Source organism: Falco rusticolus, chromosome 4 (assembly GCF_015220075.1).
Source record: "Falco rusticolus isolate bFalRus1 chromosome 4, bFalRus1.pri, whole genome shotgun sequence".
Lineage (NCBI taxonomy): Eukaryota > Metazoa > Chordata > Aves > Falconiformes > Falconidae > Falco > Falco rusticolus.
The window spans coordinates 100,497,229-100,568,471 of record NC_051190.1 but is presented as its reverse complement, the minus strand read 5'-3'; the positions used below and the strand labels follow the sequence as shown (position 1 = coordinate 100,568,471).

Genomic DNA, 71,243 nt, shown 5'->3' with positions numbered 1-71,243 from the left:
CACAGGCTTAAACGAGCTACACTGAATGGCAAGACACCAGTGTCCCCACATTTCCTAAATAACTTGGTTGACCTGCCTTAAATTCAGGACCTGACTCAGCAAGACAAAGAATTTACACCAACTGAAATCCCAGTTTCAATGGACTGAAAAATGTGCTCAGCAGCACATGAGCCTGATGGACCAGACTGTTGAATGCAGCAGTCCATAAAGCTGTGAAAAACACTAAGGCTAAGTCTCACTGCACTTTCAATTTGCTTAAAGATGTTATGGTGTGTGCACTAAGATGCTGTGCTGAACCAAACCTGGGAAAAGCACCTTGTAATGCCGTGGCTGGCTTGTTAGATGGTATTATCTTGTACATGGTGGGAGCTGTCAAAAGTCAGGAAGATGAATTCTGCATAGCTTCAAAAAGCATGCCTTACCTTCACATTTTCATATATATATAATGGTGTTGTGGCAGCAGTAGTGAAGTGATAAAGCCAAGTCTCGAGGTAGCTCAGCAGGAAAGAATAAATCTTCATAATTGACAGGCCGTAATAATAATAAATACGTGAAGAGTTTATTTCTCCCTCTATCCAGGTAGAAAATGACTACATGGGAATCCTTGCCAGCAGTTGGGACTCTTCTAAATAATTACCAAGTCAATCCACTTTGCAACCTCTGCCAGCTTCAGCATCTCAATAATTAAAAAGGTACCACTTGTAGCTAATGGTAAAGAGAACAGATGTTTCCCCTCAGAAGCTTCTTCCATCTTCTTTCCCATCATTTCCATTGCCTTAAGCCATACTGTGTCTGAGTATGTCCCAGTTACGCTGGCACGCCTGTTCCAGCAGGTCACAGAAACAAAGCCCACTGTGATCCCCCTTTGCTTTGCCTTCGCCTTCTTCGCTGCCTTCTTCACCTGCCTTCTTCACCTGCCTTCTTCGCCTGCCTTCTTCGTCTGCATTCTTCTTCGCCTTGTTCTTTGCCTTGCCTGGCCAGGCAAGGCCTGGGTCGTGCTCAGCTCCTGCATTTTCCAAGATACTTAATGTATCACAGTATCTCATAAGGTGTCATGTTTGCTGCTGTTTAAAAGTTGGTTTACCCTGTGAAATAGGATCATTGCTGTTTGCTAGCGTTTGACATAGTAAAAACGACTACTGGAATGCTGCAGGTCACTAAAGAATGTAGCAACAAATCCGCAAACATTTGCCACCTTTAAAGGTTTCTTTGCATTCAAAGCTGAAGACTTATGATACCATAATGTTCTGTATTTGCACAGAAAATAAACAGAGTTGCTGGTTTTGGCCTCAGCAAAGCTCAGTCCTCATGCACCTGATAGACATGGTAGTGCCACTGACACAGTTTTATGGCTGGTTGAGCTATTGGTAACTCTGATGTCTCCATTCCTGCATCACGCCCGAAGGATGAAAGTGGCCTGCCTGCTCCCCTTCTGGGAGCAAATGTAAGCAGGTTGAAATTTAAGCTGTCCTAAGTCAGCCAAAGCCTAGCTGGCTCGTTGAGCTAGGGTAGTTAAGGCACATAAGAAGATGGTGTGGCTAACATTATCTTCAACTGCCTTTGACTCCACAGGCCAGATATGCATGTATAAGGGGGCAGACCGGGGAGGTGAAGGCACAAATGAAGCATAGCAGTTAAAAGCCCATCTCTGGACCCATAAAACCTGTCATGCACCTCTCTGTACAAATTCTGCAGTCCATAGGTGAAAGCAGTGGAACTCCAAGGATTTCACTCAGCCAAAGATCCCTTAACAAAGTAGACAAGTTATGGGCAGCTACAGCCAAAATGTCACGTTAATCTGAGCATGCAATTGCTCAAGGTCCCTTTGGGGTGGGCAGTGATCAAAGGGACAGGAATAGCAGCCCAGTGACACACCTTGGGCTACAAGGGATGACCAGGCTTGGAGTGGGGTCTGGCAGAAATTATATCAGAAAGGCAGTAACTGGCAATGTGCAGGGGAAGGAAGGGTGTCAATGGGCACAAGAAGCCAGAAAGGGGGCACAGCAACCTCTCTCCCCATGGCGACTGGCCACCAGCACCACAGACAGTTGGCAGAGCCCACATCAGGCTGTCCAGCTGTATGGCACAAGGCATACCAGGGCTGGGAACAACCCCACTGCCTGGACCCAGCCTATGGCAGAGGAGCAATGAGTGACCCCAGAACCCTCACCCTCAGTGTATGAGACCTGACAGCTTAGCTGAATGGACCCTGGCCTGATGATGTCCAATCTGACCTCCAGGTAAAGCTGTACAGACGTTTGCATCCTTCCTAAGGCAATGAGGGTCTGGGTGAGGCAGGAATATCCTCATTTCCCTTTCATTGTCCAAATATCCTTTGCCCTGGAAGGGCTGCACAATGCTGCCTGCCGGGACAGCTGGACAATATCCATAACCCTGCCTTGGCTTGGCTGCGGGGAGTATTTTTCCAAAAGCAGCCAAGTGACATAGGTGTTCATATCATCTTGCAAGTCAACAGGACTTGTGCTCCTTTGAAAACTTGCAGTCTTCATGAGCGAAGGCCTTTACATATTTTTAAAGCCATTGAAGAGGCACATAAATATTTGGGTACAGTCAGCCCTATTTTAGACACATAAAACTACCTACAGGGACCCTGAAAGATGCTCACATCATTCCAAGGATCAGTGTGGGCCTGATGTCTCCTCTGAAGGTTACTTGTTTGATCTGTTCACTGTTCTGATCCCTCTTTCCTCCTCCTCTTCAACCCCTGCAGAGAAAAGTGGTGACATGATTTATAGATGAATTCCAAGGTATTTGAATTGTTCCAGCCAACTACCTTGTTCCTGCTACCTGCTCTGACAGCTGCTGTGCCGAGGGCTCCCTGAATAAAGGCTTAGGGCAAGCAATTCCTTGTCTTCACTCCCAAGAAAGATTTAAAAAGAATCACCTCCTCCTATTATTTCTTTGTCTTGTTATTTTAATTTTTTCCCCTGTGCAGACAGCAGCATGAAGCCCACTAGAGAATGAATGAATATCAATGAGACCGGGCAAAGACGGAATGTGCAGAAGTTCTTTCCCAAGGTTATAATGAAAATGCCTACAGGGAGGTGGCATTGCAGCAGGTAACACCCCCACCCCCACCCACCACCATTTTGGGGAAACATCCACATTTACTGAAGAATACCTCTTACGTGGGCAAGTTTCTAAATGTTCATTCACATTCATGGTGCACATGGTCTTCTAGCAATTTCATATAGCGGCTGCCTCCTTTCTGTTATGAATGGATGTGCAGCCACAGCCCAGGGATGCAACAGGCTAGGAACACTAGAAAGACAGACACAGGCTTTCCTGTGAACTCCCAAATCAAGGACTGTTTCTAATTATAAAATGCATTACTCAGGTGTTAAAGGAATTGATTGGTTGCTGGCAGGGAAAAGAAAGACATGTTTCTAACAAAGGACAGAGACAGGGACGGAGAGACAGCATCTATCCCATCATAAACACTGCACCAGCTAAATCCTCCCTTCAAAACTTTCTGCTTGCACTCCATCTGAGCCCAGCCATTTGCCTGGGATGCCTTTTGGCAGCATCCCCTCCCGCTGCAGCTGCAAGGATGCCCTCACAGCTCTCCAGTTTTATTAAAAAACAGGAAGGAACTGAGTCTTTTAGTGAGACAGGGAGTCAAGTCCAAAGCTGGAGCACAAGGCTGGTGTTTGCAGCAGCAGCTGGTGGCTCCCCAGGTATTCTCTCTTTTCCCCCGTGGGCCCCTCACTTCCATAGTCCCCCAAAATAAAGGAACAAAAGCTAGGAGTTAGGGGACATGTTTCACTTACAAGGCTGCCCAGGTAGTACCCAGCTCTTGGTAAAGGAGGAGCGGCACGGCCCTGTCAAGGAGCAGACCAGAAAGCAGAATTTTCCATGAAGCTGTGAGCAAAAAACCCCTGCCTTGCCCTCCCCCTGCCAAAAAATATATATATATAAAAATAACAGCCAGCTTTAAAAGGAAATTTTAGTTACAAGCTAGTTGTTAACACCGTTTTTGAAAAACATGAGTGCTAGGCTTTTTACTGCAAAGAAATGGCTCACAGCAGAGTAAACATTTTGTAAGCATCATGAGCATTTCTTGTGATGGGCAAAACATTTCCCATGGAAATTTCTGATGGTGAAAATAGGCCTTTCTGATGGGGAAGCATAAACAGAATTGCTTTCTGGTTTTGGTTCTTTGCAATCTGTTCTCTGTTCACCAGGTACAGGGGCAGAGTAGCTCCCAGGAGAGCTTTGCATGGGTTCATCAGACCAAAGCTGTGCACAACTGCCTCCTGAAAGGACACAAGGGACAGGAGTGGTGGTACAGCGCATCCCGTTCTGGCAATGCTACTTATTCAGTGGACGGAGGCACAGATACCGTATGCATGTATGGTTTGAGAATGCGATGGCAAAAGAGGGTTGGGTGGCTGTGGGCAGCTGGTTAGCAGCAATGAGCTGGACTACCAGGAGGAGAAAAATATTAGGAGCCATGAAGCATGACAGAAAAACTTGGCAGTGGCTGGTACAAGGGGTCGGGATGCTGTTAAAAGATGGGTAAAAGAGTTGCTGGGGGGGGGAGGGCTAGCAAGGGAACTTGGGGAAGATCAGAGGAGGCTCTGCTAGGGCAGCAGTGTGCACAGATGCTCCTGCCAGCCGGTTGTGCCACTTGTCTCATCCAAACGCTTGCTGCCATCACATCTGCTCTAAGTGCAAGGCTGGCGGCGAGGATAAACGCAGCTTACTCTTGTGGCTCCAAGCAGAGGCAGAGAAGGCTGCAGGAGTGCATCAGCAGGCTGGGGAAACACAGCAGTGCAGGCAGGAGATGCTCACTCGCTTGCAAACCAGTCCTCATATTAACTCAGCAAGGCTGACAGTGAAACAGCAAGAGATTGCCAAGTTTTGGCAGAAAGCACAACTAAGCAATGTCGGTTGACTTGTGCCTTGTATGTAAGTACTTCCCCTTCTCTGACTCTGATGGTAGCCCTGCTTCGGGGTCATCTACACCTAGAACACTTTGGGCATCACTAGTAGTAAACAGCAATATAATTGTTGCTTCAGTCATGACCAAAACCCATTTTCTTGTCATCTTTTTTCTGAACTGCGCAATCACGAGAGAGCCAAGTGCTTTTCCCTTTTTTTTTTTTTTTTTTTTTTTTTTTGTATGATAACTCAATGCTGCCCTCTGTCAGAAATGCAGCAGTACTGGTCTTAAATTGCTTGTCCCTAATTAACAACTACTATGTGTTCTTTCCATGGTGCAGTTTTTAACCATAAATCCCCCTCATCACATCCGAGGCCATTCAAAAAGGCGAGGAGGTGATCCAATTGCTTTCCACTGCACTGTTTCATGAGCTAAACATCTGACCATGATTAATAATACACCTCAGCTGCTCAGCTATTTACGGTGATAGCTAACCTAAGGATGAATTAATGAAAAGAAGACATATTACTGCCCAGATGAAAAAAAAGAAATAGTGCTGTTACTGCTTGTATTTAGTGCAGTTCAAATGGAAGAATACATGGGCGCTCTGTTAAATGCTGATGAACCTATGGTGCAGGATGATGTCCTATTTCATGAAGGCCAAGCTGAGGGCAAGCCCCCCCAGGTATACTGGGAGAAAGACGCACAGACACACACACAGTCTGGCACAGCCCCCCAGCTGGTGTAACTCAGTCCCATACAGTGTGGCTGTAAAATGTGCATATGGTGGTGGTGTCCATCTCACCTGCCTGAGGTGCAGGGCTTGTGCCATCTGGACATCTGCCCAAGGGTGGATTTAACACACCAGGAGAAGTGATTGCTTTTACAGGGATAAATTACAGCTCTTAGCAACGTATCCATCAAATAAATGGCTAAATCCAGAGCTGTTTGGTCCCAGCAGACTGTGCTGTAGTAGAGCAATCAAAAAAAGAAGTGCTGTTAGAGGGGACGCTGCCTGGCTAAGTCACCTCTTTGGCAGTGGCTGGCAAGATTTACACACTGCAGACCTACAGAATGCTGCCTGCAACCCCCAGTGAGTGGGATGCATGTGCCAGGCACCCCACAGCTGCCTCTGAAGCATGTCCAAGACACGTTTTCTCTGGCACGGTGTCCTGCAGGCATGTGAGTCTATCTCCACAAGTGTGTGACAGTCACAGAGGGGATCAAACAATCAAAAGGGTGATGAAAGCCTCCCTTCTCCCTACAGCCCAAAACACATCACCTTTGCACTCCTGCTGGGGTCACCAACATGCAGTCCTTTCACCCTGCTACGATGAGATGCTACAGGGGAGCCCACCTTGTGGGCAACTTGTCTGCAGCCAAAGCAGGTCTGCCCTTGGAGGCCACTTTGGACAGCGTGGCCACACTCTCCAGTGAGGTCTGGCAAGGCCAGCAGCCAAAGGAAGGAAATCTGTGCTTGTAAAACACCACATTTGGTCTGGAGCCACAAGCACAAAGCACCAGGATGCATTGGTTTTTAGGTAGGTGTTGCCCTTGAGAAGGCACAGTGGTCTGGGATGAATATTCCTGAACACTGACTGAAGATACCACAGGTATCACTTGGTTTCACATTGAGTCACTGAAACTCAAGAAAGGCAATTCACAGGGGAAATCAAAAGGAGTAATTAAGAGAACACAGTAATTAAAAATGTATCCTAAGAGATCCTCTATGTGACATCTGCACCAGACAGAGAAGCATGCCTTTACCGACTCCAGGTTACATGAGACCTGGGGAAAGCTGCAGCCACAAAGTCGCCATGGTTACAGATGCACAAAACTGAGAGCAATGAGACATCCTGCTCTGCCATGACCACAGTGTGCAATTTCAAGCTGTAGCTATTTAATTGACCCTGGATTATGCAATTTAAAAAGAAAGAACCAATAAAGTCCTAATATATTCAGCAATATAAAAGTAGACAGATTAGAGATTTTAATATATGCACAGTGTACAGGGTGTGGGGAGGAATAGGTATTATGCTGTTGGACTGTAAATTGAGGCACTCATTATGCAGTCCTCATTCCATGTCCAAAACTTCCTCTTAGATTTGTTTCTATCACCTTCTGTCCCAGAGATGCCTGCATTTAACACACTGATGTATTATGTGTGTATTTGTGTGCATGTATACTAAGCTGTAGTTATAATACATCATAAACGCTACATACTAATTATCACATGCTAATGTAGCAAATTAACCATACGTTAGTTTCCATCAAAAGCAGATTTCCTTTGCATACCGGGTGTCAGATACACCTCATGTGGTCTGATCAGAGTGGAAATGATGGGTGCATAATAATCACTTGAATACGCTTTCCATGCTATTTTGCTGACATAAATCCTAGTGATAAAAGTATAAGAAAACCACTGAGGGTTTTAACATCACAGTGTTTACTGCACATGATAAGGAAACTGGATTTCACTGTCTGAATGCATTCCCAAGGGCACACTGATACATAGACATGTTTTTAGGGTAGTGGTAGTAAAATCCAACCTCACTTTTCAGATTTCTTAAGGTGTCTTGCTATTTTTCCAAATGCTACCCTCATCTGATGCTGAAGGGCTGCCACAGCAAACTTAGCGGGCAGTATCTGGACTCTATAAGCAAGTCTATAGGCAGGAAGAAGCTGTCTGGGAACACAGGTCGTGTCTACAGAGGAAAGAACTGCCTAAGTGTAGGGCCAGAGCCAGGTCCTATCTCTTTCCCTGAGGCTCCCAGTCCACAGACAGGACTGTACTGGCCCACCTCCCTTGTCCCAGTCACTGAAGAGCCAGCAGCTTTTCTGTGGCAACAAGAAGGCTGTTTCTCCCTCCTAGAGCATGGACACATGTGGGACAAGCAAATTACATACTCATTACTCATACTTTTTACACAGATGTGGCTCCGATTTAAGGCTTGCTGAAGGGGCGTGGATGGAGGTACGGCAACTTCCACTGAGCCACAGAGCCAACTTTACCTCACCGGCAGTTTACGGGAGTGCTCTTCTGAGTTGAGGATGGCTCTCAGCAGCTGCAACAGGATAGCTGGCCTTGTTTCTGGGAAGAGGAAGAAACTGAACAGCAGCCTTTTTGCTCAAATGTCTAAGCTTTCTTTTTGTTTTCAAAATACAGGTTTGTAATTCCTAAGCTACGGTATGCAGTATGAAAGGTAAAATGGTTTTCCTTGGGAGCACTGGAAACACCCACTCTATAGATAATAATGCATCATAACAGAGAAACTTGAGTTTCAGATACTGAATTTCAGCAAACCTGTTAGAAGTGGTGGTTTATAGGCAATGAAATTAGTGGCACCATTTGGCTGTAAAATATTATAACCGCTGGGCTGCTAATGGGACTCAGGTATTACATGAACCCTAATTAGAAAGGAAGTCTTTTGCCTACCCATACATGATTACACTTTAGTCATGTCACACTGCTGTCTTGGCACAATTTACCTGGAAGTAAGGTGACCAGGGTCTGTAATATTTACCGTGACATGTGTCTGCAATATCTACTGTGACATGTGTCTGCAAGTGTTATGGTGTGAGCTGTGCTGCATGGTGCCTCTGCAGGTCCCATGCAGCCCATGCATACAAGCCCCTTGGCCTGGACAGGACAACCCACGGGCTTCTGTGGCAGCTGAAATGGGTGCCAAAAGTTTAACTTTCAGCTACTGGGGCTCCTTTGTCCTAACAAACAAGGTCTTGGAACCAACCTTTTCTCAAAATCTGAATTTTTCTGAGCATTTGCTTCCCTCTGCGCTCTACCCAGTCCGTTAATTGTCCGGCACATCAAGCTGCGTGTCCATGCTCCTTACACAGGTTCTTGAAGCTTGCAACGCCCACGTTGCCTTTGCTGGCTATTTGAGACATCTCTTTCCCCTTGAATTGTTCAAACATCAGTAGGGGGCATTATTGTCTGTGGCTGCCTAGCCTCAGAGTGCTGCCTGTGATTCCTTGTTTCATTGTAATGAAGACTGTGTCCGTGAACAGATTATGTGGCGACTAGAGAACTGAGCCCACTTTGGTGGGTAATCCTACCAGGAGTTACTGATCCTAGTACCAAACCTACAGCTGAAAGGCTGGGACCATAACTACCACACACACATTAAATCTACTACCTATCTGAAGAAATGATCTGTAGCATAAGTTTGTCTATAATACTCCCATCAGCAGAATAAGGTGTTTATAGCTCAGATGAGTTCTGCATGCACCTTCTTTGCTAGGCTAAATATCACCATGTCTCGTAAGAAGGAACAGAAGAAGAGGAATATAGTCTACAGAAAGTTAGATTCAAAGATGGGAACATGTCTTGAGGTTTACAGGTAGAAGAGTGGTATTTTGCAATTTTACTTTTATAACACTTAGATTTTTTAAAAACTCCAGATTCCATTCACCTCCAAATTTTCACAATGTGTCAGCACTTGGTGTCTCTCCTCTGGTCAGATTTTCTTTTGCTAATCTTTGACTTTGGAACTAATCAAGTTATCTTTCAACATAACCTACCACAGTGCTCTGACATGAACTTGTGCTTGTGCTCTGGATCCAATTCATTCACATACAGAGGAACTAGCAGAGGGACCCTATGTGCCACTAACCCCTGAAAATAGGACTTACAGAGTCTCTTTGCATACTTTGGCCTTGAGACCCCTGAGGGGGTTGAATTTCAACTCAAAATCGGACTTAATCTTCAAGCTACAATGTGATTTTCATGCCTGGCCTTTACTTACTAAAGATTTCTATTACAGCCCTGGGATAAAAATGTCAATCCAATTGCTTTCATCTTTCCAGACGCCCTGTCCCAATTCACTCCTCAGCCATATTCTGGGGTCTGCTCTGGGTAGAGGGATACGCTGCAAGGAAGATCGAACAGATGGCCTGCTGCTTCTTTAAACAGTTGTGTATTTAGCCAGTAGCCACTATGAAAGAGTTGGATTTCTTTTTAATGAGTAGCTTTCTCTATGGAATAGCTCAGTCATTTGCTCCAAGAAGGAGAAAAGATTCCTCCTTTCCTCCATCCCTGCTCCAGTACTCGGGTGAGACCCATCAGATCTGCACCACACACAGTGAAGAAGTACAGAGGATTATTCTGCCCTTTAAACAGGAATGTAGCCAGGGACACCAGCCTCATTTAGTGTAGTACAGGAATTGCCATCAGGAGTAACCCCTCAGGCCATCTCATCTGATGCTCTTCCCAAGAGAGAGACCAATATCATCTGATTTGGAAAAAGAAGCAAGAAAACCTAACAGTGCTGCTTACAGAGGTTAGCTTTCATCTGGGACCATGGGGACTGGCAACTTCTAAACACTTTGAATGGTACATTGCTGGCGAACATAACTCTTGGCTGGTCCAGCTCTCCATATGGCAGCAGCTACTTTCAGACCAATAATAAAGAAAGCTAATGGTGAAGACTGGGAATACTAGAAAGCTGCAAACAATTCACACATTTAAATCAAGCTCAAGTGAAAGAAGCAATTCCCAAAGTATTGGTTTGCATATTTACAGTATTGTATGTATCCCATAACCAGAATTACCCATTCCTGGCAGCATTCTTGCCCATGAAGCACAGTAATTGCAATTACACTTCCTAAGAAGTCCAGCACTTTACCTTAAACAACCCAAACACCTTTTGCCAAACTTACCTGCAAGGAACTGGTTTTGATGAAACGTTCGAGAAGTCACAACAACTGCTAGGTCTGACTTCAGTGTAAGCATCCCTTCATGTGACACATAATTTTTACACATGGAAAAGAAGATTAAAGCTCTTTCACCACTGGGTGCTTCTCTATAAGCTAATCACTACGCTAATGCGCAGATGTTCTTTTGATACGTCCTTTTTCATACTCCACACAGCAGGCTGTTTAGGTTTTCTGTGAAGAAAATGAAAGAGACCCAGTGGGTGCCTGAAGTATTGCGTGTTTGTTATTATCCACCTCACTCATCATAACATCATATGAGTCGATGTGCCTGTGATTTCTTTTTTTTGAACATCTAATGCAGCCACTACGACTTGCCGCTGCAGTGGTGCTGTCTGTGGAAAAGGATCGAGGAGAGAGGACAGGTTTAAAATACAGAATTTAAACACAAATGGCACAAAAGGAAGAGCTTAATTTTCTGTATCGTATCAGGCGTGAAGCAGAAGGTGACCACACAGAAACCATTTTAATAACATAAGTGAGATGGGATGTGCCATCTGTAAGTGAGGGAGCAGGGAGAAGGCAGCTGTGGTTCACAGGGGGCCATAGCTGCGGGGAGACAGAGCAGCTTCAGCCAGAGATGATTTTTCTGTCAGTGAAAAGCACAGGAGAGGAGAGCTGGGGCATGCTCACAGACAGCAGTGCTTTGAGAGAGGAGGAAAATTATGCTGTGTGAGAGACACTCTGCCCTTCTGTGAGATGAATGCAAGGAGCTAAATTCCTTGCCCAAAAGAAATGGACAAATGTTATATGTCTTTGGCTACAAGAAAAAAAAAAGAATAAAATTAAAGGTGGGGGGAGAAGAAAGGAAAAAAGAAAAATGAACAAAAATGAGTGCCTGAGTTGCTGTCACTCTGGAGACTCCCCACCCATATGTATAAATTCTCTGGTAAACACAGGTGCTGAATTCATGTTACAGCCTGGAGGTCCTGTGCTCTCAGCAGAGCTGAGCCTTATTCTTTGTCTTGTTTTCATTTATTTTGCTGTGTTAGTTAAAAATTGAGCTCCTAGGAACATATGTCCTGGGGCAGGCAGAATCCAACAAGAGGAGCCAGCTTTAATAACAAAATGGGCATTAGCTGGCCTAGCCCTCCCAATTCACTATTCTCTTCAACTTCTGCAAATACCCAGGGCTGCCACTGAGGAGGACATGGTTCTACTAAGTTGTGTGCAAGTTCACAGGGGCCAAATATTCCCACTTCAAAGCAGTGCTACGCAAAGATTGGCAGTGGGCGTGCTTGCCTTCCAACTGGCCTGGATCAGGATCACCTAGAAAAGTGGGACAGCCAATTTCCCTTCTCAGTCACAGCCCAGCCCTCAGAAGAGGAGGCAAAGAGAGTATTTGCTTTATGGCCATTTTGGGCACCTGAGAAGAACCAGCACTTCCCCAGGAGCCAAGCAGCAGGGATCAGTGAGCAGAGGAATCAGCCGTAACTCACTCCCACTCAATTTTGGGAACTACAATGTTTGTGCTTGCATGAGAACAACTAACAAATTTCTGAAAACGAAAGTAATCTGTCAAAAGGAAGGCTGGGATGAAAAGCAAGGATTTCCTAGCATTAGGTTTGATGTTTCACATTGTTTTTCAGAATGGGCACAGCTCTCAGCTGCAGTCAGTGGAAAGCTGCAGTCTTGGAAGGGGGTATAACGCCTCCTTACTTTCATAGCCATGTGTCATTAAACGAAGGTGACAGAAGTTAGGCTATGCTACATGGGACAAAGCTTACATCATATGAAAAGTAGGTACAAAGAGCAACAGGCTGGATTGCTGTCTTGGCTCAACCATCAAGTGAAGCAGGAATGATTATTTTCTATGTCCAGACCTCATACATTTGCTATGGAGGTGTAAATCACAAAACTGTATTCCCTACCTCTAAAATGACTTCATAAATAGGATATGCACGCCCAAAACCATACGTGAATGCAGGGCATCATAGCTCATTAGAGATGCAGGAGGGATTCAGAAAGTGAGGATGATCTGCAGGATAAATACTCCTGAAAGAAAAGTCCTCTCCAAAGGACTGATCACCTCAGTGAATTTCAGATGTCAGCAGGTTAAACTTCAGCATCTGAGCTAACCAGTGACATGGTCATCTTCTCAAATTAGGCATCTTAAAATACATTCTAGCTGCAAGCTACCACATATTTTCCTGAGAGGTACAGATGGATACTTGGGAGCCAAAACACAGGGCTAAAAAAACAATGGAAAGCAAATATTCTGCTAATCACAAGTTGGCAGAAAGAACTGTTAAAAATCCTGTCCCTGAAGAGCTCATGAATAAAAGAAAGAAGAAGTTTGGAAAGAGAGATGGAGGGTATGAAAGCCAAGGTGAACCACACCTTTTTTTGTTATCACCAGCCTGAAGAGTTAACAACTCTTATATTTTGTTACAAACAATTACATGTAGAAAAAAGGAAATCCTCTGTGAAGACTTTGCTTTGTTATTTTATTAAAGAACAGATGCCATTTCAAGTTACCACTTGCTGATGTTATTTTTGTTTCTCGAACAGTAGTAGTAAGCCCTGTGGTACTGAAACCCAGCTGATACATCACCCTGGTACTTTTAGCGGTAACATGTAAGTGGTGTTTTATTTTACAAAATCAGGTGCTTAAGGTTTGGTGAGAGCAGATCTGCAGCCTTAATCCATCCCCTCCCCTAAAGACCGGAATCAGCCTTTACACATGCATAGTTTACAGGAAGAGGCAGAAGGAATATATGGGGCATAATATTATTTAAAATAAAACCAAACCTGAACTGATAAATTATACATAATGATATATAAATAAGAAGGTAAGAGCAGCTGCATCAGGCCAAAGCAAAGGTCCAAATGTATGTAGCCACAGTTAGGGTTGCAACAGTCCGGTGAATACACAGATAGGTTGCACATTTTTAGTAATGTCTCTTACCAACAGTAATTCTCATAGAAGCAGGACACAGTCCTTCGTTAGAGGAATTCCTGCCAGCAAGGATGGGAGGATGAAAGAAGACATGGTGATAGGAGCCCCTCTTCATGGAGAGCAGCAGATGCGAAAGGGTAGGTCAAGGCACAACAGGGCTGGGGAAACTGAGTCAGACAACCAAGAGGCAGGAACGTAATTGAATATGGGGTTCATTCTCAATGACAGGGGTGCCAGGCACCGAAGGTGGAGGACTTGTAATGTCAAGACATGGTTAGCAAGTCTCATATCCATCCCATATGGAAGAAGAGTGATTACATGCATCACATACCCCTGCATTCAAGTAATTCCCCCTCTCACACCCTGCCAGTGACAACGGCCACCATCACTCCCACCACTTCCAAAACCACCTCTGGGCTGGACATTGCTCAGTACAGAAGGGAACTGGTCTCTTAGGACCTGTGTAGTGCTTCTCATGGGATTGGGCCTGTGTTCTCCTATTTCCTGCCAGACACCTCTCCACCTCAACAGTTAGGTGCTTGATGGTGTTGTCATCTTAAATGGGCAGGTTACAGAACACCAGAAATAGCAGAGCACCATCAATTCAGTTGCCGAGTGAATCAGGTACTAAGAGTGATGAATCTTTCCTACTAGGACAAGAAGTGACTGTGGAGGTTTGTATTTAGTCATGGTATTAGATTAGTGCAAGCCTTTTTCTGTATTTAAGAGGAACATCTACTTAAAGTCCATATATGAATCTCTGTACAATCCTGTTAAAATGGAAAATTCCTTGTTTCTCAAATCCCTCAACAACTTGCCTGTACCATGTTATTAAATAAAGGAATGGCTAAATAAATATGGTGTTTGCCTGTCTAGCTGTCCTGCATTCCAAACTAAGCAGACCACTCCAAAACCAAGCAAAAGTTTTCACCACTCCATGGGGAGCTAGAAGAGAGCTACACTCTTGCTTTGCTGTCACACTAGCACAGATTGCCACATGCTGCTCACTTCTGTGGTCAGTGGGATCCAATTGCTAGCAGCAGAAAGCGCAGAGGTGAGTGCCCTGGCTGTGGGACTGATAACTCTTTTTGTTCTCTTAAAACCGTTATGAAACTACTGGCTAGTTTGAATTGGCATTCTTAAAGTTTTTACACTATCTCTTTCTATAGAATAGTCACGTTTACTTGCCTGTTTAAAAGTACATGTGCTCATTTCACCTCATTTTACCTACAACAACAGAAACAAAGCTTTAACCTTCCCTGGCAACACCAGCAATTACCCAGCCCTTGGACTTGAGGAGCAAAACAGTGGGATCACAGCTGCACTTTCAGAACACCAAGTGCCCTCACCACCTCATAGACACAAGTCACTTCAGTGGCAGTGTTGCTCAGCAGCAGATTTTTTAATTTCTTTTTTCACTCTTGCATGTGTTTGACATCAGCATGTGAAAAATTTACACCAGGGAGTAGGTACTGATCATGATGCAGCTATTACTAGCTGTCATGTACTCCAAAGAGTGGGGTCACTGCTTGGATTTTCCAAATGAGAGACAGTTTAATGAAATCTTGCTCTTTGGAGGCACCTGAGTGTCTATCCCCTCCAAACAAATTCATAATCTGAGGTAGAATGATATGAATATGTATAATTTCTTTAGTGAATTACATGAATTTGTAAGAGAGGTTTGAGGCATGTAGCACTTTCAAAATCCCTTGTTTAGCTGTCTCTGCTGCCCGCATTTAGAATATGCTGAGCTGATGTGCAGAGAGTTACATGCTGCCTTTAGTCCCAAATGACTTTGCTGATGTTTTTGGCTGAAACAGTGCTCTTTCCCAGGATGATCAGCAGCATGCTTCATGGATGTCACTTATTACCTTTTACAAGATTAGAATCATTGGTGCTCATCCAGTTTTACATACTGGCTGGTCAGCCTGCAAGCTCTGCTGAGTTGTGATTGCACCACAGGTAGACTGCCTCATCCCTAGGGCTTGTGTGTCACTCATCCCTAACTCATAAATTTTACAAAGCTGACATTTAAAAAATCTGGGTGGCTTAATGGTGGATCTAGTTGACTTCAGCTGAGCAAGGCTTGCAGTGCTGCAGTCCAGTGTGTTGATGTTCATGATCAGGCACATCAGCAGCTCTGCTGGACGGGGACAGTTTCCAGGAAGGAGCCTTCTGATATTTTCTCATTCAAAGAGGTTGCATATACAAAGGGAACTATAACTCCCGTGCAGAAGGTAAGGTGATGATGTATGAGGTAGAAACATTTCAGTGTTTGCTTGAGGTTGGAGACAGCTTTGTCTATTAGACTGCAAAAAGTGGGTCAGCTGTCCTAGCTCCCAATTGTGAGCTCATCTTCTGCCTATGTCTTTAAAAGCCAATTTATTCTCTGAACAGTCACAATGGAAGTGATTCAGGCAATGTAAGTGTCTGGTACTATGTTGAAACTCAAGTTCAAGCCAGGCCTCTAGCTACCATTACACCAGTTGAGAGTGTCTTATAGAATCATAGAATGGTTTGGGTTGGAAGGGACTTTAAAGAACATGCAGTTCTACCTCCCCTGCCATGGGCAGGGACGCTTCCCACTAGACCAGGTTGCTCAAAGCCCCATCCAGCCTGGCCTTGAACACTTCCAGGGATGGGGCATCCACAGCTTCTCTGGGCAACCTGAGTGCCTCACCACCCTCACAGTAAAGAATTTCTTCCTAATATCTAATCTAAAACTACTCTCTCTCAGTTTATAATTATTACCCCTTGTCCTATCGCTACAGGCCCTACTAAAAAGTAGGTCCCATGCTGTATCTACCGGCCTTGTGCAGATGTCTTGGTCAACCTAAACTGTCCAAAATGGCACTAGGCACCTATGTCTGGGCACCTAAAGTGACTGCCTCTTCCATTAGCATATTCACATTGCTTTCACTAGTTATCCCCTGAACATCCTTGTATTAAAGAAAACATTTCCCCACCCCTTACAGGCGGTGGACTTAAACAGATGTGGGTCTACAAAGCTGTTACTCCAGGAATAACAAATGAACTGTTTTGCATGAAAAGTTTATCAGATTATGCTCTTTTCCCATTGCAGGTTATTCTGAAGCAGACATGGCAATAAGTCACCGCAATCCTATGAATATTTCATAGAAACACATTTCAGCTTATGGGCGTTCTTTTTATTCTTGAATGATTATGTCTGTGTCTTTGGCCATTTATCGTCTGTGATACGTGACTGGCCACTTAATTCAAGTTACTGTAATGTCTGGCTTTTTGAGTAGTTCATTAAATATTTCATAACAAGGAGGAAAAGTAGCACTGCAGATGACATTTATGTGAATATGCAAACAGGTATTTGTGAAATCTTAGTCAAGATTTCTACTCACAAATGCTTTGAGAAAAGGAATAGGATCTTTAAACATTGTTGGAATAGCGACTTTTTATTCCAACAAATGTTAATGAAAATGGTGATGATAATGATTATTTTGCACCATTGCTTTACTTATAAGGATGCAGATCCAGCATTCTGAAGTCTCCCTAAGACTGGAACATAACTCACAAACCTAATGAGAAATGGAGTAGATGGGATCTCTTGCAATGGATTTCATTAGTGTAATAGTTCTTGAACAAACTCTGGAAAATGAATCTCAGAAGCCTGACATTTCCCTTATCAGTTCATTGAGAGCTCACAACACTAAAATTCATAGAGACCATAATGAAATTAAATTCAGAGTAGCAACGAGCATTCCGGAAAACCCTCGGTTCTTGTGTGTACCTCTTATAACACGTTAGTTCTTCAGATCATTAGCTACAAAATCTGCAAGACAGAAAAAGAGACTGGAGGAAGGAGTACTAAGCTATTAAATTTGATTTCCCCCAAATTACTATCAGCTTTTCAGGGGCAAACATTTCAACAGTTAAAAGTTTTACATTCATTTGCTGCACACATGTTTAGCAATCGTGTCACTCTGGGAACATTTAACGATGCATACAAATACCAGCTAACGTGAAAGATGCTACCAAACCATTATTTGTCCTTCTCATTGACTGAGAGCCCCTGCATGGGTGTGGAAATGGGAAGTTCCCATGAGAAATCAAAAGCCTCAGTGAGGGGAATGACAAAAGCCCCATTGACTTTGGGAGAGGCTGTGTCAAGCAGAGGTGCTGTACGCACACATGCCTGCCTGCTCAGTCAGTTCAACCTCTTGTATCAGACATAGCGTGTTCTCGGCAATTTATTCAAGCTGTAATAATCTCGGGGTTGCTCTGGTGAAGCCTGACCTTACAAACCCACCATGTGAACATGACCTGCCACTGCTGTCACACTTTCCCCTGGTGGGAAGGCACCTTCCTCCAGTAAAGATGCTGGTGTCTGCTTTCCATCAGGTTTTTTCTGGTGGACTTGAAGCCATGTATTCATAATAAGGATGGTCACCTTCTGGTTTAGCTCCTATATTCTGAATGGAATAAATCAAGAGGACAGGGAGAGCGGTTGGCCAGCAAAGAGGCTCTCGGTCAGAGGAAAGCCGAAGGTCAGGGAGGGTCAGGGGACGGCCGGTGTGGGCAGGTGGTGGGAGAACAGCAGGAGAGGGAAGTGGAGACTGAAGGAGCTTTGCGGAAGAGGCAAGGAGTGCGGGGCAAGTAATGTCAGAGGACGGGAGGCAGAGCGGTTAAGAAAATTGACCGGACGGGGAGGCAAGGACAGGGCAGCCCGAGGAGCAAGCTGTGAGCGGAAGGCAGCGGACTGAGGCGGGAGCAGGGGTGACTGGGCTGCCCGCAGGCTCTGGGCTGGAGACGCGGGAAACCCACCCCGAGGGGAGGTGGCCGCCCAGGCGCGCGCACACTACATCCCCCAGAATGCCCCTCGCGGCGCCGGGCACTGAGCATGCGCAGCGGCCGCCGCGCTCCCCTGCCCGGCCGGCGAAGGGCCGCCCGCCCCCGCCTCGCCACCACCAGCCGCCGCCGCCGGGAGCGCGGGGGAGGCGGTGCCGCCCCGGCCCGGCCCGGCCCCTCGGCGGACAGCGCCCGCCTGCGAGGAGGTGGCGGCACCGCCCGCCGCGGGCGGGGAGGCCGTGAGGCGGCGGGGCGGGGCCGGCCCGGGCCGAGGGGGCGGTTGCAGCCATTGGCGCCGCGGGCGGCAGGTGAGGCGGCGAGGGGCGGCTGTGGCGGGGCGACGGCGCGGGCAGCTGCAGGGGGCGGTTCGCGGGGGCCTGCGGCTGCCACCCCTTTTCTGAGGGGAAGTGGGTGAAGGGGAGGCGGGGGGACCGGGGTGGTGTCGGTTGTGCGTGGCGGGGGCTCCGCGGTGGGGAGGCACGGGGCGGCGGGGGAGAATGAGCCACGGGAGCCCCCCGGGACTGCACAGAGCGGAGCTGACATCTCGGACGTAGAAACCTTTCTTCTCCGAAGCCGGGCAGCGGGGCAGGCGGCGCTGTGCGGGTTAGCCGCTGTGGGCAGCAGAACGCGGTTCAATTAAAACTAATAACCTCCCTAGAGGTCAAAGGCACTGCAGGTTTAAAGCCTACCAGGGCAAGTAGAGATGTAATTACGTTATCGTTGACGGTTTTCCTTGATGGCTGAGTGCCTTGGGAACCCCAGTGGACACCTGCCTTCAGCTTTGAAAGCTTAGCAGTCCTTGTGAATTTGGCCCCGATGGATGTGGATGCCGAATTTATCCCTTTTAATTACCGTGTGCTGACTAAGCATGGTGGAAAAGTTTCTCTTGCATATATGTCAGCTCTGGGTGTGTTGCACATGCATGTTCGGAGGTTAGGCTCACCGGTCTGTTTGTCTCCCCTTGCTTCCTTCAGCCCCTCTAAATTAACCCGGTGTTTAAATGGGTTATTAAGGTAATGGCTGCTGCTTTGGGGAAAAAGAGAACTGAGGAAACGCTCATCTCTGGTGATGAGAATAACGACTGTGTCTGAACAACTGGTAAAGGCAAGGGGAACATATTGGTGTTTTCACACCAGTACTATAGTTGGATAACTATTGACAAATGCTGACTTTTAAATGGTGACTGCTGATTCAGGAGAATCTGTTGATTTTGGTAGTAAAACAGTAACAGCTCCTTTTAATAGCAATCTCAAAACACTTGAACTGATAGATCGGCTTGTTAGCTCAAGCCTTGACTTAGCTGAGAACCAGAAGAGCTCTTACTCTCTGGGAGGACCTTCTCCCCCAAACAAATTTGACGTATGCTGAACACATCAACTCTAAGACAGGGTGTTTATTTTACAATGTCATTTTCAAAAATGTGGTAGATACCAAATGCGTGAACTAGATACAGGAAACCTGCTTTGCAGTCTGCTTTTCCACAAGAGTGCATTTTGAACAGTTTATGTTTGCAAGGTGGCAGTTTTACTTGGAGTCTCACTTTTGTGTTTTAATTAGCAGCCATCAAAGGTGGAGTTTGGCCTCCGATACATGCCATGAACATGTATTCTAGGTACCTGGTTAATATTTTGGGGCTAATTACCTAGAGCCCGTTCTCTATTAACCATTGTACAAAACAGATTGACTGTATGAAAATCGTTTTGCAGTTAAATTTCCAATCTCCTCAGTCACGTCTCACTGTGAACTTACAGAGTTTTGCTTCAGTTTGAAAACTGGGTATTCTCATTCCCCTTGTTCTCACCCCCTTCTCTTCCTTTGAAGTCTTCCATAAGTACTGTTGGTTTAAACAGTTCCCTGTGACAGCAGCCCACATTCAGTTACTGTTCCCTAGAGTTTTTATTTGTATCTGGCCTGTGCTCTTAACACAGCAGTGTCTTTAGGAGGTGTTTTAAAACATAGAGGCTTAGAGATCCTCCACTAGTAAAACTGTCATTTTATTTAAATAAACAGAGCCATAGATGACTTCTCTCAGCAGAAGAACCTGCCTTCTATTTAAATGTCTTTTCCAACTGGAATGTGTCTAGGCTGTGAAGGAGCTGATTTTTTCCAGGAAGTAGTGGGAGGTAAGAGAATCATGAAAAAGAAGGTGGTGCAAAGGAGAGTGTTAAACCACAGAGCTAGCCCCAGATCAAGGTTCTCAGCTGTACAGACAAAATTCTGCCTTCTCATGCTGTGGGACAAAAAATTTCTTTAGTTGTTATCCAAGATGGTTGCAGAATTCAGTTTTGTGGTTCAGATCAATGGGTGGAATGGTCTATGGGTCCATAAAGCTTGGGAGACGAGTGGGCTAGGAAAGGTGAGTGGAGTTTTTGGGAAAATGGGTGACACTTCCCCGGTTTGCTGGCAGCCTTCCTGGGGAAGCCGGTTTCTGTTCCTAAGGAACTTGCACAGTTGGCACAGTGTGTTGACTGAAGGTTAGCATTGTTTAGTGGTTCGCTGTTCTGGATGAATGCATGATATGGGACCCTCTTCCTTTTCCTTTTAGGCCTTCACCTTCTGTGTAGGATGTGTTCCATCCTCCTCATCAGTGGTGCCGCCTGCTCTGACACTGCTCTGCCTTCATTCCCCCTCAACTGTCTCTCCCTAGCCTGGAGGTGAACTGGTAGGTGTGAAGGTGTCAGGAGAAAGTAGGTTTCTTTCTTTGCCCTCCCAGTACACAGACTGGGCCTGGCGGCCCAGGCAGTAGAAAGCAGCCACTCACATTGGGTCATGCTAGACAGCCCTCGGGTTCTGCCGCATTTGGAGCAAGCTGTGAGTAGAGCATAGAACTCATCATGGTGGAATTTGAACTGTGAGTTTCAGAGGCCAATTACTGGACACAGTCTGTGTCTGACAGGGTTCAGTTTCATTAGCTGCCTCCCAGGAGTAATGGAGCTGGCATGGCTTACCTTTGCAGAGATCAGATTCTCCTCTGGAGTGTATTAGGTATTTTTAAAAATAGGTTTCATCGATCCATTTAAAAGAACTGGTCTGCTCTGATAACAGTGCCTGCTGGTGCTTTTCCAGATAGGAACTTGGTCACTTTTCCTGCTGTCATACATGCAGTTCTGCCCTATTTAGAATACAGCTTAAAGACTACAAAATAACCACCAGTCTTGTGTAAAGTTTTATGTGTTTGGTTTAAGAACAACTGAATACTCCTTATTAACTGCTTTAGCCAGTATTGTTTTATGAAGAAGATAGGATCACACTAAATGCAGAGTTGAAGGTAATAACTTCATATACCGTGGTCTTGAGGAAATCTTGATGATAGGATCTCTTCTATAACAAAGTGACAACAGGCCAAAGATCTCCATCCTTTTTTCTTTGAGTCCCAGTTGGAAGTTCATTAGCTTTTAAGAGGCGCTGGAGAGTACTATGTGGTGGCATGTACCGTGTATAATCTATATGGTGTTGGAAAGGCACAGAGATGAAATAGTAGAAAAACCAATTTCAATTTCTTTTGAGGGTCTGAAAAGTAGTTGTGTGCTTGTACACATCAGAGGTATTTGTGAGAGACTGCAGTTGCATGACATACCTAGTAAGTCATCCTCTAATGGTGTATGCAGGAGCAATGTTCTAATCTACTCATTTCTTAGATATTTGTGAACAGATGACACTTTTAAAGGTCTGCTAATTCTGTGGGAATTTGATAATGGCTAATTGCTGGGGATCAGAAGAGAGTAGCAAAGTGAGGTTCCGAATTCTCGTGCACTCAGAAGAGGAGGGCAGCTCTCTGCACCTCATTTGTAAGCTGCTGTCCTCTTAGAAAACCTTGCTCGGGAGTAGTCTTGGTGTCCTCAGCATAAATTGGCATCTGTTGATCACTCTTGATTAATTTGAACTATGCTCCATGAACCAGTCACTAAAAAAAAAAAACAAAACCAAACCAGTGGGGAAGATCGTGGCTTATTGTAGGACCCACTGCACTGTGAATTTTCATAGGAAAGCCTTTTTCCCCTTACTCCCTCATTCTCACTTGCTTCTCTGTTCCTTTCCTTTTTCCTTCCTCTGCTTCTGTCTCTTTCACCAGGTCTATTCAGGTACTTTAAGCACCTGCCTAAGTGTTTGCAGCATAGGCACTAAGTACCTATTTGCACTGTAACATCAAAGGATCACATTTCAGAATTCCAACTTTTCCTCTGAACAAGAAGAAAAAAAGGCTCCTGGTTGCTATGGCGATGAGTGCTATATAAATGCCTATAAATAAATAAACAGCTGATTCTTGGACTTTGATACGCAGTATTTTTGCTTTTCTAATGAGATATAAATAAATATAAAAATGGGAAGAGGTGACATTGTACCAATTTTATTAGGTACGTATTATTCTTATGCCTTCTGTTTGCAGTATTTCTGCTGAGACAATTAAACAGTAAGTTGTTGATTTTTCTCTCTGTAGAAGATTGATGTTTTGAAAAATCATAGCCTCGTATTTATAGAAAAATATTTAGATGCCAAAAGGCACTCCACTAAAAAGGTGGTGTCCATTTTAAGTTTAATCAAAACGTACATTGTGAGCTAAATGGCTATTTTTCTTATCTTTAAGAGACACTTATGTACTGTCACAACATTTAGGCTCCCATCAAAAGTGTCTGTACATGTAATTATGTGCCTCTGCACTATTTGAAACCCCACTGGTGCACAACAGCAAAACTTGAAAATGTCACCGACTTTTTCTTTTATGTTAAAATGACAAAGGCAGAGTAGAAAATCAGATATTCCTTGTTAAAGTTGGAGGAGGAGGGAAGAATTGGCTTTTTTTGTAAGCCTTTTGTTCTCAGGTCTGTGGTGTAAAAGTAGCTTTCTCTCTGTGCTAAAGGTGATAATTGTAAAATGGATTGGATGGAGACAATAAACTGCTTCTTCAGAAGTCAGCAGCTAGTAGCCATCAGCAGTTGCTAAAAAAGCCCTTTTGGTTAGTAATCTCTGGATCCCGTTCCACTCACAGTTCCTGATGCATGACAGCAGCCTGGTTCCCCACCACTGCACTGGAGCATTCCCGCCTCACAGGTGTTTCTCTCTGAGGAGATGGGTGCACCTTGTTTAACAGCAAAGGAGAGTTTATAATGGAAGGAACTCTCCTTAGGGGAAGGAAAATGAATATTTATAATATACAGAAATACTCCTTTGTTGAGGGCTCAGTCTGGTTTCTTGGTGAAAACTAATTTTGCCACAGTGGCCTGAAGAGAGATTTCTTTAGTCCTAAGCTCTGGAGCGCAGCTTGTGCGCTCACAGGGAGTAGATCTGCTTTCTACTGGTGACAGCTTTGTATTCAAAGAAGCTCCCAGGTTTCCAAAGAACTTTGAGGTACTATCCGGTCCTGTTAAATGTTTGGTAAAATAACACCATGTTGTTCACTGTTTTAGTTCCCTCTATGCATTCAGATTTATATCCACTTGTTCTCAAATATATTTGACTGAATACCTTTTACTTCAGAGCATGTGTAATTGGGAGGACAAGGATACACGATATTTTTTTTCAGTTACAGAACAAAATGTGTACATCTGTACATTGAAGGTAGGGGCAGAACAGGAACAAGCAGTGGTGTCCCTGAAGGTGTCGCTTGAGCAGTGACAGCCTGTGCTGGTTTGATTTATGTTTCATAGGCCTGTCGCTTTTGTCCCAGTTGAGCTGCTGCTGTGGCCAGGCTGGTGACGCTCACCTGAAGAACAGTGACAGCTTCAGTGTTTTCCTGGCAGTGAATTAATCCTGGAGCTGCCTGTGAGCCTGGTGCTTTGTGCCATGGGGCTGCACTGACCTCCCTCCCAGAAGGTGGCACAGAGCCCTGGCCCTGTGCCTGCCTCAGCACTGTGTTTTATGTGGGCTTGAGGCCAGAATCAGGAGCAGGTTGTGCTCTCTACCTGCTGGAAGGTGGTTTAAGCTTCATGTGTCAAAGGCAGTTTTACCTGCATTGAGGTTAGGCCTGGACAGTCAGTGTTTGACCTGCAGGTCTCAACTGCCTTCACAGGATTGTGTGGCTGACAGAGGACAAGGCAATCCAAAGTCTCTCCCAGAAGGGCCATTGCAAAGGCTGGTGAGGTTTGTGGGCAGCCTGAACTAAAATAGAATCTTTTTTGCCTACAAGAGCAACAGGGAGATGGGAAGGGTGGTAAACAGTGAGTCTTGAAAGTGCTCCAGGTTTGCCGTTACTCCCAAGGTGAATTGCTTGGGTTTAGTGTACCTGGAGACCAGGCTCCGGAGTTGTTGAGAGAGTATTCTCAGTTGGAAAGCCCCATTATTACTAGTACTTACTGCCTTTTAGTGGAGTGGCACCTTTGTTTAGAAGACTTTTCTTAGGGTAGGAGGATGAAATACATGATATCAATGATGGGATGAGCTGGTGAGGACAAGAGGCGGAGCTATTTTGTGACTCCTTTTTCAGCATGGAGAGGACAAAGAATGAAACATTGCATATACCAAATTATTTTTCTTTTTCCTTCTTCAGAAATTCTGCTTTTCAGTGTATTTTAGGGTGTTTTTTTCTTTTTTTTTTTTTAATGGATGGTTATGATCCAGGACCATCTGGTGGAATCTGCGGTTGTCACATCTAGGTTTTCTGATGTATTGCCTGTCAAGTTATATTGTATGTTCAGATGAGTTTCTCATATGATGTGCTGACAACCACTGACAGCCCTGAGATGGGAAGTTGGAAGCTTGGGGGAAAGAGAGAGGCAGAGTTCACTTTAAAAATATAACCTTGATTGCTCTTGATAGGTGAGATTTAATTTCTGGTACCTATGGCTGACTTCTTTAGTAAAGAAAGGTAAATAAGTGAACTTTAAACCAAGTGCATCTAAGTGCTCTTAAGGTACTATAATTAAATTTGGAAGGTTTGTAGTCCACTCCTAGTTTCGTCTTTTTTTTTCTTTTTTTCTCTTTGATACTGGGTTCCTCTCTTAATTTTTCTCTGTCCTTAACTCTCGATGTGTGGACACTCTCACGCTTATTTAAATTGCAGCCTTTCCTTCCTCCTTTACTCCTCAGTGCTTCCCCAGCCCCTCCTTAGAAAGGAGATCTCAAAATGTTTCTGTTTTTATTTGGATAACACCAGGTATCCTCATAATCTTAGTATCCTAATCTTAAATCCTAATACCCTAATAATTGTGTAGTAAAATGAACAAAGATTTTTGGCAAATTAGTATTAACCTTTGCAGACTGATCACATGTATGAAGGCAATAAGCAACTCTGAAATAACTACAGTAATTCTTGCTGGTTTAATACTCAAATAATTAATTAAAGCAGGGTTTTTTGAAGTAGAGGTCCATAGTGCAATTGTATTTCCTCACGCATTGACAGAGATAATGCTGTACTTTGTAAACCAGAATCCAAACAGACTATAAACAGTTCAGTTTTGTTTCTCTTTTTTTTTCTGCCTGCTTAATTTGAATTAATTAATAATTTGAAGACCCAAGTAGCAATTAGGCTGGTGACAAGATAAATTTCACAACTTGTTATCATTCTTCATTTTTTAATTGGCAGATCAGTGAAGAAGTGATTTGTGTTTGAACTTTAAAGGTTCTTAGTTTATATAGTACTGCTGGAAACATAGTACAGGTATTTATGAATGGGTTGAAAGGAAGCCTGTTTGTAAGCAAAGATGGGATTGCACTGCGGAGGCATGTCCAGGTGTGGTTCTGAATGCAGACTTTCCTTCCTCTCCCTCTCAAAGCCTTTCTTCGATGGGGGTTTGAAGCTGAAGGTGACAGTTCCCAAGCTCAGGGGACTCTGGTTGCAGTTTGCTAAGGAGCTGGAAAGCATCTGCTTGACTGTACTTACTCCTGTGTCTCCTTAGTGCTATTTCCTGGCCTGGGGACTTCGAGTGCCCTTGTGTAGCTGTAGAGAGACATTGTGTTAAGCTGACCAAGCCAGTAGAGCGGCGATATGGGAAAATGTAACCATTGTTTCGTACTGTGATCTTCTGAAGTTCCTTGCTTAATGAGTATCAGGTCATTTCCATTTATCAGACTTGGAAATGATCCAGCTGCTATGATGTTGTAGGAGAGGGACTGGGGTATGCAGCTGTCAGTGTGAGGATACAGCAGCTCTCCGCAGTGGTGATAGGTCGTGTTGGATGGAGCGCTGTCCTGATCAAGCATCAGCTCAGCTATTGTCAGAGGAAGTGAACTTTAGAGGAAGCCCCATAGCTGGAACACGGCCAGATTCTCTGGCTGTAACATGTGATAGCACTGCAGGGAGGCAAGGCTGGCCTTCAGTCCTTAAACACATTAAATTAACTGTGGGCGAGCTTGCTGGGAAAGAGGTAATGAAGCAGGTCAAAACCGGGATGTGTATGCTCAAGCACATGCAGTGGGCTTAATACTCCAGGCAGTATTCCCACAGGCATGTGGCTGGGGAGCAGGCAGGTCATGGAGCACACCATGCTGTTCGTTAAATGTATCACAGGCCACAGATGCAGCTGAAATCGCTTGTCCAGGTATAAAAGATAAAGTCAGTTAGGAAGGAGAGCAATACCACCGGGAGAAACTTGTGAGAGGAGCTGGATGCAGTCTACCGTAATGCTGGCTGTGTATGACATGTACTAGCCAGCACCCTCTCAGGGTTGCCTGAGTCCATGGCAGCAAGAATTTCAGCTTCTGATAGTGGAGACTGCTGAAGATCTCGACACATCTATTCTGTTGTTTCAGGTAGATGCGGCTACTGAATGGATCTGCAATGTGACTGACATTGTGCAGTGCTTCATCTTTATTTCATGTGACGAGGAGGTGGGAGGGTGGAGATTACTTGAAGTGGTTGGCTAGAGACAGAACCTAATTTATCAGTGTTCATTTGTCTGAAGGGATACACAGCCCATATATAATTTAGAGATGTGTTAAAAAATAGAGAGCTGTTGTCTTTTAAAATCAGTGAGCACTCAAGTCTGTTGGTTTAAAATCTTGTTTCTGTGACACATAAATGCACTGCTATGCATTTTATATTTATAGTGTGTGTACAGTATAAGTGATAAGTCTAAAGTGAAGCAAGAAAGTGTATATAAATAGTACTGATAAAACTAAGCCCTTCATAAACTGAGTAATGTGTATTTTCCATATTTAGGCTGGAACACCTGGAACTTCACATGAATTTATCCTCGTCAGTTCTTCTGAGATCATGTTTAAGATAGATGTTCTTTTCATATGTGATCTGAAAATGATTTTTTTTTTGTTTGTTTCTATTGCAGTAGTATCCTTTCCCCTACTTTTTTTCACTCTCCCTTTGCGTCTTTCCCCCCTTTTTCTGATTCAAACCTGGTGATGATATGCAATAACTAAATATCAGAGGGAGGGAAAGGGATATCAGTGTGTCCACCTTGCTGTTGAGAAATCTGTATTGTTGTTTTCTGCAGTGTACTGAGAGTAAGAGAAGCAAGCAAGGTGTTGCCATCCTTTATCACAGGCAGAATGATAAATTACATGTCCTGGAAAGTTTAAAAATGTGTAAGAATGCTAATCCTTGGCCCACAAAGATATATGGTTGAAAGTGCTGATCCAGCCAGGAGTTAAGCATATACTTAAATCAAAGCACAGGCATTGCTTCCATTGGGTGTATATACCTGGCACCATGCTGTGTGAGGTAAGCAAAGTGCTTGCTGTGAAAGGAGGATTGATTTGTTTTAGTGGCTTGAAGTAGGAAAAAGAAATGAGCCTTTTCCAGTCACCTGTGTGATAGGGTAGTGCAAGTGTTGCTCTTCTGTGTTACTGTCCTTGACTCTATGGTGTGAACTGTTGTAGATGGAAACCCTAATGGTTTGGTGTTCACTACCTTATGTATATCTATCCACTCCCTTCTTACCTTTCACACTCTGCCCATGTCTGCTAACCATGAGCAGAACTCCTGATCGGTTATAGTAGGTGGTACAGTAGTGTCGTGCCTCTGCCTAGAAGGTCTGAACATTAGAAGAGACTGAGGATGTTACAAGGTAGTGCATAACTTTTCCTCCCTTGCAGACAGAGAAATATGTCGGAAATTTCAATAATTTACAATTCAACCGCTTTCCCTCCTGCCCAGTGTAAAAGCCTTTGGACCAAAGCTTTGTACACTGGCTCACTCTCCACCAGCCTGGGAAAGAAACCTCTTGGAAAAGTGGCTAAAGGAAGATGGGATTTTTTTTCTGGCTACTGATGGCAGTGTGCCAGTGGTCTAGATCTTTTCTTCATCTGGCTCTTATTCTGGTTGTCCTTTAATGGAAGCATTCTTTTTGTGCTTGTTTGTTTTCTCCACTTTATTTTCATGCCATGTTTCTTGCTCCTTTGAATTTGATGACACTTGTGCTTTCCGAGGAAACCATGTATGCTCTGGGTGCTGTTTGTGTGCTTCTGGTGGTGTGAAGTTGTCTATCCCCTTCCTGCTGGATTTGAGCTTGCATTCTAACTGGGAGGAGAGACATCATTTTTGTGTACAGGTGGAAATGTTTTTATTGGTTTTTTTTGGTGCTGAATTAGATGTCATCCCTCTCACATCCGTGAGATTCTGAAATAGAGATGGGGGCAGGGTTTTCCTGATGCACTGATTTTATAGCATCATTTGTTTTTACTGAATTACATCCAACTGGTCCCACAGCATTGCAGCTGGCACTGCAGTTCTCACTCACTTCCATCTCCTGTGTTTTAAGTGGTTTTGTTTACTTCATATGATACAATGAGGTCTCAGGCTCACTATTGGAAATTCCTTGATGCTTTACTGATAAACAGAGAACAGGAATAAAATCTTCCAGTCTGGTCTTTTTTTCTCTGGAGCAGTCTTTGAAGGTTGCCCGTTCTTCTGCTGTACATCCTTTGTCCAAGTCTTCTTTTTGTTCTCTATTCCCTTTCCTACTTGTTTCTTTTCTTCCTTCCCTTTATTTCAGTCCTATGTCTTCTATATTCTTTTTGTTTGCTTTGTTCACGTTTGAGAAGAGACAAACCTGAGTTTAAGCATAGTTGGCTATTTGGACTTAACTTGGAAGTTTTCCTTAGGAATGCTTTGTAAGTGAAGGTCTCAGTAATTTGACCCTTCAGCTCTTAAAGCTTTTTCCACTGACAGCTGTAAAGTTTCACAAACTTTCCCACCCTGCCTGCAGCTTTATTGCCATTTGACTGTCTTGCACACCAAATGCTTGCTTTGTCCTACCTATGGAGGCTATGCTGCGCCATTCTTACATCTGAACCAACTGACGCTTCCCTTTTCATTGTAAAATATTTCACCTTTTCCTTTCAAAACACACATGCAGGTGTTTTTCTCTCTCCTGGCTGTTGACTCTGCCATATAAAACTGAAATGGAGGTCTAGGTAATTATTGACAGCTGGGCTTCTCTGGACAGTTGCATCCAGGAACCCTTCTCAGCTTGCTAGATGTTCTGAAGACCACGTGGGGCCAAGGGGCATTTTGATCTTAACAAGGCTTGCTTGGGGTTTGTGTGGAGATGGCATATATGGAGGTTGGGATTAAAGATGAGATGAGTAAGAGTTTATTTGATAACAAGGATTTTTGTGTTTGTGAAAAAGTGGTTTTTGTACCATCCAGCTTGCTTGCTAAAGTTCAACTGAGAAAATGTGATTCTCAATAAAAACAATTTCATTTTTGGTGGCAAAGAATTCTTTGTATATGGTGTTAATTTCCTTTCCATCTTTTTACTGGTTTACCTTAACAATTTGATTACACATGTATTTTTGGTCTTGAGAGACAGTGGGTGTGATACAATCTGTGTTTTAAACTGTTATCATGTAATTAGCAGGGAAGATGACTCTGAAGTCTGATCTGCCTGCTTCTTTGTTGTTCAGGAGCAAAGAGGAGCTGAATCCTGGGATTTGGGTCCTTGATTGGAAGTCCTTGTGTAAATTCGGCATAGGCTACTCCTGTTTCAGAGAACCTCTCTTTCTTCAGCTTAAAGCTGTGTAGATGCTAGGACCATGCTTGCATGAAGCCAAGAAACTGTAATGAATTTCCTGGTCATGCTCTGTGTACCTCTTGTGTGAAGTGGGCTTGCACACAGATCTCTCATATTCATCTAGTTAAGCTCTCTGATACAGTAATCAGTAGACCATATAGTTTTTAAAACATTCCTTTATGCAGTCTTGTGGCTAGCACTGAAAAATAAGCTTTGCTTTTCCTTCTTAAAGCTTTCCATCTTCAGAAGCAGTCTGTTTGGGATATTTGTGCTATATTCTCCTCAAGGCCATGCTGTTTTTCATTTAGCTTTTGGAGCTAAAATTTCTCCTATTATGTTTTAGGGCCCGCTTTTGCATACTATTCTCCGAGTAACGCTTATTCTTGATGGTTCAGTTCCCTTCAGTGTTGTGCTAGTGTGAATGTGTTTTGTTCTGAGTGATACCTAACTGAGGGTTTAGTCGTAATTTCTTCAAGCTCAGAAACCTATGTGTAGCTTTAAGCTTCGTATGAATTTTGTATCACTGATGAACAATGGAACCTGTAAGCACAGTCTGTGTAAAATACCTTGGCAATTGCAAATATCTTGAAGGAATCTGAAACCATCTAGCTCTGTCCCTTCTTTTGTCCCAGAAAAAAGCCTGCCTTAGTTTGGGTGTAGGGGCTGTGCTCCCTCTTCTGAAGAGGAACATTTTGTATTGTCAATCATTTCCTGGATGTGGTGGGGGTTTGCATTTCCTTTGGCAAGCGACAGTCAGATGTAGTTACAGGATGACTACAGTCCATTGCATGGAGCAGTTACTGATGAGCCTCTGATGCACTGGAAACGAGTTAGCTGTGAATTGCTTTGTGTCTTGGTTTGCTGTTGATTTCCCCTCTCCAGGCTGGCCATCTGTAATATAAATTGAGTAGGATGTTGATGGTTTGTGAATTGAAATCCCTTTACACTGGCAAGACTGGTTTTCAGTATTTGCTCCCTGGGCAGAGGAGGCTTTCATGTACACCTGTGTGAACAAAAAGCCCTCTCCAGAAAGATGTGTGACACCACTTTCTTGACCTCTTTTTTTGTACTGACTTACCGTATCTTAAGCTCACTCGTGTGAGCTGAACAAGTCTCAGGCTATTCCTGCTGTTGTGAATTTATTTCAATTTCTATTCTATATTTTGTGCTTATCTTTCAGAATGGATCGAAGGAGGGGAGGGAGGGAAGAGGATGGGGGATGGAAATAAAAATGTGCACAAAAATTAATTTGCTGTTAATTTCCTCTTTAGGAGGAGGGAGAGACACACCTGGGAAAATGGGTTATCAGACCTCTAAGCACATAGATGAAATACCATCCTTCTAATAGACACTCAGGTGTTGCGCCGAGGCAGTCACTTACTTGGCACTAAAACTATATGACCAGATCAATTTGAGGAGACATGAGCTGGTTTCCTGTGTGTGTGCGTTTTTACTGACCTTTAGCTAAGTTAGGGCCCTTGGGCTTATCACTTTTTAATGATTTGTTCTTGCCCCTATTCCTTGCTTCTGGCTGTTTGTTCTTCACTACTTAGGTTATTACTCATGTTCATGCAGAGACCTGGGCGTTAATAGAAAATGAAGATTGAGTTGCTCTCCCCCTTCCCTTCTCCGTAAGGTTATCTGGGACAGCTTCACACACATTTATATATGGCTTTACAGCGTTCTTGGCTTCTGTGTTACAATGTGTCAAAGATATAAACTAAAGCTGGGAAGCTAACAGCTTATTGAGTTAATTTCTTTAAATTTATAAAGCCATTTATTAATCATCTTTTAATGCAGGAATAAACTTAAGAGTAATATATAGTCTATATATTGTAATCTTTATATGAATTCTGTAGTAGTCCATACATATGTATTATCTACCTATATATATATTTAGCACGGAGGTCACAAAGTCAGTTATTATACAAAAAGATCTCTAGTCCTTGCGTAATTTATGTGCATGTCTTTGTCCCATTGGAACACAGGGCTCCTAGGTATGTGCTTGTCTTTAAGCATTGAATATATTCAAGCAAATTAGAGAAGACAGCTTTTATTTTAGTATATTTTAGGTTTTATTTTAGTGTATTTCTTCACCTTGATGGTAAAGAAATGGTGGTTATTTCATGTAATCTTAAGTGACTTAGCAAGATGACTGTTCTCTGGGCTTTGAATTGAGTACTTTCTCCTTTCACATTCGTGCTGCATTAATATAGGTGCAGATTTGAGTTGCCATAGTTTCAAGAAGAGCCTTTTGTGGCTGTAGCTTTAATCCCTTTGCCTGGGAAGAAGGATTGGCTACCTCAGCAGACTGTTCCTGTCAGCCTCCAGGACAGATTATGAGCACATTGTTCTGCCATGGTGAAGGTAGAGTTGGATGAGCCAAGGCAGGAAGATTCTGTTTGGGATGATATATGTCCTCCATCTCTGACCCCTCCAGACTTGGGATGGGTCTCGCTGCCTATGGCTGACATATAGGCATATTTTAGTCTTAATTTTCTCCAAGGTCACAAGAATATTTCTCTTTGAGGGCGATGGTGTGGCAGCACGTATGTTTTTACTTACTGTGGCTTAGCTTGGGAATTCTTTGCAAGTCAGAGGGTTCAGACCTGCTCCAACTCTCGCTGTGCCTGGGTAATGCTGTAGGGCTTTCATAACAGCTAGATGGCTTCTGTGGGGAATGGCTGCATCAGCAGCGATGCTAGCAGAAGTCTTGAGGTAGAGGGGCATATCTTGATGTAGGGTGCTGCAGTATTTCTTGAAATACTGTGTAAAGTAGCTGAAAGACCACTCTCCTCTTGGCTTTGCAAATATCTGCACGTGGATCCAGAGTTGTACATGATGAACAGGAGCAGATGTTTTTAAGTGGAGCTGTTCTAAACAGCATTTGGTTTATCAGGCTGATGTTGCTCTTCTCTCAGTGCAGTCAGGTTACACTTCAGTTATTTAAAGAGATTCTCATTGCCAAACACTTGACTCAGCACTTGATTCAACAGAGACAGCAGATCTTGCCAGTGGGAAGGAAGTGAACAGAAATGAGCTGCTGCAGCAGGGTTGGGTAAGGAATCTCCCATCATTGAAGGGCCACCAGTGAATAGCAACTATGTCAGTAGGTTTGCAGATGTTCCTTTCCCGACAGATACTTCCTGCTTTTTCTGTGAAACTGCCACCTTCTTGTGTGTATTAAATATCATATTGGCTATTTATGGGGGTGCTGTAACCTCCACAGAGGTGGGGTGAGAAGGAGGGCTGTAGGGGAATGATGCATTGATTTATCAGTGGGATATATGGAGCAAAAAGTAACCACCTTATTTTTTATTACTATTCAAATAAATATAACAGCAAGTCTTACACACAAAAATACCCTCAAATCAGGCTTGAATCTCTTCCTCTTGCTGCTGTGCCCTTGATAAATATGCCTAGATTCAATAGTCCTTCCATGAATTTTCAAGCTGCCAAGGGCATGAAGAAGTTCTTCCTAGCTATTGAACTGTAAATTGTTGCATATGACACCTGGAGGAGTTGGAATGGTTTTGTACAAGTAACTCAGTGTATTTGTCACACTTTCCCTATTGCGTGCAGTGGTTCACGTTGAAGCCGAGAAAGATGATTCATACTGCTTTCTTTTCTTCCCTGTGTCAGTAGCAGTGGTAGCCCTCAGAGCAGCATTTGAAACGGTAAATGCCTGGCCCACAGCCATGTGTTACTACTGCATTGCTGGGCCCTCTGATGATACTGTAATCAGATGAGAAACAAGGTAAGAATTGTTGTTTTCCACAGGGAAAATCAGACTAGGGTATTTAAGTACTAATTTAGAAACAATTTTAAGGAAGTGTTTTAAACTGACCAGCAGACATCTTTCAGTCCTATGGCCTATACTGTCAGGAAACACCTTTTTATTTGCTCCAGTATAAGTTATTTTACATTATTCATGAGACCTTATGCTCTGTTCTGAATTTCCATGTGACTATTAGCACCCTTGGGATTGCTGCCAACCCAGAACATGGATGTTTTGTGCTCCCTTAGCATCAGTCTTGAGTGGTTACACTAGAGGGAGTGGTATCCAGTAGTACAGTGCTCCTATCGGTTGTTAATATTACACTACTATTATATGAATAGGGTTGGATTACGTGCTGGCTGCATCCCTTTAAAATGTGAGGCTATGGTGTACAGATGTGGCAGAAGGGGACGTTGGAAGTAAAATGATCTGTTTACAATTTTGGGACTCAAAATGGCAGTCGATCTTTTTATTTCCCCTGATTTGATTTAGATTCTCCTTTACCTTGGCTCTGAACTACATTCCTGTCATGCTGCTGTGCTAGATACCTCCAGGCATTTGTCAGAGACTGACTAATTGAAGCACACACTCCAGCTTGGATTGAAACTGCTGTTTTGATCAAGATTGTAGACACTGCTGCTGCTTCCTTGTGGAGATCTTTCCATGGAGTACTAGAACTTTGGTTTGTAGGTTTTGGTTCTCCAGGGTTTTTAAGAAGGCAGAAAGTATCTGAACATATCAGCAAGTGGAAGTTTAGAGCAAAGGCAGCTGCAGGGAACAGTCCTGCTGTAATCCTGCTTGTGAACTGAGGTGTTCTCATCAGTTCTGGAACAGCTGCAGCCCACTTGCAGATGGCAGCATAATCAAGGGAAGGCAGAGAAATTCTTGGACATCTTAAGCCCTGTCCTTCAGATACTTCCACATACTTCTTAGCTGTTCACCCCTACAGGTCTGTTAAAGTGCCTGACGGTGCTGTTTACGTGCCTAAAATGCAAGTTTTGCATTTCTGTTACCTCTCTTCTTTCGCATACTTTGGCACCCTTATGGTGTTCACATTCAAGGATCTTTTTCCTTTCCACAGTTGTTTTTGCTGTGGTATTAGCACTTTGATTTCCTAAGATGTCTATGAGACTGGCTGGTTATGACTGCCCTGTTTGTCTCAACAGACAGGAAAAAGGGACTCTCTTCCTCCATGCTTCTCAGGGTAAGTCCATGCTGACAGGGCCTCCAACCTCAGGCCGCGTTGTGGCTGCAGGGGGTTTCCCAGGCATGCCCTCTGCATGGCAAGTGTGGCTGGGTATAGAAGATGGGAGGAAGGTGTGCTGGGAGCAGAGCATGTTGGACTTATGGCTGCTCCACCAGCAACTCTTTCAGAGCAACAGTGACAGAACTGATAACTTAATCCTCCCTGTCCTTTATCATGTTTAAACTGTCACCTGTGATCTTGGAGGCCTTGGCTCCTGCCTTCTCTGGAGCCCATGGAGATGAATACAGACTCAGGGTACAAAAGAGGGTTTGATTGTTGGTGGGTTTTTCCCAGGAAAAACTGCTGTGTGTGCTGGTGTGGGGTGTCCTACCCTGATCCCTTTCACAGTTTCAGTCTTTTAATCTGTAAAATGGGTGATGTGTTTCTTCAGGTGATGTGGTGGTGATAAAGGCCTAATATTAAAGTGTCATTTGTCAGAGGGCAGATGATCTTACTGTCACCTAGGCATAAATAGTTAACAAGTAGCGGGCTGTGGGAAGCACCATGGTGAGGCCATGAGCAATACCCAGGGCTCTCGCAGGCAGTGATTTACCCTTGGTTTCTGATGTCAGTCTAGGTGAACATCATTTACTTACCAGGCTGTTGCATGAATTATCTCTGCTTCCTTTACAGACACATTGGCACTAAATGTGTTTGCGCAGGTACGCAGTTAGCATACCTGTAGGAGAAGGAATTGGTTTATCTGCATCACCCTGCTTACCTGTCATTACTGATGGCAAAATGGGAATCTGAAAGAGCACAGGTGACACATAGCTTGAGTCAGAACAGCTACCAAAACCATCTCCTGCCATGGGAACTAGCAGATGACTCTGCCGTGGCATTCATCTGAACACACAGCTGCAGGAGCAGGCCAGTATGTCCCTTCATGGGGATAGAGAGATTTTGAGAGTGAATAGTTTAGCGTATGACAAGTTCAGATAGCTAGTGTGCTTTTCCATAACAAGTATATATTTTATACGTCTAAAATAATGCAGATGTCTCTACGTCAACCTGACAAATTCATAGATATTTATTCTCCTCCACAGACATGTAACCTCTGTGTGTGTGTGTGTAAGGTGTGTTTGATCAGACTTACGCCTTTGTAAACCTAATATTTATGTAAAACTTGCATCCTATGTCTCTTAAGCCTGGAAGTATGTCATGCTTGAGGCAGATGAGCTTCAAGTGGGATTTGGCCATTGAGATACTCTGCAAAAAAATACCTTTTTCCCTGTCAAAGTATATTCTTGCTTAGGAATTTTCAATATTTGAACTTCTGGTTCTTTTGACATCAGTTTTAATATTAGCTTCTGCAGAATCAAAATGCCATCCTCTGTGTGTGGAGTCCTGGTCTTGGTGTCCAGAAACCCAATGCTTCCTTTATCTCCTTATGTATTTATCAGTACAAGGACTTTTTTTGTCTGTTTGGGCATGAAATTTTTTTGTACTCTCAAACTGAGATGCACTTTTGATTCAAAAGCACTGCAGAAAGAACAGTTTCTTATAGGGCATAGTTCTGGGACTATAAATAATAAATGTTGTCACTTGGAGTGACACAGGCACTCTTGCAACGTATGCATGCAAGGCAAAGAGTCAGTAAATTATTTACCCGCTCTCTGTCAGTCCTAAAGCAAGAAGTTCTATTCAGACTTCTTTGCTAGATTAATGAGTTTTGTTTGTGCTGTACTGTTTTTCAGGAATTCTAAAAATGTTAACTGTTTTTCTTTTGTGGTGCTTGTTTTGGAGGCTGCAACTTTGAGGGGTATTAAATATTTATCAAACTCTTAGTTCTGAGCCAAGGCAACCTATTCATATCTCACTGACTTGCAGCAGGCTGGTGGTGCTGACTGAGGAAAGTCTGGGGCTGCCACACTTAATGACTTAAGGTGCAGTAGTAATAGACAGCTCTTATTTCAGAGTTGCTGGATTTATTTGATTGTGGGTTTTTTCCCCACTTTAATGATGTAGTTTTGTTCAGTTGCTTTGTGATGTGGCAGATTGACAATTTAACTATGCAACTCCACGTAATGTGAAAAATTGTACCTGTGAAATCTATGCATATACCTCATGCCAGGGGTAGAGAAGGAAAAGTAGAAGAGCAGTCTGTAAATTGATGTACTTTCTTCTCCATTAAAATCAAAGCTTGACTAAGATAAGGATCCCAGCATGGTATCTCTGAGTTACCAGGGGTCCCACTGGTAAAGTCCCTAACCAGAGCTGCAGGTCTGGGGAGTCTGTGGAAAGGCTCCTGTTGGTGTCAGTGGAAGCTTTCCAAAGTACAGAAAACACAAAGGCAAAATGTGTTTTCTCAAGTGGAGCTACGAATCTAACACCACTCCTCAGCTTTCAAAATTCAGAGGAAAACCTTTTGTTCCACACGAGATGGCATCTTGGTATTCACAGGGGTCAGAGGGCAATGAGATGAGCTAAAAAGAGAAAGGTGACTGGATATCCTTGGTTCTGACAGGACAAGCTGGGGACACTGGGTGAGCCTGCCAAGGAGATGTCTTCGCTCTTTTTTTTTTTTTTTTTTATTTATTTCCTCCAGGCAGCTGTGACTGACAAGTGTCACTTTGAGATCCTCTCAGGACAGGCATGGGTTCATGCTGTAGTTCAAAGTCCACCTTGAGTTGGTGGGAAGAGGTGGCACAGGTCTGGAAAGGAGGGTACTGAGGTAGATGGCACCTTGTCCTGTCGACCCTAGTGATTTTTAATGTTTCCAGCTGGGTCAGAACCATTTTGCTTGTTCTGTACCAAGAAGGCAGATGTATAAAAGCAGCACTCCAGAGCAAGAGATGAGAAATTGTCTTATTTTACTTCTGTGATGCCTTAGTTTAGTAGATACAACAGTTGTGTTTATTCATCACGTTGGCAGGCTTGTTTTTGAAGATCTAGCTTTGTCAAGAATCTTTTGTCGATTTTTACAGAATGTTATTTGGGTTTATTCTTTGTCTCTTGCAGCTTATTTTTCTTCCGTATTTGGCTATTAACTGGCAGTCAGAAACACAAGGTTATAAATTCTGTGGTATTATTGTGTTTCTAAGCACGTGTGATGCTGAATGACACCCACATTTCTCAGCTCTGACGGTAGGTGTTTTCAGGCTAGCAGTCTTGTGTCCTTGCATGGGACAAGTCATGGTATTCCTGTGGCTGCTTTGTGCTTCCCAGTTTTGCCAGATCTCTGCCTGAGGACAACCCATCTTATATCAAAGAAAGTGCTGCCTCTGCCACAGCAGACAGGAGAAGCTGGGTGAGGGACATGCTTGTTTTGAGGCAGTGGATCTGAGTCCTGGGAAGGAGAAGGAGATGCCAAAGTGCCGTCCTAGGCTGCAGGTTGTCTCCATGCAATGGCCTTACCCAGGGAGGAGGCCTGACTTCAGTAAGGTCAGGGTACTTGGTGGTGAATGAGAGACCCATCACCTGTAATAACTTGAAATGCTGGTGGATCCTTGCCCCAAGAGTTGTAGGGTATTGCAGTAATTGGTATTGTGTTCTGTTGTTACTGCTGTGATTCAAAATGCATTGCCCCTCACTGCCCTGCAAATACTTCAGTGTGTCGCACCGCACATTAATTTGGCAGGGCTGGTTCGCCTCCTTGCACAGAAACAGAAGGTTTCTCAGGGCTAGGGTTCCCACAGTAAGCAGCGGATGTTAATGGATAGAGTGACTGCAGACTTCGTCAACAATAACCAGCCCAGGCAGTGTGACTCCACAGTGTAGTGAACCACCACAGATGCTGTAAATCCATTTATCCTCTCCCTCAGATGATTTCCAGCATGATTCGGGGAGGGTAAGAAGCTGGAGCCACCAGCTTGTCTGTGATGCGTATTTAGAGCAAGAGTTTAGGTAACATGCAAGCCCTGGTAGGTGCCAGGCTCTCCTAGATCAGAGTTTTGAATACCCATATCTTACCTAACTACATTCTTCAGTGCAGAGCCATTTGAAATTCTTCAAACTTCTTCACTTTGGCAGTGAGGATAATTCCTGCCATAAGCAGAAACCAAGGTATTCTTTTCTCTTTCTCTTTATGTAGAATGTTCACTTTTCATCTGAGAGTATCTGTATGACAGTTGGACTAGATGATCATTGTAGGTCCCTTCCAAATGAAATAGGCAATTCTAAATGTATAGACATGTGTGTACATGTGAGTGTTAGAGAACTTTTCCTCTTTTTCATCGTTCTTATTTCACCCGTTAGGTCTCACTTAAAGGGAAAAAAGCCTCCCAGATAATCAACAAGATGTATCCTGAAAATACACAGACAAACAGCTGCAGCAAGCCTGGTGTTTGCTTGTGATCTATCTGCAAGGATGTCCCTACAGGGCTGGGATCTTGCTCCTGGTAACTGTGTTCAGTGGTGTGACTTTCAGGCATAAGGCTTTTGGTGAGTGCCACGGGGAGAGCTGGGCCACTTTTCTGATCCTGCGTGTAGATCCAGTTGCAGAATTAAGACTTGAAATGTGCCCAGTCAGTACCACCTGGTTTGCCATCTTCAAGAAGCTGCTCAGTCCCCACAGGTTCAATCTCTGTTAAGAAGATTGATGTAAGACACTTTTGCCTCCATGACCTTCAGCTTGTATGCAGTAAGAGACACTCTTGTAAGCTTCTGGCTCATTTTTGTGCCTTTGTATTTTAGAATTAGTTGTTTCCACCATAAAAGATAACTTCATTTTGAAAATACTGTTCCTGTAGGAATCTCTGAAGGAGGGCACTCACAACCTTGTTCAATACTAAGCCATTTGCTGACCATCACAGCTGGGAAATCGCTTCCCTGGTGCCAAGGGAATTGCTAGAAAGCATGCCAAATGGCTTTCATGTCCTCTAGCAAGGAGCATTTTTTTCCATTCTCTTCTATTGTTTTGTTCTTTTGTGTGAAGTGTTTGGAGTAGTAGTGACATTAATGATATTCAAAAGCAGGATTTCTAAAATGCATGCGCCCCCCCCCTCCCCAAACCAGTTTGCCGTCTGCCTCCGAAGACATGCTCAGCTTTGTGAAACAGAACGATGGTGTTTGTTTCAGTGTGGCCACCCGTTGGGGATTTGCAGGAATACTGCAGCAAATCATCCTGCATGCAAGGCTGACCTCTGGGAGGCTAACAAATTGAGGTGAGCCAGCTGGAGCGATAGGACACTGCCAACAGACAGAGCATGCTCAGACCTGGGGGAGAAAGGTAGTTCAGTCTGCAGATGGTGCACGGGTTACTGTGCTGAGAGCTGTTAGATGCGATTTTTTTTCTTTTATGGTGGTGGGGAAAGAAGAGGACTGGAGTGTTCGTTCCCCTGCAAAGCATAGCTTTGAGGTGTCGTCTTTTTTCTTTCTCCTGTGAAAGAGGCACTGGATAGCATTTCCTGTCATTTAGCAACACCAGGTATGAGTGCATGTGCTGAAACACTAATCTACCAGTGATAGTACTTCCAAGATTAAAAAGATTGTAAACGCTCTGATTAACTGTTTCTTTGCTGGATGTTATTGTAACTGTGCTCTGTTTGCTGTGCCGATCACATATGGCTCGGAATTCAGTTTTGTTGGCACTCCTGGCTGCAGTGGACTTCGGGGGGAGAGGGGTTTAACATGTTTTTTGATGCTCTCTCCTTGCTCCCCCCCCAACTTCACACTGAATCTCTCCTCTATGGCTGTGCATGTGTGGGAAGGAGGTCAGTAGTTCACTTGTAATCCCAGGTTTTTGTAGTCCCTCATTGTTTGACTGGTGGCTTGCTTTATCGTTTTTAAACAAAAGTCTCACGGAGAAAACATCTTTGATCTGGACTAAATTCTGTAGGTTTTCAGAAATTTATTTCTTACTGGACAGGTGCTGCTTTGGGGTTACTTTTTTTTTTACCCTTCTCAAAAAACAGGCAAATGCAGAGCTTGTGGTAACCAAGGAGGTTTTTTCACTGTTCTTATTGGCTGTGCTGTGCTCCTAACAGTTTCAACTCCTGCTTAGAATTTGCAGCACACAGGAGTGGTGTCAGGCACCGTACTGGTGGGAAGTGGGGAGAGCTCAGGCTGTAAATGCTGCTAAGCACCAGTCCCTGTATCCAAATAACACAGGTAATAACACAGGTACTTTTTCCCTTGGAGAATAGAGAAAAGAAAGGATAGATAAAATACAGAGGATTAACAAATGGCAGCTAAAGCCAAAAGGCATAGTTGGAGTGACTTAAGTTCATCTTATTCAGTACTTTGGGATTTTGCATCATGTTCTTTTAAATTCACTTTTGTGGCATTAGTAAATTTTCCCTTCAGCTACCCTTGCTCCATCTTTGCTCTAGGTAGACCACTGAAGTAAAACAAACCTGCTGCTCTCAGACACATTTTTGTTTCTGACAAAGGTATCTTGCTTATGGGCTAAAAGCAAGAGACCAGGCAAAAGGAGAGTTTTTGTTACTCATATGACAGTGCTGTTAATGCCAGTATAACCTGGCGTAACATTTGGTTGGGATACTGAGGTGAACAAAGATCAGCTGGAATGAGCCCTTTCTGTTAAGCTTACCCCCACCCCCCGCCGGTGTAGCCATGGTTATTTTGAGTACCTTGGGTTTTCATCTTTAGGCTTGGGACTGTCAGAAAGTGAAGACGTGAGGGCTGAGAGAAATACTTTTTTTTTCTTCTTTTCTTTTTCTGTTTTAGCTTGTTTTTCTTACATCTCCCACTTCAAGCTGGTTTATCAGAAAACATCTTATTTAGGGGAATTTTCTGGAGATCAGGGTTAGTTTTTGTTGGGGGAAAGGATTTCATGCACCATGTCATTCTGGATGGAGAAGAGATCTTGCAAATGTGCACTTTAAAAGCCCAGGAAGTATTCTTTTTAATTTCATACTTTTAGCTTAATTTTGTGGCTTGGTTATATGAATTGACTGCTTAGTGTTGGATTATTTTTTTTCACCTGTTCTTTCATAGATCAACACAGCAGTATCAACAAATACTAAATCAATGGCTGCTAGTCAATGTGACAGTCAAGTTGGACCTCTTCCTGTCCCAGCTCTCACAGACTCTGAAATTAAAGGGAAGAAAATTTAAATTTTCTATCTGTAAGTATAACTGGTAGGTGTCCAGTAGCCACTAATGTTCTCCTGTTCATATTGAAGGTAAATTTGCAATAGAGACCATTGCACAGGCCCTCAGTCTCCTTGGTTGCAGTCTTACATAGAAAGATCTACAGTTTTGCTTTCTGTTCCTCACTTACGCTAACCATAAAAACTGAAGATAAACGTAATTTTGAGCACAACTGTCTATAGATACCTGAGGTTTTTGTGAGACAATTGAGGTTTTTTTAAAATATAGTTATATTTTAGTTTATTTTTTCTGAATAAAGCTCTTTTTAAAATTCTACTTGAGACTACAGAGTTAAAATACTCTTATTTTTTCATATCCCCTCTTTGTATCAGGCTTTGTGAGTGATATTTGTGTCCTTAACTGCAGGGTTTGCTCCCTTTGAGAATCTGCTCTTTTCCTGTTTAAAAAGTCAGCACTTCTACACTTGGCTGCTTTTTACAAAGAAAATGTTCCAGTATATCAATCATTCAGTGTACCATCCTTTCTTTAATGTGATATGTACTGTGAAAGATGTATGTATCTCATTAAATAAATACAGTGAATAAGATGATAACAGCCTTTTGGGCTGTGGGGATCGACTTGCTTGTAGTTCTGCAGGAATCTGTGACAGAGATGAGAATAAAAGCCATTTCTTGGCTGCTGAATCTTAACTCCCCCTCCTTCCAGTTGGGAAACTTGCCTTCTAGCAACTTCTGCTTTGAGCATGAATGAAGTAGGTATTTAAAACTGCATGTGTTACATATACTGCATCCTTAGCTAAGCCTCTTGCATCAAGGATGGGAGAAAGAACAGAAGACATTTTGCAGGGGGAGTGTGAAATGCTGTGTATGCACGCTTTTCTTTTCCTGCTTGTCCTGGAAAGCCAGTCTAGCAAGAGATGGATCCAGGGCTAAAGAGTGGAGTGCTAATGGGGAAAATGTCCTCAAGGAGGGAATATCTGCTCCCACCCCTCCCACTGTCGTGCCATAATAAAAATAAGGGTCAGGGTCCCCTGCCCATTTCCTGCTCATGTGGCTCTGCCCCAGCTCCTTCCCTGTCCTGTGGCAGGAGCAGCCCCACTCCACTTCTAGTTGTGCTGCATTTCTGGGAGCTACAGAGATGATTCTGCTTGGACACTGCTGCCATGACTGGCAGGCTCTGCATGGGGCCAGTCAGCTGGGCCAAACCCAAGCTGGCCTCTGTGTAGAGGCATTTCTCTCTGTGCACAGAGTGGTGATGCTCTCTGGAAATGCCTGTCCTTCGTGCTTTTTTTCCATTTTGTGAGCCTTTTTAGGCTGCTGTAGCTCTGGAAAACTGAGCATTGGCTTGAAAAGTGCTTGGGCGGTTAGTAACAAAAGCTTGTTAAGGCCTGAGTAGACAAACCAGCACTTCGCATTTTGTTAATATCTGCAGAACTAGGTGGTTCCCCTTTAGACATGCTAGTCACCCAGGTGACCCTTGTTCTCCCTAATCAAGCTCTTGCGGTTTTTTTTCCTTTGGGGGGGTGTGTGTGTTTCTTAGTAGTGTATGTTTGTGTCTTTGTTTATTTGGGTTTTATTGCATGGGTGTTGTAGCTTTTTCTCCCAACTGCTTACCTAGATTGTAATTTTTAAAATGGAGAAAGATCTAAAACATTGTCCATCGTATTAATAGATTTAAAGTAGTGATTCATCCTACCCTAGCTTCACAATTAAAAAAAGAACAACAGAGCTGGTCTCTTAAATGGATCCAAACAGTCCTCTGTGCCAGCTGTCTATTAGTAGAAATTCATCTGTCCCATCCCACCCACTCTGATCTCCATAACTTGTTAACCAGAGATGAAGAACAGTGTCTCCATCTATGCTTCCTGTTGCTTTCCTGCTTCCTGAGGATGTTTTAAACATCCTCATGACCAGCACCTAACATGCAGAAGGCGCTACTGTGTCCAGACTTCCAGGAGAGTACTACAGACCTGCAAGATGCTTGAGGTCTCTGCCAGAAGTGCCAGCTGAACACATTAGATGCATACTTCTGAAGGCTTTACCTGCTCGCTGGTAGTCAGTGCTAGTTAGAGAAGCAGTAGCTAGGCTGAGAGAAGGCAGCTGTGACCCCTTTGCTAAGTGAGTGGGGGTAGAGGAAGAGAATGGGGTAAGCTCTTCACACCTGTGATCTCTTTTGGAAAAAGAGCAAAGATGAGCTGACCAAAAATAGAGTCCCTCCCACAGGCTCTTAGCTTTTGGAGTGGCATCCGTTGAGACTGAGCTGCAAGCCCCAAGACATGCTCTTATTTCCATTGCAAGGTCTTGAGCTACCCCTATGCCAGTGTGTTTGTTGAACTCCTCATCTTTGACCGTGCAGCGCTGCAAGTCAGCTGCCCCAGTGCCCTGTCAGCATTGCTGCCAGGGAAATCTGCTGCTCTGTCTCACTCATATCCTGCTCCTTCTCTGCAGCCTGCTCCTGTCGGGAGTCCTCAGGGGCACCTCCTGTCCCATCCTATGCCATCCCCTTCCAGGGGGCATCGTTGCCCTTTGCTAACTTGGCAGTCAGAAGCTCTGTGCTACTTTTACATGCATGTCTCTTCTGGCTAGGCTCTAGTCTATCAGCTGTTGTGTCTTCTGATGCTGAAGGATGGTGCTTTAGCACTTCAAAGCAGAGAGTGAAAAAATGTCAGTCCATGCGATTTCCTTGGTAACTGGGGCATATTGCTCATGTGGAACAAAGCTGTGGTGATCCCAGTGTCACTGTGAGAAGTGAGAGGGTAGATGAGTGTGGTAGATGTGGGGAGGAAATAATCTGTGGGCAACTGGGGAGGTGGAACAACCTAGATGCTGACCTATATGTAGAAATAAACAGCACAGAAGACTGCTCTTAAGGAAAAGTAGCAGTGAGTCTGGCCTGCCACTTCTGCAGGTGCTTTTCAGTTCTTAAGATGTTTTCCAATGACACTGTCATTGGAGGGAGGGGAGCAGCAGCTCTAGACCGATTTTGTGAGGGAGATTCAGTAATGAAAGTTCCTTTTATTGTGAAGCAGTTCTCTTCAGGTGGAAGACTAAATGCTTTCACCTATTTCAGAGTTACCTGCTGCCTCCTGGGAAGGTTTCCCATCCCAGGACTAGTCCTGTTGACAACACTTAATGATGGATCTTAGCTTTGGGGGACTGAGGAACCAGGGGACATGGAGTGATTGTTTGCCTTTACCCCCTGGCTGCAGGCTCTCCTGGGTATGTAAAAGCAAACAGCAGGATGGTTTGTTACTATTTATGTTCTGTCAGTCCCTGAAGGACCAAAGATTTTAGTTCTCAAAGGTCTGTGTTCACCAAAAGCATCAGATTAAAGAAAAGGTGGATGATAAAATGTGGGAAAATAGGCTAGGAATTAAGATAGTTCCCCGAGTACATGTGAAATTCCCCTTTCAGTTCTGCCTGTGACACCCCTTCCTGTCCACTTGTTCACTTCCATCAAAAGCAGCTTTCAGCCAAGCAGCATGATCCAGGATTTGTAAACTGGCAATGAGGAACAGCAGTGAAGACAGATTCCTTTAGCACTGCTAGCTTTTAACATTCATTCCTGACACCTGGTTAGCTAAAGCACATACTTCAGCTAAGTGCAGGAAAGTGAGAGCTGCACTGAGAGAAGAGATGGAGGAGGGCCTTGCAGGTAATTTTTATTAAATAGCTGAGTTCATTTGTAGCCATTTAGCAGGTATTGCTGTAGCAGAGTTCAACATGAAAATTGCCAACATCCGAACACTGGCTGCATCCATCAGGCTGCATCTCTGAAGTGCCTCTTAACACCTTTCCCTTGGGGCTGGAGGGGAGAGAAAAAATCAGTCAGGGGTGAAACATCAGAACAGGCTGTTTCTAAGGAGGCCTGTTCAGCTCAAGGGGTTTGTAGTAGTCGGTGAAGCTCTCCACCACTGAGATGCCTGTGAAATGCAGGTGGTATCAGTGGTGTTTTTATGGATTGCTGGCTTCTGATGCCTTTGAAACACCCACACACTCCCCTGCTGTACTGGAATAATAAAGAGGCTTCTCGGCTTTCACCCTCTGCCAAGTTCTTGCAACTTGTATTGGCTCCATTGAACTTGTAGGTGCTTTGTTCTTCTGACCTGCAGTAGCTAACTTGCACAATGCCCACAGACTGGCCTTCATTTGAAATGTGAGCTTGTGGCAGAGGACCTGACTGTTTAGGCTCAGTCCTTTCCTTGGTGCTGTTGCCAAAGTCATTAAAAGCTGTGCTCACAAGGTGAGAAGTCTGTAGTGGAGAGGTTCTGTGGAGAGTTGGATGATATCGTTAGTTATCTTACAAAGATAGTGAAGAAGTAAAATGAAGCTTTGAAAGTCTGGTACCAACAAAATAACTTAAGATCTGTCCCCATCAAAAAATTATTTTCCTGAAAGCTGGTTTGGTTGCATTAGCAGAGCCTAACCAACTGATGGACTGCTGGCCCCAGTAGGTTTCTATTAAAGGCTGTCCATGGAACAGCCATGGTTGAGACCTGCAAAGCCATGAGGAGCGGCAGTCATCCCCTGTTATAGGGAAGGAGGGATTGAGAGGTGATGTGACAGGCATCATTCATCTGTGCAGGGGATCTGTGGCAGCTGGGACAAGACCAGGTTTAAATTGCTGTGGTGGAAACAAAGGCTGAGTGTTAGGAAAGAGTTTATCACTGTCCTTCATGCTTTTATTGCTAGGGACTGGCTGAAGAGATGAATGACTATTAAGAATGAGATAGATAAACATCTTTTGGGAGTGGTCTAGGGAGGGCTGATCCTGCCCTGGTAATTAGATGACCACTCTGTGTCTCTTCCCATTTCTTTTTCCATGGTTGAAATCAAAACACCTTTTTAATTTACTGCTTGCTTTTAAGGAGTTGCTAAGTGAGGCAGTTTTTCAGACCACTTGCCAAAGGAGGTGGACTTCATTTGTGTTTCATCTGAGTACTAGACCTGCTCTAAAATTGAAATGAATTTGTTGCTCAGATCCCCAGAGACCACCTCTTGAATCTGTGTGGCTTACAGCTAGCACTTCTTTGGTATTCAGTCTCCCGTGTACATTCAGTTCTTCCTAAGACAGGGTTCCCACAGGCTGTTGGGATTTCACAAGCTGTAGGGATCCCTTTAACTTCATTGAATTCTGTGAATGATACTCTGTTCAATTCCAAGATGGCAGGATCAAGCTTTTAGGCTGCAATATCTCTTTTCAAAAGAACTCCCTTGGTGGTAGAAGAGGTGTTCACATTGGTCCTAAATATGCCATGCTGTCTTCCTCCCCTCTGCCATGTAAGAACAAGTGTCTCTGAGTTAAAATACTAAGGACTGCTGCTTGGGATGTCAGAGCATGTGCTTGGGACATTGCTGTTTTTCCCCTCCCTGCAAACATGCATCAAGGAAAGTTTAAATTGCTGCCTTTAAAAACTGCAGCTAGGAACAGTCTAATCAGGTATATACCAATCAGAAATTCCCCTTCCTAAAGTTCCCCATGAGTCATGGCTACAATTATTTACAGCCTGACTAGGAGTGAAGCTTGATGCATAATGAAAATTGGTGCCCATAAATACTGTAGGTGAATCAATATCTCAATCTAAGTTCACAGTTGAAAATATAATCAATACTCTGATATAAACCAGTAGTATTTCTACATAGCAAGAAAACAGTGGTAGGATCTCTCCCATGACAGAAACAGGGAGGCCTTGGAGCAGCACAGAAAAGATTCATAGGTTGGGGTGGGAAAACACCAACTCTAGAAGCATTTCAAGTATATTACCTTCCCATTTGTATGAGTTGGCTGTGCTGGTGCAAGTCAAGACTCTCACAAAATGAAGGTTTGATTACTTTAATGACACATCAATTCCTCGTATAAAGAGCAAAGCTCTTCTCTCTCCCATGCCAATATTTCTTTTGGAGTACGATGGCAGCTGCTAGTGTTAGATCCCAGATTGCAGCCAAAGAAACAACTGAGTGACTTGGGAGTCTCCCACAGGGCAATCCATAAACCTGCAAGTCCTTCTCCCACCCCCACAGTAAAATGGAATTGAATGTTATGTTCATTGTCTCACATTTCATACTAGAACGGCGTATATTGGAATAGCAAAATCTATATTTGGCAATACCCCTTGTACTATTATTATCCGCACAGTGAAGATGGGAGGCAGAGTTGGGTACTCACAGCCATGCAAAAGGCCTATTGCACATTGAGAGAAGGAGCTAGGTCTGCCAAGCCCTGCACAAGTGGCCCAGTGATTGCAGGGCATTCTTTCCTCTCACTGTTGGAGTGGTCTGCAAAAAGCACGGTGAGCCAAAGTCCCAGGGAACACACCATTTTTTCTGACAAGTCTTCACAGAGCTCATCCTCAAACTCTTTTACTTTTTCTTCTCCAAAAGGGTAGAATGAAAATGAGAGGGGAAGCTTTACTGTAGAGCAGCTTTTTTTTTTTTTTAACAATTTTGGGTAGTGCTTTGGTGCTCTTCTTTTCCCTCATTCCCTAGAAGGAGGGGAAAAATTACTGAAGAAAGCCTAAATTCTCTTGAATAGTCCGTAAAGTGTGATTTATGTTGGAGCTGTAAACCTGATGTTTAAATGGGTCCTTGTTTTATTTTCCGCAGGTCTTTGCCCTCACCATGTCAAGGAGCGTTAATGATGTGTTCCCTCTCCACTGCATTCCCCACCTGTCATATTGCTAGGGTCTAACTACAGAATGAACATAGCAGCTGTGTTTAATGCCCTGCTCGTGTCTGTCCTTGCTGCTGTGCTGTGGAAATACATCAAACTGCGAGAGCATGTCTTCATGGTCGAGGAGGAGTTGGTCCTCACACGTCAGTCTCAGGAACTCTCTCAGGCTCAGATCGACTACCATGCAGCTCTCCAGGCACTGGTGGAGGACGGTACCAGGATGGTGTGCACTGGCAGGATGCACACCGACCGCATCTGCCGCTTTGAGTCCCTCTGCTACTCTACTGAGGCTGAAGAGTTCATCTACTTTCACAGCAACTCCTCAGTCATGCTGCCCAACCTGGGGTCCCGGAGATTCCAGCCGGCCCTGCTCGACCTCTCCTCCGTGGAAGATCACAACACTCAGTACTTCAACTTTGTGGAGCTTCCAGCTGCTGCGCTGAAATTTATGCCAAAGCCAGTCTTTGTGCCTGACGTGGCGCTGATTGCTAACAGGTTCAACCCAGACAACCTGATGCATGTCTTTCATGACGACCTCCTCCCCATTTATTACACCATGCAGCAGTTCTCTGATTTAGATCTGGAGGCACGGCTCTTCTTCATGGAAGGGTGGAGTGAAGGTGTTCACTTTGACCTCTACAAGTTACTGAGTAACAAGCAGCCGCTCCTCAGGGAGCAGCTTAAAACCCTGGGCAGGCTCCTCTGCTTTACCAAATCATACGTGGGACTGTCTAAAATCACCACCTGGTACCAGTACGGATTTGTTCAGCCACAAGGGCCGAAGGCTAACATCCTGGTTTCTGGTAACGAGATCAGGCAGTTCACCAAATTCATGATGTACAAGCTGAACATCAGCTTGGAGGAAAGCTCCAGTGAGGAGTACATCGTAGTGTTCAGTCGAACAATCAACAGACTTATCCTAAATGAGGCAGAACTAATCCTGGCTCTTGCTCAGGAGTTTCAGATGAAAACCATTACTGTCTCTCTAGAGGAGCATTCATTTTCTGACATCGTCCGGTTGATCAGCAATGCGTCCATGCTGGTCAGCATGCATGGGGCCCAATTAGTCATGTCTCTCTTCTTGCCAAGAGGTGCCACAGTGGTGGAGCTCTTCCCTTATGCTATCAACCCTGAACACTATACCCCTTACAAAACCCTGGCAACCCTTCCTGGCATGGACCTGCAGTACATTGCCTGGCAGAACACTGACAGGGAAGACACCGTTACCTACCCAGACAGACCCTGGGATCAGGGTGGGATTGCTCATCTGGACAAAGCTGAGCAAGAGCGCATTATTAAGAGCACAGAGGTGCCACGGCACCTCTGCTGCCGCAACCCTGAGTGGCTGTTCCGTGCCTACCAGGACACAAAGGTGAACATCCCTTCACTCATCCATGTGATCAGGCAGACTGTGAAATCTAAGCCTGGACCCAAGAAGCAGAAGTGGCCTGGTAGCCTCTACCCTGGCAAAGTGAGGGATGCCAAGTGTCAAGCCTCTGTCCAGGGCACAAGCGAAGCTAAACTTGTCGTGTCCTGGCAGATTCCCTGGAACCTGAAGTATCTCAAGGTCAGAGAAGTGAAATATGAAGTGTGGATACAAGAGCAAGGGGAAAACACTTACATGCCTTATATATTGTCCCATCAGAATCATACCTTCTCAGAAAACATTAAGCCCTTCACGATATACCTGGTGTGGATACGCTGCATCTTCAACAAAAATCTCCTGGGACCTTTTGCAGATGTGCTCTTGTGTAGTACATAACCTGTTGCACTACCTGTACAGTTCTAACCTGCTCTCCACTCTATCTGTGGTTTAAAACTTCTTGTCTTGTAGTTTGTAGAGGGCCGAAGAGGACTAGACTGTACCAATGCCTAAGTGTCCATTTTATTGCACTCCATGTGTGTTCTTTAAATGGTATTTATTTCCAGTGAGTGGTAAAAAAAAAAAAAACAACAAAAACAACACAAAAAAAACCAAGAAACCTCTGTGTTCTTCAGAGTAACTTCCAGAAATTAAATTACATGCTGAATACATGTAATTGAAAACAGAATGGAAGTGAATTGTGTGTACCTTGGTCGTGATTTAAATTTGTTTCTGTTGTGTGGTGAGTATTTAAGCACAGCATTAAACTGCAGTTAATTCCATGGCTAGGTGGGCAATTCTCATCAGCTTTTCCTTGTAAGTTATTTTTTTCAGAAACTTTGACTGTAACTTTGAGTTCAAGTTTTGGTACGAGAGCCTTCATTAAACTGCTGTAAACCTCCTTGATTTTTTTTCTCCTGGAATTTTTTTTTTTTTTTGCTTTTTATTTGTCATAATCGTTATTGTGATAGATTTATCTATTGCTGTCATAAAATGTGTATATGGGTAGCTTTATATTTTTCATATTTTGGCTGAAGAGAATGAGACTACAGTGTCAGCTTCATGTTTAAAATCAGATTTTACTGCACCCCAATAGCAAAAGGCTGAAGTAGCAGATAGGAGATAAAGGGGTTGGAGCGGATAAAATAATTTACTGTGTTTTAAGATGTTTTCATTTTGTGAGTTAGGTCGGTGGGAAAGGAAGGGGGTGGTTCAGAAGGGGTGAAGGAGGAGACATTGCACTTACAGCAAGCTACTCGAGAGAATCCTTTTTTGTGTGTGTTTGATGAGAATAATCTGTTGATAATAGCTTTCTAACAGGTGCATGCTTTGCTAAGTAGTAGGGAGGTGGTCACAAAGGGAAGCTTTCTGGGCACGGCTTTTCTTGGATGTTGGTGGGAGGAAGCGGAGTCAGGCAGGGGACATGTAGGTGGCTGCCATGGCATTGGGCTGGGCAGAGTGCGTGGCAGGGGTGGGGCTGATGATACTCACACCTCTGTTGCTCCGGTGAGGGGAGTAGTTTATTCTGGACTTGCACTCATTTTCCCCGAGATCAGAATCTGACTTCACTGCTGGGGTAACACACTGACTACTTAGGACCTGATCCTGCACAGTTCTCCTTTAGGTGGAGACCCTAAATTATATGCTGTCTTTGAAAAACAGCTCTGTACAGCCCTTTGGGAAGAGAGGAGAAAAGGGGCAGGAGCGTGAGACGTTTCCATGATGGATGTTAGCATCCTCCATAGTTTATAACCAGCGTTAAAGCATTAGGAAAAGTGCTTGCTTCTCCTCTCCCTTCCTGGTCCCCACCATCCTCCTGAGGTCTGGATGGATATTTGAACAGCTGGATAAATGGCTTGCTTTCTGAGTGATGGGCTGATAGATGAGCATCTTAAGGCAGGATTATAATACAATTTCAGAGGGGTGGGGTGAGAAAAACACTGCTGTACAAATCAGACGAGAAACGGGAGGGTTGAAAAATGAGTGAAGCATCACAGTACAGCATTGGACCTTCAGGCAAGTGCTACTTCTGTATATTCATTTTCATTATGTTTCTCTCTGTTCCCAAACATGAATATGATTTAAAGGGCAGGGGGAACCAGAACAGGAATCCCAGCGCAGAGTCTGTGTTTGCTTTTGCGTTGTAGCCTTGCTAACTAATAATTTTTGCCTTGGTATTTTGAAGAGGCACGTGAATACTCCTACTGTTGCTTTCTTAGGACAAAATGGGCTTCTTGCTGGAGTACCTGGAGCTGTGCCCCAAAGTCTCCATGTAGCTGCATATCACAAGCGGCATACGTCAGAGCTGAGGTGAGAAAAAACTTCCGTGAGCAGGCTGTTGAGGGAAGCCACCGGGACCTGTCGCTCCCCAGGACCTCACTGGCTGAATAGCTCCCCATCACAGAAGGGTTTTGCAGCAATCTCACACCCCCACATCCATTCAAATTGAAGGTAGCCCTGTGGTCAGTGGCCAGCCTCCTGCTGGCTGTTGCAAGGGTAGTAATGTTGACACCCTACAAAGCTGATACCGAGTGAGTCTTCAGACAGCTGATATTTAGTCAGCATTCACTTTGCATCAGTTCTCTTCTGATTTGTGAGTTGCTAACCACCATTTGTCTGGGGCAGGGTGTGGGTCTGTGTGTTGCTTTCCTGCCTGCTTTTCTCCATGCCTACTGTAGCAGTCCTTTGCCTGTAATTTGTGGACCACCCCATTTCACTTAAAATTAGTTTCATATGATTGCAGATTTTCTAACATTTGCAGATTGGTTACAGCGCATTAACTATTATATTCTCATATCCTAATGATTCTAATCAACAAAATTGGCTGCAGAGCAATGAAGTATCATCTGTGTGAGTTTCTGTGCTCTAACTCTAGTATGAAGCAGTCTCTTGCATTCAAAGACTCACTTTTTCCAGAAGGTCATCAAATGTGCTTTCCAAAAATACTCATTCAGGTTCCGTCTTTCTCATCACATCAGTGCTATGAGTATTTTATGAGATGGCAACAAAATTAAAGGGTTTTTCCTTTTCAAATTCTGAGATAGCTGAACACTGAAGCTGTGATGGCGATGTTGCCATTTGCCTCCAGCACCTGCCCAGTGTAAGAATGTCTATACTGGAGCCTCACTGCTATACCTGAATTCCTCCTCTGCCCGAGTACGCAGCACTGAGAGCGTGGGGCCCACCGCTGGCAGTCATAAATTGGGCACGGTAATGTTATGCTGATTTATGCTATCTTAAGAACTGCTCTGGAGTGCTAGCATCTTCCCCTAGTGAATTTTCTTTGCTTTTAGTAACTTTGTGATATTGGTGCTCTCCAGGCCCATTCCGTTTTTCGCCCCTGATCCTCTGCTGTCCCATGGGCTGTTGTTTTCCTTGCTTCACACGAATATCCTCTCACACAGCCTCCAGCCTTGATGTTTCAAGAAAACCTGGTGGGACTTTTCTCTGTCAATGCCAGTTAATCGATCAGAAGGGGAATGCTTGCCCGGCATTACTTGCAGTTTTGTCCTGTAATGAATACAGGCTCTCCATGCACAGGGGCTGAGGCTGCCTCTCTCACATGCGCAGGAAGGCAGGGCTCCAGCTGCGTTACTGTATTTCCAAAACAACTTATTCCTCAGGCAAGCTTATAGTGCTTCTTTTGATAAGTTGTATTGTGCAAGAGACTTGCACCTTCCACCATTGCATCATTTGGTTTTGCTCCCAAAGCAAATACATTAAGCTTTGTGGTGCTGCCTGGCCTCACTGTCCTGGAAGAAGAGAAATAGCTGGGATTAAATCCAAAACCCTCTGGGGGCAGCGCAGAATGCTAATAGCAAGCTGGTCTCAAACTCGCTGCTGCTGGGATTGGCCGTGTTTACGGAGATGGATCATCTAGGAGGATTTCCTCTGGCTGCAGTCTCATATCTCGTTTTAATTAGCCAAAGCGCAAGGAGCAGACGGCTGCTGCGGGAGGGCTGCTTACCAGCACGTACGAGGATGAGGAAGGACCGAGTGGAGCATTTACCAGCTTGCATGTGTGAGGTGCTAGAGCAGGAGCTGCAGGTCGTATGGTAACAGGGTTCCCGATGGGACGGGACTCCTGATGTTTGGTAGTGACTTTAATAGAGCCAGCACAATTGGTGCTGCTGTTACTTTCTCTTGCTTACAGCCCAAACCCTCAAAAACCATATCCAAGAATAGAAACATTTCTACAGAGGCTCAACTCCCGCCTGGCTTGGGTGTGTTTCTTGGGAAGGACGTGCTGCCACCGGGGCTGTGGAGAGTTGAGACTTACAGATGATGCGTGTCATCACTGGACAACCCCTTGCCCAACACAGTGGAAGACCAGTTGCTCTGAAGGTGCAGCCTGGAAGAGCGGGAAGCAGGTTAGAGTAGCACAAGTTGTGGGCTGAAAAGCCAGTCAGACTGTCTCCAGGACTATTGGGTGGTGGGAGGGACTTGTTCCAAGCAGCCTAGCAGGTGGCATTGGGCGTGATGCACCTGTGGGAGCTCACACTGGAAAACTTCTAGAGCACTTGTTTGCCAGCTTCTTAGGAACCTAATACACTGGGAACTAATAATGAAATCCTTTTTTTTTTTTTTTTTTCCCCTTTGGTTTTATAGGTATATTTTAATAGTCCTTTTGAGATCACCTGTGTCCTGCCAATTGACTATCAGCATCCTCTGCATTGCTTTTAAACCCTTGTTCCAAGCAGGAATCGTCATCTACCTGATGGATACCGGCTTAGAGGTGGGTGTCCTGAGCTTGCTCCCTCAGCTGGGTGCAGCATGAAGACATCACTGAGCTATTGGCCAAGTGAGAAGCAGTGAGGATGGTGATTCCCTGTGAGCAATGTTATCATATGGGTAGAACCTGGCTCCTCCTGATCTCCCTCTGCACAGCCATTGGGGCATCTTAGGCCACCAGCTGATCACCTTCTCACCAGCTCCAGTGCTTATGCAGTGCACTTTAACCCTTGACAAGCTTGCAGAATCCTAAACCTCATCCAGAAAAAAACCATGCCTGTCATAAATTATTACTGGCTAGCTTTTGCTTAGCAAAATTATTCCACTTTTTTTTACTGGCCTTATGGATTTCTCTGGCTTTTGTCTTCTTTCTTCTCACACACTGCCTGTGGCTAGTAGGGTCAAGCGGTGGTTGGCTGGCTGCAGCCCAGTCTGGTCACCCAGTATGGGTGTTACACCTCCAGAAAATGACTGGAGATATTTCATCAAAAGACTTGGGTTTGCAGAGTTCAAATTGAGATTTTTTATATCTTCTCCACTCCCCTGATTCTTTTAGGCAGATCCTTTTCTTAGGGAAATAATAATTCTTAAGAACAATTGCTTGGGATTTTTAAGAGCCACTGTGGAGGGAAAGAAAATAAAAAGGAAAAACCCTTTAAAAGACAGCTTAGGAAATATGTTTGCAGGAGAAACTGAACCATTTCTTAGGTGATTTCAGTGAGAAATAATGCAAAAGGCATTTTTTTGGCTTTATCACCCCAGTCTTCAACAACTAAATAACGTTACTCAAGGCAAGAGTATGACAGGAATATTTCTCAAAACTCTCTATTGATTTTTTTAAAAAATATTTTTTTATTCTTCCATTTCAGGCCACCTTTTTGCCCCTGTCTAAGACTCTGCAAACCCACTGCTCCAGGTCTGTGGATGGCTTGTCCCAAGGCACCAGCACCTCACAGGATCCAAATTAAATTACGACAATTAGGAAATTATTTATTTTAAGACCCTGCAGGCTGTTGTGTAGATGGCTCTCAGGCAGAGCCACATTTACTGCAGGTGGGCTGGCAAGGTCTCTGAGCCTTTAACCTCTTTAGGGCAGAAGTTGGTTCATCTGAGCAGCAAGGAGGTAGCTGCTTTCTGGGATCTTTGGGTAAAAGGGACTCTATAAGCATGATATCATTTAGTTTATATTAAATAAAAGGGTAACTTCGACATCTTTATTGCTGTATCTTATCTGCTGAGCTGTATAAATAGCAGACTTATTTCTACAATATTTTTGCTTCTGTTGTCTGTGCGGTGTAAGGCAGGGTAGATTTAGTGGATAAAAGAGCACTTAATTTTTCCCTGCTGGACTTGGGGTAGGCACACTCTTGGAATGACTTTCAATGTGATGACTGACAGTCCATCTGTGCTGTGGGTGGTATGAGAAGCATCACCATCTGCATGTGTGTGAGGCACATCAATGTCCTTATGTAAAGAGAAGTCACCTCCCCCAGCATGTCCCCCCCTAAGGGGGCTTGAGCCAAACTCTCCGTGAGCACAGGGCTGGCTGCAACGTAGCAAGCCAGTGCGAATTTGCACTGACTGAGGGCCTGGCCCTCCTTCTCACCCTCTCAAATCCTCCCTTCAGAACATGCTGATTACTAAATTAATTGTTGGCACATTCAAACAGATAAACCAAATAGCCTCCTGTTTGCTCGAAGTGACTTGGCAGCGATCATCACCCTTAAATTCTGCTTAGTCCTGCCATTTGAAAATGTGTTGCCTTTAAAATTTAATTGAGTTTCCCTTTGTTTGGTGTTTATTGAAACGGCTTGCTCGAATTGCCTGATTTACCTTCTGGGTTAGCCATGTCCCTGTATGCATAATGCAGCATCCACAGATGAACACGTTCAATTTAGCATCTCTCTTCCCTGTCCTAGAGACTCCCTGTTCCTTTGGCCTTCCTTACTTTGAAGTTATTCTGGTCCCTAGCAATAGCGGTCGCATCCTCCGGCTTAGCCAGTGTGGGGGTGAGGTGGACGGAGGTCTGTATGGCCAGTCTGCAGGCATGCCGTCACCAGCAGCAAAGTCATTTTCCCACTGCGTGTGGATTTCCCAAGTGTTTTCCTGTGGATGTTTCTATCAGCGTGATGTTTCCTTGATGAGTTGGTTCCTCCTGCGCCTTTAATCCACCTAGCAAAAGCCTGCTGGCTCCCTGGTATCGTCCACACGCAGGTACTGAGATGGCAGCTGCTGTGTGGACTCTGATGGATCTCTTGCTTTGGGGTGATTTTTCACCAGTGTTGAAAAAAACAGAGCCGAATACTGGCCCTTCCCTACCCTTCAGCCCCAGAGGCCAAGAACTGTGTGTGCCCAGCGTGTCCCCACGGGCTCCTTGGAGGGTGGGAGTGCCTTCCCAGCAGACACAAGTGGCAGGCTTATGGGAGCGCAGAGCCATACCTGCTGCCTGGTGCCCCCCCTGCCCTGCCGCGGGGGACCTGCCCGGAGGCAGAGAGGAGTGGGGGCTGGTGGCAGCACCCTGTGTCTCCATCCCACCCAGGTGCAACAGGGCCTGGGCTGGCTGGAGGCATTTCTCCCTGTATTTTGCTTTTCCTGACTTAGCTACCATATGGGCATGGGGTGGAGCTGTGCAAGTTGGCTCGGGCAGCCCCTTCACCTCCGTCCCCCTCACCTTTTGATGTATGATGCCCATTTCTCCTCATTTGAGAAAGCTTTAATACTTGGTTTATGTACCCAACAATGTCCCTTCCCCCCAACACCAATTTATGGCTCAAGGAAAAAGACTTTCTGTAATGACTCAGCAAGGACCACATAGCATCCTGGTGCTCTTGCATGTCTTACTGGTGGTAAGGTGTGACAGTCTTTGATTAGGAAGCAGAGGTTCAGGCTGCTGCTCAAGCTGACCAGCGGGATAGGGAGACTGATGGCCATCTGGCCAACGCTTTTAGGAAATGTGGCTAGTTTTTTATGGGATTCTCACTGCAAGAAGCATGGAGGAGAGGGAGGCAGTGCATGGGGCACTGCTGTCTGGGGTGACTTACTGGAGAGTCTCCCATTTTTTAGGTGAGAGACCAGTGGTGGGCTACAGGTCCAAGCCATCAGTTTTAGCTAGGGACTCTCAGATTTGCTGTTTGTACAACCCTCTTCCCAGTCCTGCTTCTCTGTTTCAAGGTTTTATATCATTCTCCGTTACTTTGTTCTTTTTATCGCCACTTCTCTAGACTACATCTTCTGTTTTGCCATCAGAAGATGGAAAATTTGAGCTGGACTTTGGGCAGGGGAGAGCAGGGGTGAGAGCTCCATGGGAAAACACCAGCGTGTCTCCAGCCACGACCAGGAAGCCCCTGACAGCATCACTTGTGCAGCCTGATGGAAGGCAAGTGCAGCCCTCTACATTTCATAAGCATCTTTAAACATTTTTTTTCTATTTCCTTCTGACAGAGAAAGGTGCTTTCCTCCATGCACGAATACCTTTCAGTTTCAGAGCCAGACAACTGTGAAAAATCTCTTTCCTTACTTCTTCCTCCAAATTCCTCCCTCAGGATTATGACGGTGCTTCAGAGGAGCAATTTTAAATGCATTTTGCTTGAGGGGAGAACAGGATTCAGTTTGGGAACATTGTCTGGGAGTAAAGGTTTCAGGTGCTTTGGGTTCTTGTTCTTTTTCTACCTCCCAGCTGCTAAATATTGGCCAGGAGGTGACTCTGCAGGACGTCCTCTGGTTAATGCTGATGTCTGGAAGATGCAGTCTCCTTGGAAAAGGAGGACAAGGAGACATCTCTTCTGCAGCTCCAAGGGGCCAGACACTGCGGTCACGTATCCCAGCTGCTTCTGTGAGAAACACTTTAGAATCATGGAATCAATTAGGTTGGAAAAGACCTTTAAGATCGTAAAGGCCAACCATTAACCCAGGACTGCCAAGTCCACCCCTAAACCATGTCCCTAAGCACCACATCTATGCATTTTTTTTAAACACCTCCAGGGATGGTGATTCCACCACCTCCCTGGGCAGCCTGTTCCAGTGCTTGACCACCCTTTCCGTGAAGAAATTTGTCCTGATATCCAATCTAAACTTCCCCTGGTGCAACTTGAGGCTGTTTCCTCGTTTCCTGTTCCTTGTTATCTGGCAGAAGAGACCGACCCCCACCTGCCTACAGCCTCCTGTCAGGGAGCTGTAGGAAGCAATAAGGTCCCCCTGGGTCTCCTCATCTCCAGACTAAACAAACTTTGTTTCTTTGACAACTTTTCCTCCCTCCCTCTGCAAAAAAAGAGAAAGGTCTATTTGGGACACAATCACTTTTTAGTTGAAAAATCTAAATTCCAGTGCTAGGTTCCCATTAAAAACTAGTTTTGAAACAATTTTCAACAATTCCTTAGGGGTTAAAGGGTGTTTTCTGATTAAATGGTGGTTTATCTAGATCATTTTCCTTTTCTCAGGCTACAGGAAGGTCTGGGGAACCCGTGGGGCTGACCTGAGGGTCCCTGCCTGCCGTGCAGAATTTTTGGTGGACATCTCAGGGCAGCCTTTTCCTTCCAAAGCTGCGCTGCAAAGCTTCATTCTCTATATTGCATGTTCCCCTTCTAGGTGCCATTGCCTTTCTGAGTAAGGACCTAATTTAAGTGTCTTCTCCTTCAGAAAGACAGGATTTCTTATGGCCCAGGTTCAGGAGATCTCTAGCCAGCAGCTTATACTTACTGTAGCCGTGGTGTAGGCGAGGGTGGTGGGTATGTAACACCAGGCTGCTGGTGGGCATAGCTGCCTGTGTGGGTCTTCCCAAGGCAAGCACCACTGGTCTTACCCTGCTCCTGCTGAGCTTATCCTTATCTCATGAAAAGCAAGAGCAGAGGGTATCGATGGACAGTCTGATGCATCCTCATCAGTAGCTCACATAAGCTGCCTAGGTAAGCATCGCACACAAGCAAGCCACCCAGGTCTAGGCAAGGATTTTGGCTCTGCTTTCTCAGCTCTCTTTCAAAGCAATAACATTTTGGGGGGAAAAATCCACAAAATTACCCACACAGAGCAATAGTGCCCCTCGGCTTGTGCTGCTCCAGGCCAGATAAGCCATTTATCTGGAAATGCTGTCTGCTTGGTAGAAATAAAAAGAACCCCATAAGGCAAATCCCATATAATCTGTAGGAAAATATTACCACCATCAGGTGACGAACAGCTTCAGGAGCAAGCAAATATGCCTGAACCCAACCAGGTGCAGTCAGTGCATCCAACTGCAACTCCAGGGAGCTTTTCCCTTTTTTCCCCTGTTCTGGTTTCATAGCTTTTTTTCATACCCTTTGCCTTCATGTAAACAACCACACAGGTTGCAGAGGAATAAACAAAAATCAGGTCCCTGAATGCAGCTGCTTACTGGGAAAAAGGCCAAGGCAGAGAGCCGTGAAATACATGTACAATTTTTCTGGGGCTGTGAAATAGGAGGTGGGGGGGTGGGGTGGGGTGTCCTACTGCCTGGGCTGCCCTGGGAGCGTACTTACCTGTACACAGATTTACAGCAGAAGGGGAAATCTGAAAGTGGCTATAAAAGGGACCCATTTATTGCTTAACTCTGAAGCTCTCTGACTCACAGGGGAATGCATCCCTTGCCACGGAATCAAAACAGGCTCAAACCACATTTTTTTAGGCTGACCTTTTACAGCTCTGAAAGGAAACACTCCAAAAATGCAAACTATCTGTGAATGCAAACTAACCATAAATCAACAGCCTGAAGCAGAGGCAACAAGAAACGTAAAACCAGTGCCATTTATTTTAATAGTTTTTGTCCATTTCCATTTAAAGAGTTTAAATAGCCATGCTGGTACCCCTAACAGAAGCTCCCGCCTGATGTGCGTCTGCCACTACCCCAGCCCAGCTCTCCAGCTAACAAGAGCTCCAGGTACTTCAGACCTTGATGTACAGGGTTTCCCTTGATGTCCTGCCTACTGAAAGCCACAGCCCTGCAGCACGCCAAGCGACCAGGCTCCAGGCTGCTTCACTGAGCTAGATTTAGTCGCTCAAGACCAAGTGTTGCTGAGAACGAGCTGCCCATCATTCACTTGGAGGTGCGGCTCAGGGTAATTAATTTCCCAATTTAGCTAAGAAGGCAGCTCTAACCCTGCCAGGCTGGGAGCCCATGTGTGATGGCAGGGCTTCAAAGTAAAACACTTCTGTTTCCAGTGGGCTCGCTCTGTTGTCCCATTATCCAAGCTGCATCTGTGGTGACACCGGGGTGATGCTCCAGGGCTGAAGCTGGGGAAAGGCAGAGGTCTGGCACGTGGTGGTGGTTGTCAACTGGCATCCCTCACCAAGCCCCCCAGGCCACCTTGTCCCTGAGCCACGAGCTGTTTTCTCCTCAGTTAACTCAGCACAACAGTTCCAGCTGGTCCCGAGCCATCATAACTAATGCTGCGTCTTTCCCGTTTCTCTCCAGCTTTCAGACTCATGCCCATGCTCCTGCCAGCTATCATCAGCCACCCTCCTGGTGCCAGCAGATCAGCAGCAAGGGGGAAGGACCAAGGGGGCTGCCAGGAGATAGATGCAAAAAAGGAGTGTCCCTCTGATGAAAAGACTCTCAGAGAGATGCCCTTGGAGGTTTCCAGGAGGCCAGTCCCTAGGCTTTGTGTTTCAGATGCCCAAGCAGCCAAGGAGAACAGCACACACCACCCCTGGTGCTGGAAAACATGATGCTTTGGGACTGGGCTTCTGCCAGGCAGATTCTCCATGGTCTGCTCCTCTGCTTCCTCCTCCTTTCACCAAACCAAGCAAGCCGGCTGTCAGCCTGAGCAAAGGAGAATCAGAAATTTTCAGTGACATGTAGTCAGGGAACATGCACACTCTCCTTTCCACTGTGCAAAATGGCACATGCTGCCTGGCCGAGCATAGCACGTACCCTCCTTCCACCACCCCTCTGGGCCCACTTTGAGAGCGCTGGGACTGTGAGCCCCGGGCAAACCCCTTTGTGCAGCCCAGCTGTGCACCAGGAGCCCACAGCGGTGCAAGGCCTGGCTTTGCCAGGTCTGGATTGGGATGGTGCATCACCTCCCACCTCAAAAATGGGATTAAAGTTTGCACTTGGTATCACAAGACTCTCTGCATCTGGTGGCAGCTTTCCTGTCCTCTCCCGCGGTTTACTGGCCACGCCGCAGGGCTGTGGAGCAGCACAAGCAATACGCAGCGTGGCCTGCGGGCATGCTGGCCTCGCTGCCCATTTATCAGTTGTCTCCTCCCCAAGGCATGGTCCAGGCTCTCCATCCAGAGAGAGGATCTCTGCCACACGGGAGAGTTACCTCAAAGGAGCTGCATGTCCCCCTCTATTCTCCATCTTTACTTTCTTTCCTCCCATCTTCAGAGACCACGCAAGAGCAAAGGGCACCACCAAAGTGTTTCATTTGTGGAGCAGAGGCTGCATTTTGCCCCTGTATAGCTAAAACGTGGATAAAGGTTGTCTAAACGCATGATGCACCTGGAGCTGACAACTGCTTGATGACTCCTCTGCAGGAGACCAAAGACCTGATTTTTAACTGCCGGGTTTTAGGTGAAATATTTTGATCCACCCAATGGCAAAGAGCAAGCCCTCCAACCCCTGGCTCTTCCCAGGCAAATTGAGAAAATCCCTGTATTCTTCTCGTGTTTGGGGGGGCTGGCATTTCGACATCAATTTCAATGCTTGAATTTAAGGTTCACTTCGGCATTGACTTGCTGGGATTTTACTGGGGCTGAAAGGCAGAGGCTGTATTTTATTAGCTGTTCCTTTACCCTGAAGAGAACACTTATTGTTTATTAGTTTAAGAGAAGTACAAAGGATATATTGAGTTCTTGTTTAGTAACTTCCCTCAGTGCTCCAACACAGCCAGCGGTTTAATCCCAGCACAGGGTCCTCTCCAGAGTGGGAGAGGATCCCTAAACCATGGGAATGTATTTGAAGAAACCCCATGCAACAAACCTCCATCTCCCTGGATAAAAGCGATGGGCAGGAGGAACCAGTGACAGTGGCAGAGGGGCTGCGGATGCAGGCGGGGGGGGGGGTTGCCTTGCAGGCTGATGACCAGCAGCAGCGTGAAATGAGAACAAGTGGAGTGTCAAATAATTTTGACTAATAGCTGACTACATAAAAAAACACTCTAGGTCTCCTCATGGATAATTCAGAAGCAGAAATAAAATGTTCGCTGGGAACAGCTCGCCTTCTTCACAGTCTTGTGTATCTTGTGTATGTCATCACATTAAAAGCAACATGAAAATTTAGTTGTCCCCATGTGCTCAGCACAGGTATGTCTATAAAATCCAAGGAAAATGAGCTGTGAAGAGATAAAGAGCTTTTAAAAGAGAAATGCTTTACAGGAGGGGAAATTTCAGCGTTAGAAACACATCCAGCAGATACTTCTTCTCTCAGTTTAGTTATGTTTTAAAATTTATTTGTTATGGGAGGGGTGAAGCTGGACCCAAGCTATTAATCCAAATCAGAGGGAGAGTGTTCAGCTGAGAAATATTTTCCTAACTGCCAAACCTGCCCCAACATGTAGGAAAGCTGTTTTCCCACTCATGTAGTTGGTTGTAGCTGTACTTTGTGTCTCAAGGGACCTATGATTATTTTATTTCTCAGCAGGGTTCAACCTTTAAATCCTCTTCCTTTGCAGAAGGAGAAAGAAGGGAGAAATGACAGTGCTTGTGAGAAGGGCCACAAGTGAAGAATCTCATGGAAGGTTGTAGGACAAAGCCAGCCTCGGTGATGGCTCCCTGGGCTCCAGCAAGGTTGTGCCGGGATTGCCCTGGACGGCTCTTTTGCTGTGGGATTGCTCTGTGCTTTCAGATACAGCTGGAGATCAGAGCTTGGAAACAAAACCTCCCTCTGTTCGACCCCTCAGCAAACCCTGTGAAGTCCTCCTGGGTTGAGACCCCAGGCCACCAGCTTTGCCCCCTCCTCTGCTCAGAACTCAGTGGCCCCTTTCCCCATGCCATCCAAGAAGCAGAGACCAAGCGGAGGCTGGCTGGTGCCGGTTGTCTCTCTCCAACACATCGTCTCCAGCTTTGGGGTCGTCTGCCAGCCCGTAGGGACCCTGGTTGGAACCTGGGGGCCACGAGAGCTCAGTGACAGCCACAAGGCCGGGCAGGGACTGCTCTCCCCAAGAGCAAAAGAAGCATGAAGCATGACAGGCACGTGGGGGGTGGTGGGATCCCCGCACCTCCGAAGGGAGGCTGAGCTCCAGGGCCTCACACCGCATGGTACCTGGCAGCAGCAGCTATTTTGGGGGGAGAGTGGGGGTAAAGAAGACTAATAAGGCTTGAATGGAAATGTTTGTTTTGCCCCTTGCCCCTGGATTTCTTGCCCCTGGATTTTAATTTCTTTGATCCATCTAGCAAGGCTGTAACAGGCTCATTAGAAACCAGCTCAATAATCAGTTTAATCCATGCTCTCCTTCGGTCCCCTGAAAAAGGGGGTGTCCTGCCTTCTCCCCACCCCTATCTCCATAACCACTAGCTATATAACAGAGGTGGTTTTTTTTAATGTTTAGGTTAGGTTAATTATTTTGAAAATATTTATTCATGACGCATCTGTTGGTAAAGGTGCCTCGCCAGGTTGTTGGTGGAATAAGTGATCGAATCTTTATGGGAAGAGAAGGGGAATATTTTCTTTTCCTGGACAGTGTCTGTGCTGGCTGAAATGCATCCCAGCACTGTGGAGGGCTTGCACAGTCAGGGCAGTCTGTAAACCAGCAGAGGCTGTGCTCTCCCCCTTAGCTGTGTACCGCACTACCTACCCCTCATCAGCACATTTGTACAAATTTGTTTTGATGCCCTTAGTTCCAGAAGCTGCCCATCAGACACCTTGTGCCAGCCTTGTGAGCCCTACCCAAACCTTCAGAGAGCTCCATGACAAGTACCTCCATGGAGATGTCCTGCAAACAGCCCTCTGGGGGGGGTGTGGGGCTGGGTGGGGGTGGGGGGGTGTGCATTTCTTTAAGTGATTCCCCATTAAATGGCTTCCATACAAGGCATACTGATTTTGCACCCTCCACCCCATCTAATTAACTTTTGGCCCAGCTGCAACTGCAGCTGCAAAATGAATGATGGCTGCCCCCGCCAGTGTGAATCAAGGTTGCAGGTTTGCTTCTGCTGCACATCAGAAGATGCTAACGTGAGGCACCTTTCCTCTGTACCCTTTCAAAAGCTTAAACTCTAATGGCATTGGATTAAAAAAAGTAATGGATTGGATCACTGTAACTGTTAGACCATTCTCAGCCTGTTTGCCTCCTGTCTCATGCGTCATTTCCTTCCTTGCTGGAGTTTTGCATTTGGATGAGCTGACAGGACTTGACTTTTATCAGGATACAACCAAGCTAACCACCCTCTTGCGATTTAACGATAAGCGATCCAGAAGGATGCATTTCTCTCCTGTAAAATGGCAGAGGTGAGTGAGCTGCAGGCCGGCTGCAGGGAGCCATCCTGCCTGGCAAATTCCTGTGGCAGGGATGGATGAGAAGGAGCAGAGGTTTGTCTCAAAGCTTCCAGAGGGTAATACTGGGCTGTGCCTGCTCTGCCCCTGCAGGTACTTCTGTAGGGGTCAAAACTTGGCCGTGCCAATTAATGAGTAACCACACTTTTAGAAGCCTCACTAAGATATTTTTTTAAAAATAAGTCCATAGAGGATGTAGATAGGAGAGCTGTATCTCCCTGTGGGTAAGGTGTGATCAGCCTTGTCATTGGTGCTCAGGAGGTACTGTCTTTGTAATAAACCAATATGATTTAATGGTATTGTATTCCCCTGTATTTCATACAGAGACGAAGAAAACAAATTATTGATTCTTTACTCACAAAGAGGTAGCTTTGCAGCCTCCCTGTAATACCAGCAATGATTTTTCAACATATAATGACTAAAAAGAAGGGATAAAGACAGTTCACCATACTTTTGAGCATCTGCGGCAGCCCATTTTATTATTATAGGAATACACCATTTGTCTTCTAGAATTGTATAAGGGCTGTACGAGATCGAGCAAAGTCTGACCTCCTGCCATTTCTCTCCCTGACTTTCTCCTCCACTGCCTACTGTAACCCACCGCAGCACCCGGCAGCCCTTGAAACAAATACGTTATCTGCCAAACAAGCCCGCAGCTGGTACGAATCAGCCTGCTGACAGCAGCGGAGGAGATGTCAACACCGACACCAGCATCTCTGCAATCTGTTGCTTTGGTTTTAATGGAGCAAAACCAGGTCTTAGAGGTGCCCCTGTCTGTCCCAGCTCAAAGGTGTCCTTTTCAAAGGAGCCCCCCTGCCCGTGCTGGATGCAGATATGCTGCAGTGTGAGCGCTTTGGGCAGGGAGATCAGCCGGGAGGTGAAAACCAGATCTGCACTTACCTGATTAATGTAGGCATGGCTTAAGTCACTTTCCACCATCCGCCAGGAAATCTGTGAGATGGGGAGAAAATTGAATTTCAGTCTCCCCAGTATGAAGCTGGAGGCCTAATCACTAGCCCATCTCAGAAATGTAAATTTTGCAAACCTGGTTTGCAGCACACAGCAGGAAACAGCCTTCTCCCCAAGATAATTAAAATCTGATTTATGAGGCACGGTGGACAGATGGCATCTGGTTTTTGCAGTCAGTGGTCCCTACAGAATAGAAGAGGCAAACTTCAAGGCCATAGCTCTGCAAAAACAGAGAAATAACTTTATTGTCCATGTCCACGCAGGACACTCCCACCATGCCAGGGCTTGAATCTACCAGCCCAACGTGTATCTGCTTTCCCCCTTCCTCTGCCTCTCAGCACCCAAGTGTTCCCTATTTCCCAGTCCTTTCACTGCCCCAAATCCCCTACAGCTAGTGTGAGGGCAGGCAAAGAGGTGCGTGAAAGCAATTAAACTAGTCAGTGCCTGGCTGCTTTGTGGAGCGTGCAAGAGGCAGCTCCAGCACACAGGGGCAGGGAAGCAATAACGCTTCGGGCATAAAAAACCACAGTCTCTACCAAGAGCAATCAAAACGCCTCGGGAAGATGAGGGTTTTTTAGAAGGACATGTGCAAAAGCAGCACCAGGTGAGAGAGGCAGGGAAGGACTGAGCAGCCTCTCCCTTTGACCAGCCCAGGAGAAGGCTGGCGCAGAGCCCCAGAGAGCAGAGCCAAGCTGCCCACCTGGGTGCCACTGGCACAGAGGCACGTATGTTTTGGGGGCTTTTTTTTCCCACCTCTTAAACCGTGATGAGGCTTGAAAAGTCCATGCCCAGCTGAAGCCGAGAGAGCTCCCACATGTGTTCCTTGTTTTCCTTTTGAGTAAGAGAAGGAGAAGTGAGGGCAGGGAAGAGACTGTAGTTGGTATGGGACCAAGATGTAAAAAAGAGGTGTCACACAGGGACATGCCAGGCCCTGAGATGATAACTGGTGATGACCCAGAGCATGGGGCTGCAGCGAAGCCCCTGTGCAAGGCTGAGCAGGCAGACTGCCCTTCAGAGACAGGACGGCCCGGGTTGGGTGCATTGTGTGGTGCAGTGCTAGGGAGGCTGGTTTCTGATGCCTGGCAGCGAGGGCGGTGGGTGCTGCACCTTCTGGTCCCACTGTGGTGAGGGTGGTCAGCCTATGGCCAAGGTGATACAATTTTGGCTGCAGGCGGGGCAGGAGCCTGGGATTTACCTGGCAATGGAGGGGGTAGTCTCATTGCTGCGGGGACCACAGCAGAGGCCTTTGACTCAGGTTTTTCTTCTTGTGCTAAAAATACCAGGTTTTGCCAGGGGAAATTGAGTCTCCAAGGACACCTCCAGATCACAAATGATAAGCTCAGACATGTTACCCTAATACTTTCTTCTTACGCATCTGCTCACACAGGCTGCCTGCTCTCAACACTCTGTTCTTCCCTCTTATTTCTCTCTCCAAGTCCCTTCAAAGGAAGATTAAGCAGCAGGACTTTCTCGTGTCCTAATCCCGTCTTTGTGGAGGCAGAAAGCCGGACAAATATCACCTCATTGCTGCTGTCAAAAGGCTTATTTGAGTGCAGTCAAAGTACACAGCTCCCAGGTGGTGCCGGCATCCCCAAGGAGCTGATGGGGGACTTTGATGACACAAGGGCTGGTGGCACCATGTGCCCCAAGCCACCTCTGTGAAATAGGGCTGGCCCCAGCATCACCCAGAGGAGTAGCTTGACAGGCAGGGTGGCCACCTCATCTGCCCCGTGAGTTGTCTCCTCTCTGTGTAAATCCCCAGGCAAGACTACTCCGGCTGCTTTCACTCCTCACAGCTGTTGCCTGCCTCAGCCCAAATTTGTGGCTGAGTGAGGGACAATGAGGGAGGTTACATTTCTTGCCCAGCAGTCTCTCAGCTGCCCTGAGCTCATCTCTGAAATCTTAAACGCTGTTTGCTCAGGAACAGCCATGTTTGATCAGATTTGGCCATGGATAACAACGGAGTTGTGGAATGGCAGCCAAAGGGTTTCCTAAAGCTGCTTCCTAAGCCTCGGGACCGCAGCAAAGCAGCTGGGCAGATAAGCTGGTCTTGTTCCAGCAAGGCATCCCTCTCCAATCTGCCCCAAAGTCCCCTCTCAGCTCAGTGCTGACCTAACCTGTCTGTTCTGCACACGCATTTTGCACACCACTGCTCCCCCTCACTCCAAATTGAGGAAAACCACACTTAATTGCCTTAAATAGAATATAATCACCACTTCCCTACTCCCAGGCTAATTACTGTGGGCAAGGAGCAGAACTGGCAGACCCTGGTGAACGGAACTAAAACATTAAAGAAGATTTGTCTCAGTTGTGGCAAATCTCAGCCTCCTGGTATCCTGCTGGCACATGGATGCACTTCCTAGATGCCCAAATCTGCTGCTCAGCTTAATAGATCCCCTTTCTTCAAGATTTAACTCAGAGGAGCCAAGAACTTGTTTCAGGAGAGGGTCAAGGCAATAAATCCCAGACTGTTTATGCACATAAACAGCCCTGGGACATAGCACGCTTTTCTGACTCTGAGCCTTTTCTGATGCAGCCAGAATGGGCAATTAAACACAACACCTGCAAAAATACAGCAACACTTGCAGCATAGCCGGTGTCACTGTATCTGCTAGCCTCATCCTGCAATAAAAACTCCATCCCTGCTCAGATATGGCCAAAAATGAAATCCAGCAGAGCAAAACTAATTTGAAAAGGATTGGAATAGGCAACCCTGTACTTCCTTGAGTAGAGAGCTTGGCCGGCAGCACCGTGGAGCCACACTTGCTCCCCCCACCCTCAGGGAAATATCCCTTGTGTGGACATGTCCTATCCCATTTCTGTGCAGAGCTGGGACTCACATTTCCCTTGAGCTCTTCCCTATACCTGGTTTAAACCCCGCTGTATTCATCTAGCTGGACTGGGGAGCATGGGATTGAGCCATCCCTGGAGAGTTTCCCTCCACTTTCCCAAGGCTGAGCATCTAGTGGGAAAAATCCTCACCATTTTCAGGTGCTTTCTGAAGGCATCACCGCACACTGCCACCTGAAGACAGCTGGGGAAAGGTCAGGCAGCCCATATGGTGAGTTAACACCCCTGTGGACTGAAATATTAGTTCCTGGTATCCGTCAAGAAAACTCAGTGTTTAAAGAAAAGACCTGACATCTCTGCCCTTCCTCCTCCTCACCTCTCCTGCTGCATGGTCTGAGTCCCCCTTGTGCCTGGTGATGCACAGATGTCACAAATTACAGCCTCCCATCCCAAAAGGAGGTAAAATGATGAGTCCGACTGCCTAAACTAGAAATTGGCCAGGGACCGGGGAAGGAAAAAACTCACATGGCATCCAAATCCAAGCAGCAGACAGAAGCTGGAAGCACATGCACTGCCTAGCCACCCCATGCACAGGGGACCGAGCACTACCCTGCCTGCTGGGTGGTGGCCCTGTCCTGAGGCAGGGGTCCCCACTGTGCCAGATGCGAGAGCCCTCTTTGCACCTGCATCATCTCTTGGATTGGTGATGCCGGGTATGGTCCAGGGGAATAAAACCTGGTTCAGGTCAGAAAAGGAGAAGAATCGAGGCTGATCCTTCAGTTGGGAGTAAAACAAAAAAGCCAGGGAAATCCCCAAGGACCACGCAGAGGCAGACTGGGGAGGGAAAACTCCTCCTGTCTGGGAAAGGCCGATCCTGCCATTGGCTTGCCTTGTTTACAAACCAGTGCCTTTCAAAGCCCCAAGGCATGGCTTGATTTGCATCACCTGCTGGTTGGCAGCACACAGCTCTGAGAGCTGTATCACTTCAAGATCTATCCCGGGGAACAACTGCAAGGCCTATCTGAAAAGTCCTGAAGTTTAGGAGCTCTTGGGAACAGAGACAATCCTCCCAAAACAGCAGGTACCCAGAATAACTCTAGAGGACAAGTTCTTGGAAACTTGACCGCCGTTTGAGGTCTTCAGCACAGAAATAGCCATGAAGATGCCCCTTGCAGAGAGCGGAGATGCAGGCCAGCGTGACCTTGCAATGGCTGGTCAATCAGAGAAAAACAAATGCCTGGGTGACCCCGGAGAGAAAGGCTCGTCCACACTCAGATGCGATCCACCTTGTCAAAGCCTTACAGCAAGAATTTTACCACCATCACATCAGTAATGGTGCCTGGTTTGGAGGACTGCTCTTATGCTTCACTTGCAAGCTCAGAGGGACTGAACCCCCCATGCCCATGGCACTCCATGCCACAGATTGAAGAGGCACAGCATATGTGAACAGGCATGACAAGAAGGTCACGTTTAAGAGACCTCACCCTCCAGCACTGTTTTGGGTAGTATTTGGATATATTTGGAGGCCTGCTATTCTGGCAGGATCATCAGCACTCCCAAGAGCTCCTAAACTTCAGCACCTTTGGACTGGTCCCTGCAGTTGTCCCTGGGATGGGTTTTTAAATAATAAGAGCCGTTCCTGCACCTCTGCACAGCTGCTGCGCTGCATTTTAAACACGATGCCGGGAGGAAAGGTTGCTTCTTCCCACGGCTGCTGAGCACCTGGGTCCAGGCTCGGGTGGGCAGAGCCCCAGCAGCAGCCTCTTGTCCTGCAAGTGGCTGTCCTGCTCTGTCCTGCTTCCCAGGGCTCCCTGCCTAGAGCAACATGCTGCTTCCACAGATCTGGTTGTTCTTCGAGAAGAGACGGTAACAGAGGGAAAAAGGTGGTGGTGGAGGGATATAAAGTACAGCTGGGTGGATTAGGCTGCAAGGGAATTAGGGAATTAATGATGCTCTAGCAGCTTGAAATTTGCTGGTCCA

At 45.3% G+C, this 71,243-nt stretch overlaps 1 protein-coding gene and 1 long non-coding RNA gene across 9 annotated transcripts; both read left to right on the top strand.

Annotated features, from left to right (window-relative positions):
- Positions 1–18,543: 18,543 nt before the first annotated feature.
- On the top strand, positions 18,544–51,233 carry POMGNT2 (protein O-linked mannose N-acetylglucosaminyltransferase 2 (beta 1,4-)). 8 transcript variants are annotated; one of them, XM_037386308.1, is made up of 4 exons: positions 18,544–18,664; positions 20,902–21,018; positions 42,184–42,314; positions 48,903–51,233. In XM_037386308.1, exon 4 carries the CDS (start codon positions 48,995–48,997, stop codon positions 50,729–50,731), a length of 1,737 nt encoding a protein of 578 aa, XP_037242205.1. In that variant the 5' UTR covers positions 18,544–18,664; positions 20,902–21,018; positions 42,184–42,314; positions 48,903–48,994; the 3' UTR covers positions 50,732–51,233. The 8 variants fall into 8 exon arrangements, with proteins under 8 accessions (XP_037242205.1, XP_037242207.1, XP_037242210.1 ...); XM_037386310.1 differs by lacking the exon at positions 42,184–42,314 and adding an exon at positions 27,451–27,573; XM_037386311.1 differs by lacking the exon at positions 18,544–18,664 and adding an exon at positions 20,193–20,479.
- Positions 51,234–53,345: 2,112 nt separating this feature from the next.
- Positions 53,346–56,255, top strand: LOC119147123. Its single transcript, XR_005103951.1, has 3 exons — positions 53,346–54,702; positions 54,941–55,067; positions 55,933–56,255. It is a non-coding gene; the product is annotated as an uncharacterized LOC119147123 (long non-coding RNA).
- Positions 56,256–71,243: the final 14,988 nt, after the last annotated feature.

Coding starts and splice junctions, on each gene's coding strand:
- POMGNT2 (XM_037386314.1), top strand. CDS start 48,995: ATGAACATAGCAGCTGTGTTTAATGCCCTGCTCGTGTCTGTCCTTGCT.